The 71,269-nt window shown below is 41.6% G+C and overlaps 3 long non-coding RNA genes across 6 annotated transcripts; all 3 read right to left on the bottom strand.

Annotated features, from left to right (window-relative positions):
* Positions 1 to 20,753: 20,753 nt before the first annotated feature.
* Positions 20,754 to 25,333, bottom strand: LOC143509496 (uncharacterized). Its single transcript, XR_013129694.1, has 4 exons — positions 25,186 to 25,333; positions 24,763 to 24,883; positions 23,552 to 23,597; positions 20,754 to 21,117 (listed from the first exon to the last, which is right to left on the bottom strand). It is a non-coding gene; the product is annotated as an uncharacterized LOC143509496 (long non-coding RNA).
* Positions 25,334 to 25,337: 4 nt separating this feature from the next.
* On the bottom strand, positions 25,338 to 29,237 carry LOC143509495 (uncharacterized). Of its 4 annotated transcripts, XR_013129691.1 has the most exons (7): positions 28,909 to 29,234; positions 27,652 to 27,796; positions 27,052 to 27,109; positions 26,616 to 26,725; positions 26,005 to 26,057; positions 25,438 to 25,560; positions 25,338 to 25,353 (listed from the first exon to the last, which is right to left on the bottom strand). It is a non-coding gene; the product is annotated as an uncharacterized LOC143509495 (long non-coding RNA). The 4 variants fall into 4 exon arrangements; XR_013129693.1 differs by lacking the exon at positions 27,652 to 27,796 and having other exon boundaries at positions 28,909 to 29,237; XR_013129690.1 differs by lacking the exon at positions 28,909 to 29,234 and having other exon boundaries at positions 27,652 to 28,063.
* Positions 29,238 to 44,103: 14,866 nt separating this feature from the next.
* LOC143509847 (uncharacterized) lies at positions 44,104 to 46,329 on the bottom strand. Its single transcript, XR_013129811.1, has 3 exons — positions 46,013 to 46,329; positions 45,089 to 45,321; positions 44,104 to 44,327 (listed from the first exon to the last, which is right to left on the bottom strand). It is a non-coding gene; the product is annotated as an uncharacterized LOC143509847 (long non-coding RNA).
* Positions 46,330 to 71,269: the final 24,940 nt, after the last annotated feature.

Genomic DNA, 71,269 nt, shown 5'->3' with positions numbered 1-71,269 from the left:
ATATAACTTTTACCCAACAAACTGTAGTGTAGTGAATGTATCATTTTCAAACTAATTAAAGGGTCGTTCATTCATGTTTTATTCGGTTTTAGCTCGTTTGTTATGCTGAAACACACGTTTGGAGAGCTGGAGCGACTGTTGGTGGCCTGTTGCCCGGGGAACAAACTGGGACCCGCCAGTAAACGCGGTCCGGTCTGGTGGGAAATAAAGGCTCACACATTCCAGTCCCACATGTGTATCCACCAAAATGTCTTAAGAGTTACGCACTGTATCGTGTTAGTACTATGCTGCTTCTTGAAGCTAAACGTTTACCAACTAAATGAAAGTGGATATAATAAAGGCGAACGTGCATGTTTAAGAGCTGCTTGCGCGTCGTTTATAACGTCCTTTATCACATTAGAGCATCGTGTAAACACACCAATGATCAAATCATCTTTCGTTTTGTTTGACCTAACGAATCAAGAAGCACGTATACTCACAGTTGGTTTGGGTCTGGATCTCAACCCTGCTGCGGGACTGATGGACTGAGCTGCACACATCGCTTGACATTCACAGACGCACGCGCCGCAGGATCTTAGCAACCATCAGTCCTGCAGACCCAACACACCCTGAAAAGAAGTTGAACTGAAGACACATGGAGCGGTTCAGGTAATGCTAGACATTCAAATGGCTTCAGTTCACTGGTGCATAATCAAACATTTCTCACATTTGTGAACACACATTATAGATCAGATTTCCCATATTTCACATTGTCAGATGAGGCTTGACTTGTCCACCCATGTGATCAAGACTCGTTTCAGTCCTGTCTTTGTGTGCATATACTTGGCGATCGATCGTGATATAATACTTAATTTGTGTCCATTTACACCTCCACTCCCCTAACAATTTACACTCGCTACCCCCCCCCCCCCCCGCTCCAATTTTATTTGCTGATAGTGCCACACACTCATTACACTCCATGTCTCAAAGGTTGCCCACCCCTGGCATAGAGCATACCTGTCAACTCTCCCGTTTTGGCTGGGAAACTACTACCATATTTTACCCCTCTTTCCCGATGTCCTCCCGTATTAATATTTTCCCGTAAATTCCCGTATTGTAATATAGTATATATAGGTATGATGACAAAATTTTCAAACAGCCTCAAGCTTTAAAAGAATCACATATCTAGACAGAGCTGAAATATACCTTTAAAATGATACCTGGATTTTGAAAATTGGTTGAGAATTGATAAAGTTATGATATTTATAATATCATGTATCACATTAAAATATAATACATTAATTACAATAGAAGTCGTGTGACTGAAATTCACATAATCTAATTCTAATTAATCATAATTAACAATTAATCATAATCATAATCTAATTCGAAGTGATGTTAACTATATTACCATTTAACAACAAGTTATATCAGAAAACAATGAGATTAAACTACACAACACTGGTATCAGTACCGATTTCAAGAAAACACTGTGGGAACGAGTTAAACCGAGACGCCGCTTTTAGCCTAAAGTTGCGCTACCGTGACGTTCGATACGCCAATGTCAATCATGACTACTTATTTTCCGCGGTCTAGTAAAATACTTTCGCCTGCACGGATTTCGATTAAATTTGGTCAGTATTGAGATAAAAGCTGTATTTTTAGGTCCACATATATTTCGATGGTGTCCGGAGCGTTGATGAAGAAAACAGACCGCTTGAAAACAACAAAGTATCTTCTCGCTGGTCTCCCGACCTGAAATCGCCTCAGAGTTGACTATAAATAGTGCCTGATGATTGGCTGGGTTGTGCTTGACGAAGTCACAGTAGTATTCAGGAAAAAACATACACCTGCTAGGCGGTGAGGAGTGATGTTATATGACACCTTTACAAAAGTACAACGTAGTTTGGAACACATTACTGAGCCAGAATTTTTCGCATCGAACGTTGGTTCGTCAGCATACCTAGTATAAATCTTAAAAGCATTCAAGCGCCTCTCCAAACTGAACTATGTCGCTAGTCTCGCGAGAATGGCAACCTGCAGTAGCCCGAGTGTCAGTTCTCGCGAGATTAGCGCTGACAGCGGGAACAACAAACCCGAAAAACTAATCAGAGATGGATGAATGTAACGAGAGAGAAGGTGTTTCTATCAAAAAAGTGAAGACGTCGTGTAAAATATAAGGGGTCCTGGACCTTGATTGGGCTGGAGGGAATGATCGCAGCGACCAGCGGAAAATTTTCCTTATTTTTAAATAAAAAACGTGACAGGTATCTACTTTGCTGCCAGGGTGCTCCTTTTCTAATGTAATTCATTCAATTCCATCTCATTACTCCTTTATTTCAATGTATTATTTAAAGTAGAATTAATTTGCCCAAATTAAAATGGCAGTAGATACGAACAGTCTCAAATGTAAATTCATTCATGCTGCGGTTTATTGTGGTACTTCTGCATATTTTTAAATTTTTTTCTTAAAAAAAATAAATGTATAATAATGAACTTATTATTAAAAAGGAATAACTATTACTGAATAAAGTAATATATATATATTTTTTGTATAACCACAGTATGTTTTTGTTTACTTAGATGTTATGAATTGATTAATCGAAATGACGTCACAATACATCGATAGATAGATAGATAGATACATACTTTATTGATCCCGAAGGAAATTTAGCATAACGTTGGTAAGTAGTAGAATTCCGTTTCTATAGTAACGACATAACACAACATAACCGAACGTATATAAGGCCGCACGTCAAGGCAGTCGACACCAGTGTGATATTTGTTGAGAAAAAGGAAAGACTGTACAGCATCACAGCTGAACATACAACTAATTAATACAGTAGTGGACAGTGGAGAGTTATAAGAAAGAAGATGGACTGCAGTATACAGACTGAGATGGAAAGTGAAATTCTGAAAAGAAGTGAGGAACAAACAAAGGATTACACACAGACGCTGAGTGAACAGGAGGAGATGTTCAAGATGACAATTGAAAATATGATATCCAGGATTAATAAAGCCACAGATCAAGTAGAAACAGAGATGATAAAAAACAGAGAGATGGTCAGTGAGTACAAGAAGATGGAAAAGGAGTGGGCAAGAGAGAGAGAAGAAATGAAGAACAGACTTAAGGAACTGGAGGATGAAAAGAGGGTGGTTGAAGAGGAGAGGAAGCTAATGGAGGAGGAGTGTATAAAGGAGACGAGAAGGTTGGCCGAGTACACAGCGAGGGAGGAGCTGGAGAAGATCAAGCTTAGGCACGAGATCTTCTTCTACCAGGAAAACGAAAAGGCACGACTGAGTGAAGTAGAAGAACTTAGACAAAAGATGAAGGAGAATGAAAAGATAAAGGGGGAGCTAGAAGAAGAGTTGAGAAGGAATAAGGCTTCATGCCGCCTGAAGCAAATGGTGGCTAGAGCGTTTGTGAAGAAAGACGGAAAACCTGAGGGCTCTGAGAAGAGAACTCTGGGACGATGGTGGAGGAGCATATGGCGAAAATGGTTCAAGCACTGAAGTGAAAGTGTGAGGAACCGCACATGATCTCCGTGTAGATGCGGTTCACCTGCCGCTCATCGCGCCTCCCCATCGCAACTATTTAATCTTCCCCCTCACTCTTCTTGTGAAGTATTGGTGCCATGCCACGTATCGAGCGGTCTCTCCGTCTTACTGCTTTCCCCGTGTACCGACCTCTGATCTCCTCCTAGACCTCGTCCCTTGCCTAGTCCCTCTGAACCAGAACCATATAGCGAGAGAGTCGCGCCATCTCCGTTCACTCCAACGAACCCGTTTGATTACAGCAAATACGAGCAGCGCAGTCAAGCTGGACCAGTGGACCATCTGTGATACACTTTTACAGGTTAGTACGCTTAAAAAATCTGATTGTGTATTATAAGGACATCAGAATCAAATTAACATGTGCGTTAAAATGTGAATTAAAGCATTTTAGTGAATTATCCACCTCTTAATAAGCAGATTTACTTGTAGGAGTAATGATTAGTCCAAATGTTTCTGTCTAATGGGCTTGATGGCACATTTTGAGCTGTTTGGGGGTTGTTGGATTTTGAAGCTCGGCTACTGGAGTTGTTTTTCACCTTTGTGGATTGGCTCTTGCTTCCAAGCTGACCATCTTTTAACCGTTTCTTCTTTCTGTCATTTCGTATTGTGCAGGGGGCTTCCTCTTTCTGAGTGCGGGGCGATGCACAAAAATGGTGCAAACAGCATCTGCTCTCAGCCTAGTCTTGCCCTGTTTGGTTCTGATGAACTGGTCTGCCTCAAAATGTGCCTGCAGAGTGATGTGAGTTTACTCCTCACACATGACAACTCAGTTTTGTCTACCCATATACATATCCCATAGTGGGTGAATACACAGTATAAGAGAACACTTACTGGATACGTATACACTCATTACACGTATAAAAAAACAACCAAGGATGTGCAACAAATTCAAATTCATATCACATCAATACTCATAATAATCATTTTCTCCTGTCTTTTTCTCCTCTCTCTCTTTAGGCCAAAGAACCACAGGGGATTCAATGGAGCTGCAACTAGATGGCACCCTCACCTGTTTGATAGCTCTGTGATCATTGTTTCAATAAAGACAGCTATTATCCGCACTTGGATCCTTGTCTGCCTGATTAGTACGTTACAGAAAGTGTAGTAAACGAACCTGTGCCCTAGAGAGATTATAAATAATATGGCATTTCATAATAATAATAATAATGATAAACGCATTCTATGAACTTCATTTTGTTTGGATGTACCATTGCCACAGAGGGCACGCTGATGCCAACTCCTCTCTGAGGTTCACCATCTGCAACTATAGAACTATATTTGGATTATAAATACAGACTTATGCTAGTGGGCCGCCCAATGGAGGATGGGTTCCCTTTTGAGTCTTGGTCCTCCCGAGATTTCTTCCTAATCCCCACCATCATAGGGAGTTTTTCCTCACCACTGTTGCCTCTGTCGCTCATTAGGGATCTGGACCCATACAATTGTAAAGCTGCTTTGTGATGTGTTGTAAAAAGCACTATATAAATAAATTTGACTTGACCATGTTACAATCATTATGATATTATATATATATATATATATACACACTACTGTTCAAAAGTTTGGGGTCACTTAGAAATGTTATTTTTGAAAGAAAAGCAGTTTTTTTTATTTTGCTAACATTAAATGCATCAAAAATACACTCTATACATTATTAATGTGGTAAATGACTATTCTAGCTGTAAACGTCTGGGCCCGTATTTATCAAACTTCTTAGAATTACTCCTAAGAATGCTGCTAAGAATTGACTTATGTCTAAAATAATTCTTAGTTAAAAGCTGAGACTAAAGGTTAGTTATCAAGCCTCTCAGTCTCACTTTAAGCGAAGTGTAGGAGCAATTCTTAAGTGTCAGTCTAAGAGCTGATTTACGACACCTGGCTGTGCCGCAAAGCTGGGCCTGTATTTTTCAAACTTCTTAGAGTGGAATTTTGGACTTAAGTGCTGAAAAATTCTTAGATTTGCTCCTACTCACAGAGTTAAGTGTAAAATCACTTCAAAATTATTGCATCCGTCAGTAATAAAGAAGCTGCTGGTGCTCCCGACCCTGCTGGCTTGAGCGCAGATTCTCCATCTGCCCCTCCCTCTCTGACAGCGCTTCCAAACACCTCCATGGCCGGAGGAAGAGTGGGCGTCTGAAGGCAGAGGACTCACTCCCAAATGACATACAAGAACTGACAAGGCAGACGTCAAAGCTTAAAATTAAAGTATTAAAATCGCAGCATGAATATTACAATCTTGCACGAAAAAAAATGAAAGGAAGAACAAAAAAATTTAATCCCATGCTTATCCTAATGCCTAATTATTGTGCATATTTGTGCATTGTGCATATTTATGTGCATATTTATATATCTATAAAATTGAAATGTGTGAAGGTTCGCACGCGTCTCTGTCTTCTCAGTGCCATCTCAGCCCCCTAGTGGCAACTCTTAACAACTTATGAGTCCTCTGGAGCAGTCTTAACTTTTCGGGAGAGTAAGAGTGATTCTTATACTTGAGAGTTTTGATAACTGGCACTTACACTTAACTCTGTGAGTAGGAGCAAATCTAAGAATTTTTCAGCACTTTAGTCCAAAATTCCACTCTAAGAAGTTTGATAAATACGGGCCCTGGTTGTTAATGCAATATCTACATAGATGTATGGAGACCCATTTCCAATAACCATCACTCCAGTGTTCTAATGGTACATTGTGTTTGCTAACTCTGTAAGGAGGCTATTGGATATTTAGAAAACCCTTGAAAACCCTTGTGCAAGTAGGTTAGCACAGCTGAAAACAGTTTTGCTGATTAGAGAAGCTATAAAACTGACCTTCCTTTAAGGGCGTACTCACACTAGGCTCTGTGATCCGGGCCCGGGCACGGATCAGTTAACCGTGCTCGGGCCCGCTTGAAGAGGTGGGCCAGGGCACGATTCATGTGGACTCGGGCACGGTTCGCTTCTAGTGTGAGCGCTATCCGTGCCCGGGCCCGCTTGGTGCCTCGTCTGATTGGTTCATTTCGCTGGAACTCAAACATGACGTCAGTGATGCGATGCTCACGTTAAACAGTCATAGCGGCAAAGCGATTAGCAGACAATCGTTGTGTTAAATTATCGATAAATCTGTGCTTGCACCGTGTTTCTGCACTCCCAAAACGACTCCAAAAATACAATAAAAAGAGAATCGTGAACTCCATAGTGTTGTGCGAGCGCGCTTTTTTTCCAAATAAAGCGGCGTTGTGATGACGTAAGCGTGCTCGGGCCGGGTTGCTGAAGCCAGTGTGAGTGCAGGCCAGAGGGGGAGTGGGGAGGGGGGATAACCGGGCCCCAGCACGGAACCAGCAAACCGTGCCTAGTGTGAGTACGCCCTAAGCTAGTTGAGAATCTGGAGCATTACAATTGTTGGTTCGATTAAACTCACAAAATGGCCAGAAAAAGACAACTTTCAATTGAAACTCGACAGTCTATTCTTGTTCTGAGAAATGAAGGCTATTCCATGCGAGACATTGCCAAGAAACTGAAGATTTCCTACAATGGTGTGTACTACTCCCTTCAGAGGAGAGCACAGACAGGCTCTAACCAGAGTAGAAGGAGAAGTGGAAGGCCCCGCTGCACAACTGAGCAAGAAGACAACATTAGAGTCTCAGGTTTGAGAAATCAACGCCTCACAGGTCCTCATCTGGCAGCTTCATTAAATAGTACCCGCAAAATGCCAGTGTCAACATCTACAGTGAAGAGGCGACTCCGGGATGCTGGCCTTCAGGGCAGAGTGGCAAAGAAAAAGCCATATCTGAGACTGGCTAATAAAAGAAAAATATTAATATGGGCAAAAGAACACAGACATTGGACAGAGGAAGATTGGAAAAAAGTGTTATGGACAGACGAATCAAAGTTTGAGGTGTTTGGATCACACAGACGGACATTTGTGAGACGCAGAACAACTGAAAAGATGCTGGATGAGTGCCTGACACCATCTGTCAAACATGGTGGAGGTAATGTGATGGTCTGGGGTTGCTTTGGTGCTAGTAAAGTGGGAGATTTGTACAAGGTAAAAGGGATTTTGAATAAGGAAGGCTATCACTCCATTTTGCAACACCATGCCATACCCTGTGGACAGCGCTTGATTGGAGCCAATTTCATCCTGCAACAGGACAATGACCCAAAGCACACCTCCAAATTATGCACAAACTATTTAGAGAAGAAGCAGGCAGCTGGTGTTTTATCGGTAATAGAGTGGCCAGCGCAGTCACCAGATCTCAACCCTATTGAGCTGTTGTGGGAGCATCTTGACCGTATGGTACAAAAAAAGTGCCCATTAACCCAATCAAACTTGTGGGAGCGGCTTCTGGAAGCATGGGGTGAAATTTATCCAGATTACCTCAGCAAATTAACAGCTAGAATGCCAAAGGTCTGCAATGCTGTAATTGCTGCTAAGGGAGCATTCTTTGACGAAAGCAAAGTTTAAAGTAGAAAATTATTTCAAATAAAAAAAAAAACGTTATTTCTACCTTGTCAATGTCTGGACTATATTTCTATTCATTTTGCAACTCATTTGATAAATAAAAGTATGAGATTTCAGGGCAAAACACAAAATTGTCTAGGTGACCCCAAACTTTTGAACGGTAGTGTATATATATACTGCTCAAAAAAATAAAGGGAACACTTAAACAACACAATATAACTCAATATAACTCCAAGTCATTCTCAACATTCCCCTCAAACATTTGCAGCCACGTACTGAACGAAAGCGTCGATTCGCCAGGACACTGGAGGAATGGTGGCGGTAGGGAAACGGCCATCCTCTTTGCCAATTTGTTAGGTTGTTAAATGAAAGTAAGAAGCAACACAGCCGTACAGATTAAATACACACGTAGGCTTTGTTCGAAATAGACTACTACATACTGGATACTGCATACTGGACTCAGTATATACTGGATACTGCATACTGGTCCTCGTAGTAGTATGCAGTACAGTTTCCAGTATGCGACAAAAGCAAAGCATACTACGGGGTTACGTGAACGTAGCGTTGCATGATGGGATGCAGTACACCACGAAGATAGCTCTGTTCGCGTACTGGAATATTTTGCGGAAGTAGTAGGTCATCCGGGTATGTTTCGCGTACTGAAAATTTTCATTTTGGTCACATACTGCATACTGATTTGGGGCTGGATCAGTACGCCAGTAGTATGTAGTAGGCTATTTCGAACACAGCCGTACTTTACTGAGCACACGGCACTCCTTCTTCTCCTCTGCCTTCCTCTCTTACACAGTACACAGTGCCTCCTAGTGGAGGATCTAATTAGAACTCTATAGAACACAACACACTCGTTTTAAATTTTATACATAACAAAACAAATCACTCTTTTAGGAAATTAAAATAGAATATTTATTTCAGAAATGCCATTCCTAAAATCATACGACCTTCATAATTCATTACAATAGTTCCATAGAGATTTAAAAACCATTTGTATTGTTAATATTATGAATTTAAAAATACCCATTAGTAACAGTGATAGTGTTGGTGGATTAAAACTGGAACATTTCATGTTATTTCATCAGCATGAAGAGATTACGCATCATCTCCATCATCAAAATCGACTCCTGTAGCCGCACGCTTCCTGTAAAACAAAAGTCAGAAGGATGTGCTAGTAATTTTAGCTCATCACAGTTGGCAAACATTTGTAAATAAAATGTAAATGTGCCATATTTTGTCAATTGTGATTTTTTACACCGCAATCGAAATTTGTGCTCCGCTTTTAACCCACCTGTAACAGTGATAGTGTTGGTGGATTAAAACTGGAACATTTCATGTTATTTCATCAGCATGAAGAGATTACGCATCCTCTCCATCATCAGGGCTCGGTAACATATGGCACGTGGGCATGCCGAGGCATAATCACTGGCACGCGCCACGCTGGACCAGCATCAGCAAAAAATTAATAATAAAAAATCTCAGACAGAGAGCACGATCCTCCAATCGAAATCGCTCCTCAACGCTCTGCTCGGTGGAGGCGTTTATACTTGGCGATCGATCGCGATATAATACTTAATTTGTGTCCATTTACACCCCCCCCCCCCCCCGCTAACAATTTACACTCGCCACATATATATATATATATATATATATATATATATATATATATATATATATATATATATAATATATATATATATATATATATATATATATATATATATATATATATATATATATAAATATTCAACCCCCCAAAGATTTTAAAGATTTATCAATATATGTTTTTTCAAATAGCAAGATTCTTCTTTGGATGACTTCATGAGTTGAGTGATACATAAAATCAGAACAGAAAATGCATGATATAGTATTTGTGTGTAACAGTATATTTTGTTAAGATAGCCATGTCACAATTATTCAACCCCTATATAATATTGTTGTTTTTAAAGCTTTCTGACAGTTTTTATGGACTAAAGTGGAGTTGAAACATAACTAAGCCTTTGAGAACTCTATAATGATCCTTCATTTGCTTCAGCTGTGATGCATATATAAACCCCACCCATGAAGGAATTCAAGGTGAGTTGCAATCATGGGAAAGACAAAGGAGCTTCCACAAAAGCTGAGAGAGGAGATTATTTCATCGCACCTAAAGGGCCTTGGGTATAAGAAGATTTCCAAAAAATATAACATCCCAAGAGACACCATTGGGAGCATTATAAGGAAGTTTAAAACTTATGGAACAGCTGCAAACCTGCCTGGCCGTGGAAGAAAGCCCAAAATTTCATCAAGAGCCCTTAGCAACTTAGTCAGGACAACTAAGAAAAACCCCCGTGTGAGTGCAAGACACCTACAGAATGACCTGATGAAGGCTGGAACAAGTGCTTCAGTAGCAACTATAAGTCATGGCCTGGTGGTTAGGGAACTGGTCTTGTGATCGGAGGGTCGTGGGTTCGATTCCCAGACCTGAGGCCATGACTGAGGTGCCCCTGAGCAAGGCCCTTAACCCTCAATTGCTCACTTGTATAAAAACGAGATTAAAAAATGTAAGTCGCTCTGGATAAGGGCGTAAAAATGTAAAATGTAAAAATGTAAAATATAAGACGTGCACTGAATAAAAGAGGACTTCATGGCCGGACTCCAAGACGCACTCCACTCTTAACCACAAGGAACATCAAAAGTCGACTAGAATTTGCCAGGAGGAATTTGGATAAGGCTACAGAATTTTGGGAGACAGTTCTATGGACTGATGAAACCAAACTGGAACTGTATGGACATATGGACCAACGGTATGTCTGGCGTGCGAAAGGCCAGGCTTACGACCAGAAGAATACCATCCCCACAGTCAAGCATGGAGGTGGGTCATTGATGATGTGGGGCTGTTTTTCTGCAGCAGGAACTGGTAATCTTGATTGTGTAACTGGCATCATGGATTCTCAGAAATACCAGGCCATTTTAAAGAGGAACGTGATGGCATCTGTTGACAAATTAAACCTTGGCAATCATTGGACCTTCCAGCAAGACAATGATCCCAAGCACACCTCCAAGTCAACCAAAGCTTGGTTGAGAAAAAGATCATGGAATGTCCTGGAGTGGCCTTCTCAGTCCCCAGATCTAAACCCGATTGAAAATCTTTGGTGGGATTTAAAGAGGCAGTTGCAGCACGGAAGCCATCAAACATCACTGAACTAGAGGCTTTTGCACATGAAGAATGGGCCAAGATTCCAATTGAGAGGTGTAAGAAGCTTGGTAGTACTTACCAAAAACGTTTGTTGGAAGTTATAAAAGCTAAAGGATGCTTCACAAAGTATTGAAGCACAAGTACAAAGAGTTACATTTTTTCATTTGAACTTCAAAGTTAAGTCAACTTCTGTTGTCAAAATAACTCAAATATGTATTAATACTGTTTGTTGTTTAATTTTGTCATTTATTGTCAAATGATGCAATACTTGCAATAAAAGAAAAAAAAAACATTAAAGTGCCGTTCCAGAATAACAAGTGAGAAGTATTTTAAACTTTGATTTAAAAATGTCTAAAGTTATGGCTCTTCTAATGGTTTTATTAGGGGTGGGCATAGATTAATTTTTTTAAATCTAGATTAATCTCACTTAATTCTTGAAATTAATCTATATTAAAATGGTTCATATGCGTGCTACCCAAGTAATGACTAAAAGTCAGTTTTTGAGATAGGATTTCTTAATACAGGGGGTGCGTTAGACCAGGGGCTCATCTCCTGTTTCCAAAATGCATCAATGACTGCTTGAGGAAGCTGTTCTACTTTGATACTTGAAGAAAAAAAACATGCTCAATAAAATGTAGGCTACTCGTGTTCAACGGTTTATTCAGTTAAACATGAATTTGTAAGCCTACATACTGTACATTAAAAGGGGTTGATAACATGTTTATTCAGCTAAACATGATATTTGAAATGTAAGCCAACATTTAGTACATTTAACCTCACGGACGTAATTTGTAATTACGTAATTTTTTTCAAAAGCCGGTTTTGGTCCTCTGCAGTTTTAAACGGTTAAAAATAAATATTTAAATAGCGACGAATCTAGCGCTAGGACCATGCAGAAAACGACCGCTCCGAGCTCCGCTCCGGTAACACTTTACGTTCCTAAAAATGAATTTTCCATGAAGCAAACCTGGCGACTTTGTGGCCGCATCCATGTAAACACACGTACGATTTGTAATTCACAGGTTTGAAAACTCGTTCTCGCCCCTACTGTGCAATTTGGTTAGGAATACAGCCGAGCTCAACTATCAAGTTGAAAGTCATCGTAGTTTGCTTACCCATTTTGACCCAGTTCCCAACCCAACTTTAAGAATAGATTAACGGCGATAATTTTTATATCGCCCGATAAGAGTATCAAATTAACGACCGCCGTTAATGCCGTTAACGGCCCACCACTAGTTTTTATTCAGCTACTTTTGTGTAAGAGCGGCATATACTTCTGTTTAAAGAGATTCTCCGTGCAGTATCAGCCTTCTTTTGGCAGATCTGTTAAGATGATTGGCTGCAGTAAAAAATGATTGACAGCTAACTCTGGCTGATAATTGGCTTAATGAAAATTGATTGACAACAAAAGTCTAGTATCTGATTGGCTGCAGTCGAAAATGATTGACACATGCTCCGCCCTTTACCCACGCCCACCGGGGCTCCGGCCTGCAGCGTTACCCTTCTCGTTTCTATAGTAACGACATAACACAACATAACCGAACGTATATAAGGCCGCACGTCAAGGCAGTCGACACCAGTGTGATATTTGTAGAGAAAAAGGAAAGACTGTACAGCATCACAGCTGAACATACAACTAATTAACACAGTAGTGGACAGTGGAGAGTTATAAGAAAGAAGATGGACTGCAGTATACAGACTGAGATGGAAAGTGAAATTCTGAAAAGAAGTGAGGAACAAACAAAGGATTACACACAGACGCTGAGTGAACAGGAGGAGATGTTCAACAGGAGAATTGATAATATGATATCCAAGATTAAGAAAGCCACAGATCGAGTAGACACAGAGAAAATACAAAACAAAGAGATGGTCAGTGAGTACAAGAAGATGGAAAAGGAGTGGGCAAGAGAGAGAGAACAAATGAAGAACAGACTTAAGGAACTGGAGGATGAAAAGAAGGTCATCGAAGAGGAGAGGAAGCTAATGGAGGAGGCGTGTATAAAGGAGATGAGAAGGTTGGCCGAGTACACAGCGAGGGAGGAGCTGGAGAAGATCAAGCTTAGGCACGAGATCTTCTTCTACCAGGAAAATGAAAAGGCACGACTGAGTGAAGTACAAGAACTTAGACAAAATATGAAGGAGAATGAAAAGATAAAGAGAGCTGAGGGCTCTGAGAAGAGAACTCTGGGACGATGGTGGAGGAGCATATGGCGAAAATGGTTCAAGCACTGAAGTGAAAGTGTGAGGAACCGCACTTGATCTCCGTGTAGATGCGGTTCACCTGCCGCTCATCGCGCCTCCCCATCGCAACTATTTAATCTTCCCCCTCACTCTTCTTGTGAAGTATTGGTGCCATGCCACCAGGCCCGTCGCGATGGGGCAGGCAAACCAGGCAATTGCTTGGGGCCCCAAGCTGGCCTGGGGCCCCCAGACAACAACAGGTTAAGAATTAAATGCAGCGACAAACTGTGTGAGCCCCCCTTTACATTCTCAAAGTCATGAGCAATGACACTGTTCTCAGAATCCCCCTCAAGGGGCCCCTCCCACCAGCTGCTGAAGGCAGGCAGACACTGTCCTGGCAGACAGCCAAGTTTTAGACGCCGGCAAATATGAAACTTAACCATGAAGCGAATTTATACATCAGGAAGCCAAAAGAGAAAACAAAAGAAGAAAGAGGAACACAAAAAAACACAAGACAGTGGTAAGTGATGATTTACACTGGATAAATTAGGCCTACCTGTACAAATGGTGTAATTTAGCAGCAGGTAGGCTAAAAACAATATATACGTCCCGGCTAGTGTTGCCACCTGTCCCGGTTTTCACGTGCCTGTCCCGGTTTTCCCGGGCCGTCCCGGTTTGTCCCGATTTTTCTTCTTTTTAATATTCAGTCCCGGAAAAAATTAGGTTAGTTAAAACCACGATTCAGACTGTTTCTGCACACTTTAAATCTGTTTTTTTCTCGCTGTGTCCATTTTAAACCCCTCCGGTAACATTTTACGTTCGCACCCCCCCCCCCCCCCCCCCCCCGCTCAACAACTTACGTTCGCCAACCCCCCGCCTAGTCCCGGGTAACCCCATACTTAGGTTGGGGGGGGGGGCGGTTGGTGTCTTTGCTTGGGGCCCCCAAATACCTTGAAACGGCACTGCATGCCACGTACCGAGCGGTCTCTCCGTGTTACTGCCTTCCCTGTGTACCGACCTCGGCTCTCCTCCTAGACCTCGTCCCCTGCCTAGTCCCTCTGAACCAGAACCATATAGAGAGAGAGTCGCGCCATCTCCGTTCACTCCAACGGACCCGTTTGATTACAGCAAATACGAGCAGCGCAGTCAAGCTGGACCAGTGGACCATCTGTGATACACTTTTACAGGTTAGTACGCTTAAAAAATCTGATTGTGTATTATAAGGACATCAGAATCAAATTAACATGTGCGTTAAAATGTGAATTAAAGCATTTTAGTGAATTATCCACCTCTTAATAAGCAGATTTAGGGAACTAATTCTATGCTAAGACAACGCGAATACGGTTAGCGAGCTTTCACATTAACGACTGACAGCCTATTAATAGTAAATTCCTCTCTTAATGCCATTTTACCTAAACGCGATGTTAAACATTTGAGTGTGATTGTAGAGTGTGTTGGGTGGAGGAGGTGAAATGAGGATATCCATTAACGTTAAGATAACGCACAATAAGGAGGAGAGCCATTCTTGTGATACATCACTGCTGATATTGACTAGAATGCATATTTTAGACTTCTAACTAGTACACAACAGTGTAATTTATAGATCAAGTGTTTGTAGGTTTTGTTAATCTGTTGACTATTATCTGTATTATGCTCAGCAGACTTTGGATTGATGGCAAAGGGAGAGAGAAGATCATCAAGAGAGATTGAAAACACAAGGTAAGTTGAAACTAGGGTGGCAGTTTTGATCAATGAATCTTACAAGACTAAAGAGGAATACAACATACTAAAATCTAGTACAGTATGATATATGTAATCATATGTAACCATACTAGACTTGTATTCTATTATTGTATTATTTATGTTGTATTTAATTTATCTTGTTAGTGTACATTAGTTGCCTGCTGTTTTTCACCTTTGTGGATTGGCTCTTGTTTCCAAGCTGACCATCTTTTAACCGTTTCTTCTTTCTGTCATTTCGTATTGTGCAGGGGGCTTCCTCTTTCTGAGTACGGGGCGATGCACAAAAATGGTGCAAACAGCATCTGCTCTCAGCCTGGTCTTGCCCTGTTTGGTTCTGATGAACTGGTCTGCCTCAAAATGTGCCTGCAGAGTGATGTGAGTTTACTCCTCACACATGACAACTCAGTTTTGTCTACCCATATACATATCCCATAGTGGGTGAATACACAGTATTAGAGAACACTTACTGGATACGTATACACTCATTACACGTATAAAAAAACAACCAAGGATGTGCAACAAATTCAAATTCATATCACATCAATACTCATAATAATCATTTTCTCCTGTCTTTTTCTCCTCTCTCTCTTTAGGCCAAAGAACCACAGGGGATTCAATGGAGCTGCAACTAGATGGCACCCTCACCTGTTTGATAGCTCTGTGATCATTGTTTCAATAAAGACAGCTATTATCCGCACTTGGATCCTTGTCTGCCTGATTAGTACGTTACAGAAAGGGTAGTAAACGAACCTGTGCCCTAGAGAGATTATTATTATTATTATGAAATGCCATAATATTATTTCTAAACACATTTTATGAACTTATTCATTTTGGTTGGATGTGCCATTGCCACAGAGGACGCACTGATGCCAACTCCTATCTGAGGTTCACCACCTGCACTGATGGGACTGTGACTGCTTGGCCTGGAATTAGAACTATAACTATAGAACTATATTTGGATTATAAATACAGACTTATGCTAACGGGTCGCCCAATGGAGGATGGGTTCGCTTTTGAGTCTTGGTCCTCCTGAGGTTTCTTCCTAATCCCCACCATCATAGGGAGTTTTTCCTCACCACTGTCATCTCTGTCGCTCATTAGGGATCTGGACCCATACAATTGTAAAGCTGTTTTGTGATGTGTTTTTAAGCATTCAAGTGTCTCTCCAAACTGAATTATGTCGCTAGCCTCGCGAGAAAGTCAACCTGCAGTAGCCTGAGTGTCAGTTCTCGCGAGATTAGCGCTGACAGCGGGAACAACAAACCCGATCAGACTAAACTAATCAGAGATGGATGAATGTAACGAGAGAGAAGGTGTTTCTATCAAAAAAGGAAGACGTCGTGTAAAATATAAGGGGTCCTGGACCTTGATTTAATACACTATTAAATAGCAATACTATTATTAATAGTAATACTATTAAATAGTAACAATAATAACTGAAATAATATAATATAATAATTATAATATAGAAGAAATACATTTGTTTTGCATTTTTATTGTAGGTAGATCATTTTGACTAGGTCATCTTATAAGTAGCTCACAAGCTGAAAAGGTGTGGGCACCCCTGGTCTAAACAAACTACCAAACGTAAAGGTGGCACTGAAAAGCTGAGAGAGAAAAGACAAGCTACAGAGGTTACTCACTGAGTGAACAATGTAGGTTTCAGTAGCTTTCCAGTTGTTTTCCCCTGTATTTTGTCAGGGTCAAGTTGTTAAGTTTGTTAGTTATTTTGATATACCAATATGTGGCTTTGTAATCATATTATTGCTGGAAGTAATATTGTCCATATGACAATAAAAGCTGACATATTGTCACGGTAGGTCGGCCTGGAGGCCGCCAGAGGGCGCCTACACACACTCCCTCGGTCACACGCACGCCCACAACCACACAGAGCACACCCGGTCACCCTCAGCCTCTGTCTCCTGCTGCTTCTGTCCCAGCGTTACACATATACACTACGTACCATGTATAGATTCATATACAGTATATATACACACACACATATATATATATATTTTAGTGGGCCAGTCTGTCAGGAACTCCCGGGCCACTTTTTCTCCCCAGTCCGCCCCTGTCAGCACGGCTGCAATTTCAGTTGAAATCACGCTTCATTTCAACAGTTCTACAAGCGCCATTTCTTAGTTAACAGGAGCATAATAAATGCCAGAAGACTGTGATATGTTTATTAAACTTTGTCATTACAAAAAGTTTCACAAACTTATGTTACCGAGCAACACGTAAATACTTTCTTGCACTTTCTTGTTGCTTTGTGTAGGTCTACATTGGTAGGTCTACATTAGTAGACCTGGCCACGTGCAGGTAGTATGCAGTGGTACACATAAGGTCAGGGAGTTATGTTAAAACAGATTAAGATTAAAGCAGATTAAAGAATGTGCTTGCAAAGAAAAGCTGGTTTCTGTACTCCCCATTCAAACAAACCATGAAAATGACCTTTCTAAAAACTTGTGTATTATATTTTCTTGTACAGTATCCTTTAGTACCTTGATAGAATTTCATATTTTCTAAGATATAAATGTGCATATGGTTATTTATCTTTGGAATTGTTTTATCCGTTTCAACTTTATGCAGTACCAAACTTCACTTTTAATGGTTTATTCCATACTCTTGAGATGAACTGATGTAGGCACTCGTTTTAAATTTTATACATAACAAAACAAATCACTCTTTTAGGAAATTAAAATAGAATATTTATTTCAAAAATGCCATTCTTAAAATCATACGACCTTCATAATTCATTACAATAGTTCCATAGAGATTTAAAAAACATTTGTATTGTTAATATTATCTACTTAAAAATACCGATTAGTAACAGTGATAGTGTTGGTGGATTAAAACTGGAACATTTCATGTTATTTCATCAGCATGAAGAGATTACGCATCATCTCCATCATCAAAATCGACTCCTGTAGCCGCACGCTTCCTGTAAAACAAAAGTCAGAAGGATGTGCTAGTAATTTTAGCTCATCACAGTTGGCAAACATTTGTAAATAAAATGTAAATGTGCCATATTTTGTCAATTGTGATTTTTTACACCGCAATCGAAATTTGTCCTCCGCTTTTAACCCACCTGTGCAGTTAGAACACACACACACACTAGTGATTACTAGGGCGGCAAGTGACGGCAAGAGCAGAGAAACAAGACTTGTACGGTTAAGGGGCAGTCATGGTCCTGTGATAGGGAACTGGTCTTGTGACAGGAGGGTCATGGGTTCGATTCCCAGACCTGAGGCCATGACTGAGGTACCCTTGAGCAAGGCACCTAACCCCAACTGCTCCCCGGGCGCTGGGCTAGGGCTGCCCACCGCTCTGGGCACGTGTGATCCACAGCCCCCTAGTAATCACTAGTGTGTGTGTGTGTGTGTGTTCTAACTGCACAAATGGGTTAAAAGAGGAGGACAAATTTCGATTGCGGTGAAAAAAATCAAAATTGACAAAATATGGCACATTTACATTTAGCATTTGAACAGGGTAGAAGTGATATAGTGCAAACCAAATGATGAGCTGCACTGTGTATTTACACACTTACGAAAGGCATTTAGAAAAGAGCCGTGCCTAATGTGTTCAGTGTAGGTATAATGGCTTGTGTACCTAATGTAGTGCCAAGGTTAGGGTTAGCACACTCTCACTACAACGTTAAAGACAAGGATGGTCATTAACACACATACACAGGTATATATTTACCTGGGTGGGAGGGGCTTGGTGTGTGCAGGCATGCCATTGGCTGTCAGCAGCTCCTGTAGCCACACACATTCCATGAGAATATCCTGAGCCCAGCTCCTGCTCTGTTGCTCCTGCCTCCCTGCTGCCCCCTTGTGGACCCGCTCAGACTCTGCAAGCACTGCTCTCAGGTCTCGGATCTCCCACTCTGACTGTTTCAAGCTCTGATTTAGGAGCATGGTCGTGCTCTCCGCCTTCTGTTCACGTCATACACACCAGCACAGGAGACACCAGAGTCAGGACAGGTGGGTTGATGTGGCTGGGGAAGATACTGGTGCTAAATTGGTGGCAGATTGTTTTAGTGCAAACGGTTCAGTGTTTCAGCTTGTGTTTATCAAGGAATATGGGAGTAATGTCTTGTTTATGATACACAGGTTATGACACACAGGTGCTGATTGAAGTGTTTGAATGGTGTAGCACCAGTTTAAGTCCTGACCCGTCCCACATTAGGGAACAGGGCTCTGTATTCACGTCACATGCTATTCAGAAGGCACGTAGAAAGGAAAGCCAGTGTGCTGGGGGGAGTGACCTGATCCCTAACTCCTCCTACTGTAGGTGGGTCTCCCTAACTCCACCTGCTGTAGGCGTGTCTACCTAACACTACCTGCTGTAGGCGGGTGCGGGTCTACCCAACACTACCTGCTGTAGGCGGGTGCGGGTCTACCTAACACTACCTGCTGTAGGCAGGTGCGGGTCTATCTAACACTACCTGCTGAAGGCGGGTGCGGGTCTACCTAACACTACCTGCTGAAGGCGGGTGCGGGTCTACCTAACACTACGTGCTGTAGGCGGGTGCGGGCTAACCACCACACACACACACACAACATTACTAAAATTTATTAAATATGAACAGGAAAATGAGACCAAAGTAAAGACGTCACTAGATACCTGTTCTCTAGTGCCTGTGTAAGACGGGCGATGTCTCACAGCTGCAGAGGGTGACGGGGGTGGAGAGGGTGTAGAGGGTGGAGAAGGTGTAGAGGGTGGAGTGGGTGTAGAGGGTGGAGTGGGTGTAGAGGGTGGAGAAGGTGTAGAGGGTGGAGGGGATGTAGAGGGTGGAGAAGGTGTAGAGGGTGGAGGGGATGTAGAGGGTGGAGTGGGTGTAGAGGGTGGAGTGGGTGTAGAGGGTGGAGTGGGTGTAGAGGGTGGAGGGGATGTAGAGGGTGGAGAGGGTGTAGAGGGTGGAGTGGGTGTAGAGGGTGGAGAGGGTGTAGAGGGTGGAGGGGATGTAGAGGGTGGAGGGGAAGTAGAGGGTGGAGGGGAAGTAGAGGGTGGAGGGGATGTAGAGGGTGGAGTGGGTGTAGAGGGTGGAGGGGGTGTAGAGGGTGGAGAGGGTGTAGAGGGTGGAGTGGGTGTAGAGGGTGGAGAGGGTGTAGAGGGTGGAGGGGATGTAGAGGGTGGAGGGGAAGTAGAGGGTGGAGGGGAAGTAGAGGGTGGAGGGGATGTAGAGGGTGGAGTGGGTGTAGAGGGTGGAGGGGGTGTAGAGGGTGGAGTGGGTGTAGAGGGTGGAGGGGATGTAGAGGGTGGAGGGGGTGTAGAGGGTGGAGTGGGTGTAGAGGGTGGAGTGGGTGTAGAGGGTGGAGGGGATGTAGAGGGTGGAGTGGGTGTAGAGGGTGGATGGGGATGTAGAGGGTGGAGGGGATGTAGAGGGTGGAGTGGGTGTAGAGGGTGGAGGGGATGTAGAGGGTGGAGTGGGTGTAGAGGGTGGAGGGGATGTAGAGGGTGGAGGGGAAGTAGAGGGTGGAGGGGAAGTAGAGGGTGGAGGGGATGTAGAGGGTGGAGTGGGTGTAGAGGGTGGAGGGGATGTAGAGGGTGGAGTGGGTGTAGAGGGTGGAGGGGGTGTAGAGGGTGGAGGGGGTGTAGAGGGTGGAGAGGGTGTAGAGGGTGTAGAGGGTGGAGGGGGTGTAGAGGGTGTAGAGGGTGGAGTGGGTGGAGTGGGTGTAGAGGGTGGAGGGGATGTAGAGGGTGGAGTGGGTGTAGAGGGTGGAGTGGGTGTAGAGGGTGGAGGGGATGTAGAGGGTGGAGTGGGTGTAGAGGGTGGAGGGGATGTAGATGGTGGAGGGGATGTAGAGGGTGGAGGGGATGTAGAGGGTGGAGTGGGTGTAGAGGGTGGAGTGGGTGTAGAGGGTGGAGGGGATGTAGAGGGTGGAGGGGATGTAGAGGGTGGAGTGGGTGTAGAGGGTGGAGTTGGGCTGTAGTTGTTCCTCTCGCTTTGGATCCTTTTCTTCTTTCGCTGAATTCTGGTTGGAGTTTTCAGCTTTCTACCGAGTCTTATAACCTGCCCTTCATCAGAGCTAACACACACACACACACACACACACACACACACACACACACACACACACACACACACACACACACACACACACACACACACACACAGAACGAAAGAGCAAAGAAAGAGAGAAACAGGGAGAATCAATATTTTGGATTTACTTTCATTGATTTAGTTTGTATCCCAAGTTTGTCTGATAACATTAGATTCACGCTGTTTAATCTACACTCCTTCTATTGTAAAATTTAGGCAAGATTGTAGGCAGGCTGAGAGACGTTGGTGAAGGTCAGAATTGCAAGTACATTTTGATATTTATAAAACAACATTGCACAATTACAACAGTGAAGTGAAATCAGCAAGGAAAAACTATTTCTCTACCTTAATTCATTCATCAAATAATAACTCGGCTGTCTTGTTCAGAAGTATAGATCAGCTAGTAAACCCCACCTCCTGTTTCTTCCCTGAGACTGTTTCAGTTGAAAAATGTGATGAGTTTGCAATATTTTTTAGGGACAAGATTACTAGTATAAGGCAGAACATAGCAACAAGCACTAATAGACTATCAACCCTTATATCAGTTACTCAGCCTAACTTTAATATGTCTTATTTCCAAGAAGTTGACAACACTACTTGATGTGATCTCATCACTAAAATCCTCTACTTGTGAACTGGACCCTTTACCTACATGCTTTTTCAAGCAGGTTCTGAGCTCATTAGCAAATGAAGTTCTAACGATTGTTAATCAGTCTCTGCAATTGGGTGAATTCCCTAACTTTTTAAAAACAGCAACGGTTAAACCACTATTAAAGAACAGAAATCTTGATCCCACAATTCTCAATAATTATCGACCTATATCTAACCTTTCCTTTCTTAGCAAAATCATTGAAAAAGTTGTGTCAATCCAGTTGAATGATTATGTAAAAGTAAATCAAATAAATGACACTTTTCAATCTGGTTTCAGAGCTCTCCACAGCACTGAAACAGCCCTAGTTAAGGTAGTAAATGACTTGAGATTGAATACGGATGCAGGCAAACTCTCAGTCCTTTTTCTGCTGGATTTAAGCACTGCTTTTGACACGGTTGATCATGAAATTCTTCTTGATCGACTACAGAGCTGGGTAGGCCTTAGTGGCTTAGTCTTAGACTGGTTTAGATCGTACCTAACTGGGCTTGATTACTACGTAGCATTAGGTACCTCTTCCTCCACACGTCAAAAAAAAACTTGTGGCGTCCCCCAAGGATCAATTCTTGGGCCGTTACTATTCAACCTATATATGCTTCCGTTACCACATATCATTAATAAACATGGTATTAGTTATCATCAATATGCAGATGACACTCAACTTTACATTTCTCTAGAACCTAAGGCCCTAAAATCAATTTGCTCACTGTTTGACTGCATAGATGATATACAGACATGGATGTCTGACAATTTTCTGCAATTAAATAAACAGAAGACAGAAGTTCTTGTTCTTGGCAGTGATTCACAAAGAAATGATGTTTAAATATTTAAATCAAATGAATCTGAATGCCAGACAATGTGTTAAGAACCTGGGCGTCACCTTTGATAATGAGCTCAGCTTCAAATCACACATCATGACTACATACAAGACAGCTTATTTTCACCTTCGAAACATTGCTAAGGTCCGAGATATGCTCACTCCTGCTGACAGTGAAAAACTTGTCCATGCATTTATCACATCAAGGCTAGATTATTGTAACGCTGTTCTGTCTGCTCTTCCAAAGAGCTCTATTTCGCACCTACAGAGAGTTCAGAATGCGGCTGCAAGGGTTCTGACCCACAGGTGAAAGAGAGATCATATTACACCTGCACTCCACTCACTGCACTGGTTACCTGTCAGCTTTAGGATAGATTTTAAGGTTCTAGTCATGGTTTTTAAATGTCTTCATGGTCTTGCCCCTCTTTACCTCAGTGAAATGATGGTTAGATATGTTCCAGTCAGGTCTCTGAGGTCTTCAAACAGTAATCTACTGGTGATTCCTAGATGCCGATTAAAGATTGGCGAGGGTGCTTTTAGACACTATGGCCCAAAGCTCTGGAATTCTCTTCCTGAAGAGCTCAGAGGCATTTAATCCCTGAATAGTTTCAAGAACAGTCTCAAAACATTTCTGTTTAGATCTGCTTTTAGTTAAGAAACTCTAGTCTATTATTTTATAATTTGTCACTTTATTTAATTATTTCTTTTTATCTTTAATTTTAATATTTTGTTATCTTCTTATATTTACTTTAGTTTTATTTACTTTACTTTTTTATTATATTGTTTACTTTACTTTTTTACATTTTATGTTATTTTACTTTAATTTCTTCTAACATTTCCTTTTTGTCTTCTCCTTTTTATGTTTCTTTTATTTATACTGTAAAGCACATTGAGTTGCATGTATGTATGAAAGGTGCTATACAAATAAAGATTATTATTATTTATTATTATTACCTGAGTGTTTGTCCTTCATCACAGGATCCGTTCTGACCTTCCCACGCTGTAACGTCACACAAGCAGAGAGGTTTCACTGCCATTCACGCTCGTAAACTCATATCCAGATTCATAAAACATGTCATATATAACTTCCACAAGAATGTAGCACTCACTCAGGTCAGAGGTCACACTGCCTACCATGGAGGTCGTTACAGTGAGTCAGAACCACACAACTGGTCCCTCAAACCCAGACACACGCTGCTTGTCTACAGTTTCAGTTGCATTGTGATTATATTCATGCATTTTGCATTTTCTGAAGCAATTCACAAGTTCACTGCCTTTTAATGCCGAAGCAAACACAAGACTATACACAGCATCTGTTCAGCGTATGCTGAATATGCCATAGTACCGGTTCTGTGTGCAGCGAGTCCAGATCGCTGTCTGTGGTGAACAAGTCTGTCCTCCTCAGAGGAACTACAGAAGCTCAGAGATCTATATGAACACAGTACCTACGTCTACAGCACTGAAAATGGTTTATTCTGATGCACTGTATATTTTTACTCTATATTATTGTTGTCTGACACTGTGAGTATGAGTAAATCTACTTCATTTTAACGACAGAAACAGCTCAGAGAAGGTCTGGCTCACAGATGAAGCCAGGAGCTACCTGCTAGGGGTCTGGGTTTGGGCGTTTGTGAAGAATGCCTACTGGGGTTGTGTGTTGTGCTCAGATATCCTGCCATCTGGGCTTCAGTAACGCGTACAGTATCACTGCTCAGACTGTCTGTGGCTTAGGACAGAACCATCAAGAATAACAGCTACATTAACTTGACTTTGAGTTAACTCAAATACATTAACTGTGCCCCTACGGTCCCCCACTGACAAAAAACCCAACATTTTTAAAGAGATTGTTGCACCCTTTTAAATGAAAATCATGATTTCATAAAGGTCCAGTTCAGAAGGTACGTACATAAAGCTATGCTGCCTCCTACTGGTTGATTCCTGTCAGTTCAACTCATTATAATTAAAATCTCTCCAGTCTTTTAAGACTTCTCCATTACATCTGTGGACACTCAAATGAGTATCATCCCACAACAGGCCTGTAGGTCATTTGAATCCTGGGCAGAAGCTCGTTTCCTTATGCTGAACTGAGACCAGTTCCCACCCCACCCCCATCCCCATCGACCTAATCTATATGGTCACTGGAAACTGATCTGAGGTCAGCATACCTGTTCCAGTTGAACGTGGCACTGGAACGTCCAGCATCACATCTCTGAATCTTGAGCTGAAGTCTTCAGTGCACACGCTCTCCTCCTCTTCCTCGTCCTCTTCCTCCTCTTCCCCTGTTACCTATTAAAGATGCTATTTTAGCTTTGTTATACTGTTGTACTGTTTGTACTGTTTGTCCACAGTGGCAGTTGTCCTGTTGTTGTGTTGTGTTCGTCCCTCAGGGGGGCGGGGCCTATAATCTGCCTCACCTTTCACTTTAAAAATACATAATAATATAAAATGAAAAAAAAAATTATGAAATGTGTCATACATAAATAATATAACAAATATTGTAATGTCTTAATGTAATGATGAAATCACACACACACACACACACACACACACACACACACACACACACACACACACACACACACACACACCCCAATGGTAGTTCCCAGCAGTCGTTCCAGTCTCCAAAGACACTGCTCAGTCTTCGAGCCACCGGGTCCTGCAGCTCCCAGTGTCTGCCAGGAGGGGGCAGTAAAGAGGCGAACACGATCACTGCCCCGTTCTTGCTGGCCACCTCGCTCCACTGTTTATAGTGACCTCTGTAACGGCAGGGAAACAGGCAACGGTTCGGCGTTACAGGAGGCATTGCACCCTGGGACGGGACCATTATCGGCCTGTTTTACCTGTGGAAGTGTCCGGGAGGTCAGAGTTTGACTCGTTGGGCGTGGAGGTAGTGTTGCCAGTGGGAGGGGGCGTGGTGCTCAGGACAGAGTCTTTAATCATAGACTTACTGCTTCTGAGGTGCACTGAAAATAATTTTAAAGATATAAAAAAGACCACATGTGCTATATCCTAAAACAAATATTGAATTTGGGCATAATCCTAAAATGATTTAGATTATATTTATTTTCAAAAATCAGAGGAAAAAAAATCCAATTAAAATAAAAAATTTTCAAGTATCCAGATTCTGGACAGTCTGCAGAATTGACACCCAGTGAAAGGCACTGGTTCCCAGTCCGAGTCCTTGGATCTCAAGCTCAGTGTATTTTTGTATTCTCACTCATCTCATAAAGGTTGATGAGTTCTACACCTGCTCAATGAGCTGAATCAGGTGTGAGACAGGTGAGAGCATGAGAAAACGTGATGAGCGTGGTACTGGTCCCAATGACACGCCCACAGATCACGCCCACAGATCACAGGCCACGCCCACCGCCATCTTCTAACGTGATCCTGAGAGGCCTTGAGTCTACCTGAGTGGAGAAAGTTCTCCGTCTTGCCGTTCCCTCCATTTGGTCGGGGGAGTCTAGGGACACAACAGAAATTTAGCGTAAATTTAGAAATTTAACTTTTGCAGTAAATATCCTCATTCTCACCCACTTCACATTCATGCTTTTTTTGCAAGTGTACAAGGTAATTTTAACACATTTGCTGGTTAAATGATCATATTCTCTGCTTGTATCTATATGGCACAAATCAGGGATATAAGACCCCACAAAAGCATCCTTGTATTAATATAACTGATCAAACAAATGATCTTTTGCCTGAAAGAAATGTCTTTTATCATTTTGTTATGGAGGTCACGGGGTTAGTCCCAGTTTTAGGAACCAGAGACATTGTGTTATTTCCTTACTGGACAAGCAAGGCCTTCACCAGGTGTGCCAGGTGTGCGTGAGCCAGACACACGTGAATATGTCTGCACGCTGGTTCCCAACACTTCAGCTGCGTTATCACTGTAGTGTTGAGCCAGTGACTTTGTGACGTGTTACACAACATCAACATTTACTCATTTAATTGCTGGAAATGCAGTTTTTCAATGAAGAAACAGAAAGGAAGAAATATTGTGAGTGGCCTCCCATCTGACCTGCAGCCTACTGAGCTGATCATCGATGGCGTCAAGCAGGAGATCGCAGTGGTCTCTGCAGAGAGCAGCTGGGTCCAGACAGAAACCACTGGTCACCTCTTCAACACCATCTGAGAACAGAGAACAGGCAGAAACTAACATCAAAATGAAAGACTGAAAAGACACTCCATTGCTGTTGTGATTGGTCAGATTATAACCCATGAACTACTGCAGTACACAGTGTTAATATGGAACGTTAACACAGAGGTATCTGGGATCAAAATAATGTGTGATTATATTTAGAAGTCGCTGCACCTTAAACAACAGCGTCAGTTCTTTGTATATAGACAGGCTCCTTTAAAGCTCAGTTAAAGCTCAGTTAAAGTGCATGCACCTCCACCCACACCTACAAGACTGATCCAGAATCAGAGTAAAAGTCTAAGACAAGCATTCAGACCAGCACAGAGGCGATCATCTGTGTCATCAGCTTCTCCGTGGCTTCCAACGTCCATCACCTACAACACGCAAGTCAAAAAACACAACATGAAACTGCACTTCCCAACATTACAGCCTCTGTAATATAACTTTTACCCAACAAACTGTAGGGTAGTGAATGTATCATTTTCAAACTAATTAAAGGGTCGTTCATTCATGTTTTATTCGGTTTTAGCTCGTTTGTTATGCTGAAACACACGTTTGGAGAGCTGGAGCGACTGTTGGTGGCCTGTTGCCCGGGGAACAAACTGGGACCCGCCAGTAAACGCGGTCCGGTCTGGTGGGAAATAAAGGCTCACACATTCCAGTCCCACATGTGTATCCACCAAAATGTCTTAAGAGTTACGCACTGTATCGTGTTAGTACTATGCTGCTTCTTGAAGCTAAACGTTTACCAACTAAATGAAAGTGGATATAATAAAGGCGAACGTGCATGTTTAAGAGCTGCTTGCACGTCGTTTATAACGTCCTTTATCACATTAGAGCATCGTGTAAACACACCAATGATCAAATCATCTTTCGTTTTGTTTGACCTAACGAATCAAGAAGCACGTATACTCACAGTTGGTTTGGGTCTGGATCTCAACCCTGCTGCGGGACTGATGGACTGAGCTGCACACATCGCTTGACATTCACAGACGCACGCGCCGCAGGATCTTAGCAACCATCAGTCCTGCAGACCCAACACACCCTGAAAAGAAGTTGAACTGAAGACACATGGAGCGGTTCAGGTAATGCTAGACATTCAAATGGCTTCAGTTCACTGGTGCATAATCAAACATTTCTCACATTTGTGAACACACATTATAGATCAGATTTCCCATATTTCACATTGTCAGATGAGGCTTGACTTGTCCACCCATGTGATCAAGACTCGTTTCAGTCCTGTCTTTGTGTGCATATACTTGGCGATCGATCGTGATATAATACTTAATTTGTGTCCATTTACACCTCCACTCCCCTAACAATTTACACTCGCTACCCCCCCCCCCCCCCCCGCTCCAATTTTATTTGCTGATAGTGCCACACACTCATTACACTCCATGTCTCAAAGGTTGCCCACCCCTGGCATAGAGCATACCTGTCAACTCTCCCGTTTTGGCTGGGAAACTACTACCATATTTTACCCCTCTTTCCCGATGTCCTCCCGTATTAATATTTTCCCGTAAATTCCCGTATTGTAATATAGTATATATAGGTATGATGACAAAATTTTCAAACAGCCTCAAGCTTTAAAAGAATCACATATCTAGACAGAGCTGAAATATACCTTTAAAATGATACCTGGATTTTGAAAATTGGTTGAGAATTGATAAAGTTATGATATTTATAATATCATGTATCACATTAAAATATAATACATTAATTACAATAGAAGTCGTGTGACTGAAATTCACATAATCTAATTCTAATTAATCATAATTAATAATTAATCATAATCATAATCTAATTCGAAGTGATGTTAACTATATTACCATTTAACAACAAGTTATATCAGAAAACAATGAGATTAAACTACACAACACTGGTATCAGTACCGATTTCAAGAAAACACTGTGGGAACGAGTTAAACCGAGACGCCGCTTTTAGCCTAAAGTTGCGCTACCGTGACGTTCGATACGCCAATGTCAATCATGACTACTTATTTTCCGCGGTCTAGTAAAATACTTTCGCCTGCACGGATTTCGATTAAATTTGGTCAGTATTGAGATAAAAGCTGTATTTTTAGGTCCACATATATTTCGATGGTGTCCGGAGCGTTGATGAAGAAAACAGACCGCTTGAAAACAACAAAGTATCTTCTCGCTGGTCTCCCGACCTGAAATCGCCTCAGAGTTGACTATAAATAGTGCCTGATGATTGGCTGGGTTGTGCTTGACGAAGTCACAGTAGTATTCAGGAAAAAACATACACCTGCTAGGCGGTGAGGAGTGATGTTATATGACACCTTTACAAAAGTACAACGTAGTTTGGAACACATTACTGAGCCAGAATTTTTCGCATCGAACGTTGGTTCGTCAGCATACCTAGTATAAATCTTAAAAGCATTCAAGCGCCTCTCCAAACTGAACTATGTCGCTAGTCTCGCGAGAATGGCAACCTGCAGTAGCCCGAGTGTCAGTTCTCGCGAGATTAGCGCTGACAGCGGGAACAACAAACCCGAAAAACTAATCAGAGATGGATGAATGTAACGAGAGAGAAGGTGTTTCTATCAAAAAAGTGAAGACGTCGTGTAAAATATAAGGGGTCCTGGACCTTGATTGGGCTGGAGGGAATGATCGCAGCGACCAGCGGAAAATTTTCCTTATTTTTAAATAAAAAACGTGACAGGTATCTACTTTGCTGCCAGGGTGCTCCTTTTCTAATGTAATTCATTCAATTCCATCTCATTACTCCTTTATTTCAATGTATTATTTAAAGTAGAATTAATTTGCCCAAATTAAAATGGCAGTAGATACGAACAGTCTCAAATGTAAATTCATTCATGCTGCGGTTTATTGTGGTACTTCTGCATATTTTTAAATTTTTTTCTTAAAAAAAATAAATGTATAATAATGAACTTATTATTAAAAAGGAATAACTATTACTGAATAAAGTAATATATATATATTTTTTGTATAACCACAGTATGTTTTTGTTTACTTAGATGTTATGAATTGATTAATCGAAATGACGTCACAATACATCGATAGATAGATAGATAGATACATACTTTATTGATCCCGAAGGAAATTTAGCATAACGTTGGTAAGTAGTAGAATTCCGTTTCTATAGTAACGACATAACACAACATAACCGAACGTATATAAGGCCGCACGTCAAGGCAGTCGACACCAGTGTGATATTTGTTGAGAAAAAGGAAAGACTGTACAGCATCACAGCTGAACATACAACTAATTAATACAGTAGTGGACAGTGGAGAGTTATAAGAAAGAAGATGGACTGCAGTATACAAACTGAGATGGAAAGTGAAATTCTGAAAAGAAGTGAGGAACAAACAAAGGATTACACACAGACGCTGAATGAACAGGAGGAGATGTTCAAGATGACAATTGAAAATATGATATCCAGGATTAATAAAGCCACAGATCAAGTAGAAACAGAGATGATAAAAAACAGAGAGATGGTCAGTGAGTACAAGAAGATGGAAAAGGAGTGGGCAAGAGAGAGAGAAGAAATGAAGAACAGACTTAAGGAACTGGAGGATGAAAAGAGGGTGGTTGAAGAGGAGAGGAAGCTAATGGAGGAGGAGTGTATAAAGGAGACGAGAAGGTTGGCCGAGTACACAGCGAGGGAGGAGCTGGAGAAGATCAAGCTTAGGCACGAGATCTTCTTCTACCAGGAAAACGAAAAGGCACGACTGAGTGAAGTAGAAGAACTTAGACAAAAGATGAAGGAGAATGAAAAGATAAAGGGGGAGCTAGAAGAAGAGTTGAGAAGGAATAAGGCTTCATGCCGCCTGAAGCAAATGGTGGCTAGAGCGTTTGTGAAGAAAGACGGAAAACCTGAGGGCTCTGAGAAGAGAACTCTGGGACGATGGTGGAGGAGCATATGGCGAAAATGGTTCAAGCACTGAAGTGAAAGTGTGAGGAACCGCACATGATCTCCGTGTAGATGCGGTTCACCTGCCGCTCATCGCGCCTCCCCATCGCAACTATTTAATCTTCCCCCTCACTCTTCTTGTGAAGTATTGGTGCCATGCCACGTATCGAGCGGTCTCTCCGTCTTACTGCTTTCCCCGTGTACCGACCTCTGATCTCCTCCTAGACCTCGTCCCTTGCCTAGTCCCTCTGAACCAGAACCATATAGCGAGAGAGTCGCGCCATCTCCGTTCACTCCAACGAACCCGTTTGATTACAGCAAATACGAGCAGCGCAGTCAAGCTGGACCAGTGGACCATCTGTGATACACTTTTACAGGTTAGTACGCTTAAAAAATCTGATTGTGTATTATAAGGACATCAGAATCAAATTAACATGTGCGTTAAAATGTGAATTAAAGCATTTTAGTGAATTATCCACCTCTTAATAAGCAGATTTACTTGTAGGAGTAATGATTAGTCCAAATGTTTCTGTCTAATGGGCTTGATGGCACATTTTGAGCTGTTTGGGGGTTGTTGGATTTTGAAGCTCGGCTACTGGAGTTGTTTTTCACCTTTGTGGATTGGCTCTTGCTTCCAAGCTGACCATCTTTTAACCGTTTCTTCTTTCTGTCATTTCGTATTGTGCAGGGGGCTTCCTCTTTCTGAGTGCGGGGCGATGCACAAAAATGGTGCAAACAGCATCTGCTCTCAGCCTAGTCTTGCCCTGTTTGGTTCTGATGAACTGGTCTGCCTCAAAATGTGCCTGCAGAGTGATGTGAGTTTACTCCTCACACATGACAACTCAGTTTTGTCTACCCATATACATATCCCATAGTGGGTGAATACACAGTATAAGAGAACACTTACTGGATACGTATACACTCATTACACGTATAAAAAAACAACCAAGGATGTGCAACAAATTCAAATTCATATCACATCAATACTCATAATAATCATTTTCTCCTGTCTTTTTCTCCTCTCTCTCTTTAGGCCAAAGAACCACAGGGGATTCAATGGAGCTGCAACTAGATGGCACCCTCACCTGTTTGATAGCTCTGTGATCATTGTTTCAATAAAGACAGCTATTATCCGCACTTGGATCCTTGTCTGCCTGATTAGTACGTTACAGAAAGTGTAGTAAACGAACCTGTGCCCTAGAGAGATTATAAATAATATGGCATTTCATAATAATAATAATAATGATAAACGCATTCTATGAACTTCATTTTGTTTGGATGTACCATTGCCACAGAGGGCACGCTGATGCCAACTCCTCTCTGAGGTTCACCATCTGCAACTATAGAACTATATTTGGATTATAAATACAGACTTATGCTAGTGGGCCGCCCAATGGAGGATGGGTTCCCTTTTGAGTCTTGGTCCTCCCGAGATTTCTTCCTAATCCCCACCATCATAGGGAGTTTTTCCTCACCACTGTTGCCTCTGTCGCTCATTAGGGATCTGGACCCATACAATTGTAAAGCTGCTTTGTGATGTGTTGTAAAAAGCACTATATAAATAAATTTGACTTGACCATGTTACAATCATTATGATATTATATATATATATATATATATACACACTACTGTTCAAAAGTTTGGGGTCACTTAGAAATGTTATTTTTGAAAGAAAAGCAGTTTTTTTTATTTTGCTAACATTAAATGCATCAAAAATACACTCTATACATTATTAATGTGGTAAATGACTATTCTAGCTGTAAACGTCTGGGCCCGTATTTATCAAACTTCTTAGAATTACTCCTAAGAATGCTGCTAAGAATTGACTTATGTCTAAAATAATTCTTAGTTAAAAGCTGAGACTAAAGGTTAGTTATCAAGCCTCTCAGTCTCACTTTAAGCGAAGTGTAGGAGCAATTCTTAAGTGTCAGTCTAAGAGCTGATTTACGACACCTGGCTGTGCCGCAAAGCTGGGCCTGTATTTTTCAAACTTCTTAGAGTGGAATTTTGGACTTAAGTGCTGAAAAATTCTTAGATTTGCTCCTACTCACAGAGTTAAGTGTAAAATCACTTCAAAATTATTGCATCCGTCAGTAATAAAGAAGCTGCTGGTGCTCCCGACCCTGCTGGCTTGAGCGCAGATTCTCCATCTGCCCCTCCCTCTCTGACAGCGCTTCCAAACACCTCCATGGCCGGAGGAAGAGTGGGCGTCTGAAGGCAGAGGACTCACTCCCAAATGACATACAAGAACTGACAAGGCAGACGTCAAAGCTTAAAATTAAAGTATTAAAATCGCAGCATGAATATTACAATCTTGCACGAAAAAAAATGAAAGGAAGAACAAAAAAATTTAATCCCATGCTTATCCTAATGCCTAATTATTGTGCATATTTGTGCATTGTGCATATTTATGTGCATATTTATATATCTATAAAATTGAAATGTGTGAAGGTTCGCACGCGTCTCTGTCTTCTCAGTGCCATCTCAGCCCCCTAGTGGCAACTCTTAACAACTTATGAGTCCTCTGGAGCAGTCTTAACTTTTCGGGAGAGTAAGAGTGATTCTTATACTTGAGAGTTTTGATAACTGGCACTTACACTTAACTCTGTGAGTAGGAGCAAATCTAAGAATTTTTCAGCACTTTAGTCCAAAATTCCACTCTAAGAAGTTTGATAAATACGGGCCCTGGTTGTTAATGCAATATCTACATAGATGTATGGAGACCCATTTCCAATAACCATCACTCCAGTGTTCTAATGGTACATTGTGTTTGCTAACTCTGTAAGGAGGCTATTGGATATTTAGAAAACCCTTGAAAACCCTTGTGCAAGTAGGTTAGCACAGCTGAAAACAGTTTTGCTGATTAGAGAAGCTATAAAACTGACCTTCCTTTAAGGGCGTACTCACACTAGGCTCTGTGATCCGGGCCCGGGCACGGATCAGTTAACCGTGCTCGGGCCCGCTTGAAGAGGTGGGCCAGGGCACGATTCATGTGGACTCGGGCACGGTTCGCTTCTAGTGTGAGCGCTATCCGTGCCCGGGCCCGCTTGGTGCCTCGTCTGATTGGTTCATTTAGCTGGAACTCAAACATGACGTCAGTGATGCGATGCTCACGTTAAACAGTCATAGCGGCAAAGCGATTAGCAGACAATCGTTGTGTTAAATTATCGATAAATCTGTGCTTGCACCGTGTTTCTGCACTCCCAAAACGACTCCAAAAATACAATAAAAAGAGAATCGTGAACTCCATAGTGTTGTGCGAGCGCGCTTTTTTTCCAAATAAAGCGGCGTTGTGATGACGTAAGCGTGCTCGGGCCGGGTTGCTGAAGCCAGTGTGAGTGCAGGCCAGAGGGGGAGTGGGGAGGGGGGATAACCGGGCCCCAGCACGGAACCAGCAAACCGTGCCTAGTGTGAGTACGCCCTAAGCTAGTTGAGAATCTGGAGCATTACAATTGTTGGTTCGATTAAACTCACAAAATGGCCAGAAAAAGACAACTTTCAATTGAAACTCGACAGTCTATTCTTGTTCTGAGAAATGAAGGCTATTCCATGCGAGACATTGCCAAGAAACTGAAGATTTCCTACAATGGTGTGTACTACTCCCTTCAGAGGAGAGCACAGACAGGCTCTAACCAGAGTAGAAGGAGAAGTGGAAGGCCCCGCTGCACAACTGAGCAAGAAGACAACATTAGAGTCTCAGGTTTGAGAAATCAACGCCTCACAGGTCCTCATCTGGCAGCTTCATTAAATAGTACCCGCAAAATGCCAGTGTCAACATCTACAGTGAAGAGGCGACTCCGGGATGCTGGCCTTCAGGGCAGAGTGGCAAAGAAAAAGCCATATCTGAGACTGGCTAATAAAAGAAAAATATTAATATGGGCAAAAGAACACAGACATTGGACAGAGGAAGATTGGAAAAAAGTGTTATGGACAGACGAATCAAAGTTTGAGGTGTTTGGATCACACAGACGGACATTTGTGAGACGCAGAACAACTGAAAAGATGCTGGATGAGTGCCTGACACCATCTGTCAAACATGGTGGAGGTAATGTGATGGTCTGGGGTTGCTTTGGTGCTAGTAAAGTGGGAGATTTGTACAAGGTAAAAGGGATTTTGAATAAGGAAGGCTATCACTCCATTTTGCAACACCATGCCATACCCTGTGGACAGCGCTTGATTGGAGCCAATTTCATCCTGCAACAGGACAATGACCCAAAGCACACCTCCAAATTATGCACAAACTATTTAGAGAAGAAGCAGGCAGCTGGTGTTTTATCGGTAATAGAGTGGCCAGCGCAGTCACCAGATCTCAACCCTATTGAGCTGTTGTGGGAGCATCTTGACCGTATGGTACAAAAAAAGTGCCCATTAACCCAATCAAACTTGTGGGAGCGGCTTCTGGAAGCATGGGGTGAAATTTATCCAGATTACCTCAGCAAATTAACAGCTAGAATGCCAAAGGTCTGCAATGCTGTAATTGCTGCTAAGGGAGCATTCTTTGACGAAAGCAAAGTTTAAAGTAGAAAATTATTTCAAATAAAAAAAAAAACATTATTTCTACCTTGTCAATGTCTGGACTATATTTCTATTCATTTTGCAACTCATTTGATAAATAAAAGTATGAGATTTCAGGGCAAAACACAAAATTGTCTAGGTGACCCCAAACTTTTGAACGGTAGTGTATATATATACTGCTCAAAAAAATAAAGGGAACACTTAAACAACACAATATAACTCAATATAACTCCAAGTCATTCTCAACATTCCCCTCAAACATTTGCAGCCACGTACTGAACGAAAGCGTCGATTCGCCAGGACACTGGAGGAATGGTGGCGGTAGGGAAACGGCCATCCTCTTTGCCAATTTGTTAGGTTGTTAAATGAAAGTAAGAAGCAACACAGCCGTACAGATTAAATACACACGTAGGCTTTGTTCGAAATAGACTACTACATACTGGATACTGCATACTGGACTCAGTATATACTGGATACTGCATACTGGTCCTCGTAGTAGTATGCAGTACAGTTTCCAGTATGCGACAAAAGCAAAGCATACTACGGGGTTACGTGAACGTAGCGTTGCATGATGGGATGCAGTACACCACGAAGATAGCTCTGTTCGCGTACTGGAATATTTTGCGGAAGTAGTAGGTCATCCGGGTATGTTTCGCGTACTGAAAATTTTCATTTTGGTCACATACTGCATACTGATTTGGGGCTGGATCAGTACGCCAGTAGTATGTAGTAGGCTATTTCGAACACAGCCGTACTTTACTGAGCACACGGCACTCCTTCTTCTCCTCTGCCTTCCTCTCTTACACAGTACACAGTGCCTCCTAGTGGAGGATCTAATTAGAACTCTATAGAACACAACACACTCGTTTTAAATTTTATACATAACAAAACAAATCACTCTTTTAGGAAATTAAAATAGAATATTTATTTCAGAAATGCCATTCCTAAAATCATACGACCTTCATAATTCATTACAATAGTTCCATAGAGATTTAAAAACCATTTGTATTGTTAATATTATGAATTTAAAAATACCCATTAGTAACAGTGATAGTGTTGGTGGATTAAAACTGGAACATTTCATGTTATTTCATCAGCATGAAGAGATTACGCATCATCTCCATCATCAAAATCGACTCCTGTAGCCGCACGCTTCCTGTAAAACAAAAGTCAGAAGGATGTGCTAGTAATTTTAGCTCATCACAGTTGGCAAACATTTGTAAATAAAATGTAAATGTGCCATATTTTGTCAATTGTGATTTTTTACACCGCAATCGAAATTTGTGCTCCGCTTTTAACCCACCTGTAACAGTGATAGTGTTGGTGGATTAAAACTGGAACATTTCATGTTATTTCATCAGCATGAAGAGATTACGCATCCTCTCCATCATCAGGGCTCGGTAACATATGGCACGTGGGCATGCCGAGGCATAATCACTGGCACGCGCCACGCTGGACCAGCATCAGCAAAAAATTAATAATAAAAAATCTCAGACAGAGAGCACGATCCTCCAATCGAAATCGCTCCTCAACGCTCTGCTCGGTGGAGGCGATATAATACTTAATTTGTGTCCATTTACACCCCCCCCCGCTAACAATTTACACTCGCCACATATATATATATATATATATATATATATATATATATATATATATATAAATATTCAACCCCCCAAAGATTTTAAAGATTTATCAATATATGTTTTTTCAAATAGCAAGATTCTTCTTTGGATGACTTCATGAGTTGAGTGATACATAAAATCAGAACAGAAAATGCATGATATAGTATTTGTGTGTAACAGTATATTTTGTTAAGATAGCCATGTCACAATTATTCAACCCCTATATAATATTGTTGTTTTTAAAGCTTTCTGACAGTTTTTATGGACTAAAGTGGAGTTGAAACATAACTAAGCCTTTGAGAACTCTATAATGATCCTTCATTTGCTTCAGCTGTGATGCATATATAAACCCCACCCATGAAGGAATTCAAGGTGAGTTGCAATCATGGGAAAGACAAAGGAGCTTCCACAAAAGCTGAGAGAGGAGATTATTTCATCGCACCTAAAGGGCCTTGGGTATAAGAAGATTTCCAAAAAATATAACATCCCAAGAGACACCATTGGGAGCATTATAAGGAAGTTTAAAACTTATGGAACAGCTGCAAACCTGCCTGGCCGTGGAAGAAAGCCCAAAATTTCATCAAGAGCCCTTAGCAACTTAGTCAGGACAACTAAGAAAAACCCCCGTGTGAGTGCAAGACACCTACAGAATGACCTGATGAAGGCTGGAACAAGTGCTTCAGTAGCAACTATAAGTCATGGCCTGGTGGTTAGGGAACTGGTCTTGTGATCGGAGGGTCGTGGGTTCGATTCCCAGACCTGAGGCCATGACTGAGGTGCCCCTGAGCAAGGCCCTTAACCCTCAATTGCTCACTTGTATAAAAACGAGATTAAAAAATGTAAGTCGCTCTGGATAAGGGCGTAAAAATGTAAAATGTAAAAATGTAAAATATAAGACGTGCACTGAATAAAAGAGGACTTCATGGCCGGACTCCAAGACGCACTCCACTCTTAACCACAAGGAACATCAAAAGTCGACTAGAATTTGCCAGGAGGAATTTGGATAAGGCTACAGAATTTTGGGAGACAGTTCTATGGACTGATGAAACCAAACTGGAACTGTATGGACATATGGACCAACGGTATGTCTGGCGTGCGAAAGGCCAGGCTTACGACCAGAAGAATACCATCCCCACAGTCAAGCATGGAGGTGGGTCATTGATGATGTGGGGCTGTTTTTCTGCAGCAGGAACTGGTAATCTTGATTGTGTAACTGGCATCATGGATTCTCAGAAATACCAGGCCATTTTAAAGAGGAACGTGATGGCATCTGTTGACAAATTAAACCTTGGCAATCATTGGACCTTCCAGCAAGACAATGATCCCAAGCACACCTCCAAGTCAACCAAAGCTTGGTTGAGAAAAAGATCATGGAATGTCCTGGAGTGGCCTTCTCAGTCCCCAGATCTAAACCCGATTGAAAATCTTTGGTGGGATTTAAAGAGGCAGTTGCAGCACGGAAGCCATCAAACATCACTGAACTAGAGGCTTTTGCACATGAAGAATGGGCCAAGATTCCAATTGAGAGGTGTAAGAAGCTTGGTAGTACTTACCAAAAACGTTTGTTGGAAGTTATAAAAGCTAAAGGATGCTTCACAAAGTATTGAAGCACAAGTACAAAGAGTTACATTTTTTCATTTGAACTTCAAAGTTAAGTCAACTTCTGTTGTCAAAATAACTCAAATATGTATTAATACTGTTTGTTGTTTAATTTTGTCATTTATTGTCAAATGATGCAATACTTGCAATAAAAGAAAAAAAAAACATTAAAGTGCCGTTCCAGAATAACAAGTGAGAAGTATTTTAAACTTTGATTTAAAAATGTCTAAAGTTATGGCTCTTCTAATGGTTTTATTAGGGGTGGGCATAGATTAATTTTTTTTAATCTAGATTAATCTCACTTAATTCTTGAAATTAATCTATATTAAAATGGTTCATATGCGTGCTACGCAAGTAATGACTAAAAGTCAGTTTTTGAGATAGGATTTCTTAATACAGGGGGTGCGTTAGACCAGGGGCTCATCTCCTGTTTCCAAAATGCATCAATGACTGCTTGAGGAAGCTGTTCTACTTTGATACTTGAAGAAAAAAAACATGCTCAATAAAATGTAGGCTACTCGTGTTCAACGGTTTATTCAGTTAAACATGAATTTGTAAGCCTACATACTGTACATTAAAAGGGGTTGATAACATGTTTATTCAGCTAAACATGATATTTGAAATGTAAGCCAACATTTAGTACATTTAACCTCACGGACGTAATTTGTAATTACGTAATTTTTTTCAAAACCCGGTTTTGGTCCTCTGCAGTTTTAAACGGTTAAAAATAAATATTTAAATAGCGACGAATCTAGCGCTAGGACCATGCAGAAAACGACCGCTCCGAGCTCCGCTCCGGTAACACTTTACGTTCCTAAAAATGAATTTTCCATGAAGCAAACCTGGCGACTTTGTGGCCGCATCCATGTAAACACACGTACGATTTGTAATTCACAGGTTTGAAAACTCGTTCTCGCCCCTACTGTGCAATTTGGTTAGGAATACAGCCGAGCTCAACTATCAAGTTGAAAGTCATCGTAGTTTGCTTACCCATTTTGACCCAGTTCCCAACCCAACTTTAAGAATAGATTAACGGCGATAATTTTTATATCGCCCGATAAGAGTATCAAATTAACGACCGCCGTTAATGCCGTTAACGGCCCACCACTAGTTTTTATTCAGCTACTTTTGTGTAAGAGCGGCATATACTTCTGTTTAAAGAGATTCTCCGTGCAGTATCCGCCTTCTTTTGGCAGATCTGTTAAGATGATTGGCTGCAGTAAAAAATGATTGACAGCTAACTCTGGCTGATAATTGGCTTAATGAAAATTGATTGACAACAAAAGTCTAGTATCTGATTGGCTGCAGTCGAAAATGATTGACACATGCTCCGCCCTTTACCCACGCCCACCGGGGCTCCGGCCTGCAGCGTTACCCTTCTCGTTTCTATAGTAACGACATAACACAACATAACCGAACGTATATAAGGCCGCACGTCAAGGCAGTCGACACCAGTGTGATATTTGTAGAGAAAAAGGAAAGACTGTACAGCATCACAGCTGAACATACAACTAATTAATACAGTAGTGGACAGTGGAGAGTTATAAGAAAGAAGATGGACTGCAGTATACAGACTGAGATGGAAAGTGAAATTCTGAAAAGAAGTGAGGAACAAACAAAGGATTACACACAGACGCTGAGTGAACAGGAGGAGATGTTCAACAGGAGAATTGATAATATGATATCCAAGATTAAGAAAGCCACAGATCGAGTAGACACAGAGAAAATACAAAACAAAGAGATGGTCAGTGAGTACAAGAAGATGGAAAAGGAGTGGGCAAGAGAGAGAGAACAAATGAAGAACAGACTTAAGGAACTGGAGGATGAAAAGAGGGTCATCGAAGAGGAGAGGAAGCTAATGGAGGAGGCGTGTATAAAGGAGATGAGAAGGTTGGCCGAGTACACAGCGAGGGAGGAGCTGGAGAAGATCAAGCTTAGGCACGAGATCTTCTTCTACCAGGAAAATGAAAAGGCACGACTGAGTGAAGTAGAAGAACTTAGACAAAATATGAAGGAGAATGAAAAGATAAAGAGAGCTGAGGGCTCTGAGAAGAGAACTCTGGGACGATGGTGGAGGAGCATATGGCGAAAATGGTTCAAGCACTGAAGTGAAAGTGTGAGGAACCGCACTTGATCTCCGTGTAGATGCGGTTCACCTGCCGCTCATCGCGCCTCCCCATCGCAACTATTTAATCTTCCCCCTCACTCTTCTTGTGAAGTATTGGTGCCATGCCACGTACCGAGCGGTCTCTCCGTGTTACTGCCTTCCCCGTGTACCGACCTCGGCTCTCCTCCTAGACCTCGTCCCCTGCCTAGTCCCTCTGAACCAGAACCATATAGCGAGAGAGTCGCGCCATCTCCGTTCACTCCAACGGACACGTTTGATTACAGCAAATACGAGCAGCGCAGTCAAGCTGGACCAGTGGACCATCTGTGATACACTTTTACAGGTTAGTACGCTTAAAAAATCTGATTGTGTATTATAAGGACATCAGAATCAAATTAACATGTGCGTTAAAATGTGAATTAAAGCATTTTAGTGAATTATCCACCTCTTAATAAGCAGATTTAGGGAACTAATTCTATGCTAAGACAACGCGAATACGGTTAGCGAGCTTTCACATTAACGACTGACAGCCTATTAATAGTAAATTCCTCTCTTAATGCCATTTTACCTAAACGCGATGTTAAACATTTGAGTGTGATTGTAGAGTGTGTTGGGTGGAGGAGGTGAAATGAGGATATCCATTAACGTTAAGATAACGCACAATAAGGAGGAGAGCCATTCTTGTGATACATCACTGCTGATATTGACTAGAATGCATATTTTAGACTTCTAACTAGTACACAACAGTGTAATTTATAGATCAAGTGTTTGTAGGTTTTGTTAATCTGTTGACTATTATCTGTATTATGCTCAGCAGACTTTGGATTGATGGCAAAGGGAGAGAGAAGATCATCAAGAGAGATTGAAAACACAAGGTAAGTTGAAACTAGGGTGGCAGTTTTGATCAATGAATCTTACAAGACTAAAGAGGAATACAACATACTAAAATCTAGTACAGTATGATATATGTAATCATATGTAACCATACTAGACTTGTATTCTATTATTGTATTATTTATGTTGTATTTAATTTATCTTGTTAGTGTACATTAGTTGCCTGCTGTTTTTCACCTTTGTGGATTGGCTCTTGTTTCCAAGCTGACCATCTTTTAACCGTTTCTTCTTTCTGTCATTTCGTATTGTGCAGGGGGCTTCCTCTTTCTGAGTACGGGGCGATGCACAAAAATGGTGCAAACAGCATCTGCTCTCAGCCTGGTCTTGCCCTGTTTGGTTCTGATGAACTGGTCTGCCTCAAAATGTGCCTGCAGAGTGATGTGAGTTTACTCCTCACACATGACAACTCAGTTTTGTCTACCCATATACATATCCCATAGTGGGTGAATACACAGTATTAGAGAACACTTACTGGATACGTATACACTCATTACACGTATAAAAAAACAACCAAGGATGTGCAACAAATTCAAATTCATATCACATCAATACTCATAATAATCATTTTCTCCTGTCTTTTTCTCCTCTCTCTCTTTAGGCCAAAGAACCACAGGGGATTCAATGGAGCTGCAACTAGATGGCACCCTCACCTGTTTGATAGCTCTGTGATCATTGTTTCAATAAAGACGGCTATTATCCGCACTTGGATCCTTGTCTGCCTGATTAGTACGTTACAGAAAGGGTAGTAAACGAACCTGTGCCCTAGAGAGATTATTATTATTATTATGAAATGCCATAATATTATTTCTAAACACATTTTATGAACTTATTCATTTTGGTTGGATGTGCCATTGCCACAGAGGACGCACTGATGCCAACTCCTATCTGAGGTTCACCACCTGCACTGATGGGACTGTGACTGCTTGGCCTGGAATTAGAACTATAACTATAGAACTATATTTGGATTATAAATACAGACTTATGCTAACGGGTCGCCCAATGGAGGATGGGTTCGCTTTTGAGTCTTGGTCCTCCTGAGGTTTCTTCCTAATCCCCACCATCATAGGGAGTTTTTCCTCACCACTGTCATCTCTGTCGCTCATTAGGGATCTGGACCCATACAATTGTAAAGCTGTTTTGTGATGTGTTTTTAAGCATTCAAGTGTCTCTCCAAACTGAATTATGTCGCTAGCCTCGCGAGAAAGTCAACCTGCAGTAGCCTGAGTGTCAGTTCTCGCGAGATTAGCGCTGACAGCGGGAACAACAAACCCGATCAGACTAAACTAATCAGAGATGGATGAATGTAACGAGAGAGAAGGTGTTTCTATCAAAAAAGGAAGACGTCGTGTAAAATATAAGGGGTCCTGGACCTTGATTTAATACACTATTAAATAGCAATACTATTATTAATAGTAATACTATTAAATAGTAACAATAATAACTGAAATAATATAATATAATAATTATAATATAGAAGAAATACATTTGTTTTGCATTTTTATTGTAGGTAGATCATTTTGACTAGGTCATCTTATAAGTAGCTCACAAGCTGAAAAGGTGTGGGCACCCCTGGTCTAAACAAACTACCAAACGTAAAGGTGGCACTGAAAAGCTGAGAGAGAAAAGACAAGCTACAGAGGTTACTCACTGAGTGAACAATGTAGGTTTCAGTAGCTTTCCAGTTGTTTTCCCCTGTATTTTGTCAGGGTCAAGTTGTTAAGTTTGTTAGTTATTTTGATATACCAATATGTGGCTTTGTAATCATATTATTGCTGGAAGTAATATTGTCCATATGACAATAAAAGCTGACATATTGTCACGGTAGGTCGGCCTGGAGGCCGCCAGAGGGCGCCTACACACACTCCCTCGGTCACACGCACGCCCACAACCACACAGAGCACACCCGGTCACCCTCAGCCTCTGTCTCCTGCTGCTTCTGTCCCAGCGTTACACATATACACTACGTACCATGTATAGATTCATATACAGTATATATACACACACATATATATATATATATATATATATATATTTTAGTGGGCCAGTCTGTCAGGAACTCCCGGGCCACTTTTTCTCCCCAGTCCGTCCCTGTCAGCACGGCTGCAATTTCAGTTGAAATCACGCTTCATTTCAACAGTTCTACAAGCGCCATTTCTTAGTTAACAGGAGCATAATAAATGCCAGAAGACTGTGATATGTTTATTAAACTTTGTCATTACAAAAAGTTTCACAAACTTATGTTACCGAGCAACACGTAAATACTTTCTTGCACTTTCTTGTTGCTTTGTGTAGGTCTACATTGGTAGGTCTACATTAGTAGACCTGGCCACGTGCAGGTAGTATGCAGTGGTACACATAAGGTCAGGGAGTTATGTTAAAACAGATTAAGATTAAAGCAGATTAAAGAATGTGCTTGCAAAGAAAAGCTGGTTTCTGTACTCCCCATTCAAACAAACCATGAAAATGACCTTTCTAAAAACTTGTGTATTATATTTTCTTGTACAGTATCCTTTAGTACCTTGATAGAATTTCATATTTTCTAAGATATAAATGTGCATATGGTTATTTATCTTTGGAATTGTTTTATCCGTTTCAACTTTATGCAGTACCAAACTTCACTTTTAATGGTTTATTCCATACTCTTGAGATGAACTGATGTAGGCACTCGTTTTAAATTTTATACATAACAAAACAAATCACTCTTTTAGGAAATTAAAATAGAATATTTATTTCAAAAATGCCATTCTTAAAATCATACGACCTTCATAATTCATTACAATAGTTCCATAGAGATTTAAAAAACATTTGTATTGTTAATATTATCTACTTAAAAATACCGATTAGTAACAGTGATAGTGTTGGTGGATTAAAACTGGAACATTTCATGTTATTTCATCAGCATGAAGAGATTACGCATCATCTCCATCATCAAAATCGACTCCTGTAGCCGCACGCTTCCTGTAAAACAAAAGTCAGAAGGATGTGCTAGTAATTTTAGCTCATCACAGTTGGCAAACATTTGTAAATAAAATGTAAATGTGCCATATTTTGTCAATTGTGATTTTTTACACCGCAATCGAAATTTGTCCTCCGCTTTTAACCCACCTGTGCAGTTAGAACACACACACACACTAGTGATTACTAGGGCGGAAAGTGATGGCAAGAGCAGAGAAACAAGACTTGTACGGTTAAGGGGCAGTCATGGTCCTGTGATAGGGAACTGGTCTTGTGACAGGAGGGTCATGGGTTCGATTCCCAGACCTGAGGCCATGACTGAGGTACCCTTGAGCAAGGCACCTAACCCCAACTGCTCCCCGGGCGCTGGGCTAGGGCTGCCCACCGCTCTGGGCACGTGTGATCCACAGCCCCCTAGTAATCACTAGTGTGTGTGTGTGTGTGTGTTCTAACTGCACAAATGGGTTAAAACAGGAGGACAAATTTCGATTGCGGTGAAAAAAATCAAAATTGACAAAATATGGCACATTTACATTTAGCATTTGAACAGGGTAGAAGTGATATAGTGCAAACCAAATGATGAGCTGCACTGTGTATTTACACACTTACGAAAGGCATTTAGAAAAGAGCCGTGCCTAATGTGTTCAGTGTAGGTATAATGACTTGTGTACCTAATGTAGTGCCAAGGTTAGGGTTAGCACACTCTCACTACAACGTTAAAGACAAGGATGGTCATTAACACACATACACAGGTATATATTTACCTGGGTGGGAGGGGCTTGGTGTGTGCAGGCATGCCATTGGCTGTCAGCAGCTCCTGTAGCCACACACATTCCATGAGAATATCCTGAGCCCAGCTCCTGCTCTGTTGCTCCTGCCTCCCTGCTGCCCCCTTGTGGACCCGCTCAGACTCTGCAAGCACTGCTCTCAGGTCTCGGATCTCCCACTCTGACTGTTTCAAGCTCTGATTTAGGAGCATGGTCGTGCTCTCCGCCTTCTGTTCACGTCATACACACCAGCACAGGAGACACCAGAGTCAGGACAGGTGGGTTGATGTGGCTGGGGAAGATACTGGTGCTAAATTGGTGGCAGATTGTTTTAGTGCAAACGGTTCAGTGTTTCAGCTTGTGTTTATCAAGGAATATGGGAGTAATGTCTTGTTTATGATACACAGGTTATGACACACAGGTGCTGATTGAAGTGTTTGAATGGTGTAGCACCAGTTTAAGTCCTGACCCGTCCCACATTAGGGAACAGGGCTCTGTATTCACGTCACATGCTATTCAGAAGGCACGTAGAAAGGAAAGCCAGTGTGCTGGGGGGAGTGACCTGATCCCTAACTCCTCCTACTGTAGGTGGGTCTCCCTAACTCCACCTGCTGTAGGCGTGTCTACCTAACACTACCTGCTGTAGGCGGGTGCGGGTCTACCCAACACTACCTGCTGTAGGCGGGTGCGGGTCTACCTAACACTACCTGCTGTAGGCAGGTGCGGGTCTATCTAACACTACCTGCTGAAGGCGGGTGCGGGTCTACCTAACACTACCTGCTGAAGGCGGGTGCGGGTCTACCTAACACTACGTGCTGTAGGCGGGTGCGGGCTAACCACCACACACACACACACAACATTACTAAAATTTATTAAATATGAACAGGAAAATGAGACCAAAGTAAAGACGTCACTAGATACCTGTTCTCTAGTGCCTGTGTAAGACGGGCGATGTCTCACAGCTGCAGAGGGTGACGGGGGTGGAGAGGGTGTAGAGGGTGGAGAAGGTGTAGAGGGTGGAGTGGGTGTAGAGGGTGGAGTGGGTGTAGAGGGTGGAGAAGGTGTAGAGGGTGGAGGGGATGTAGAGGGTGGAGAAGGTGTAGAGGGTGGAGGGGATGTAGAGGGTGGAGGGGATGTAGAGGGTGGAGTGGGTGTAGAGGGTGGAGAGGGTGTAGAGGGTGGAGTGGGTGTAGAGGGTGGAGGGGATGTAGAGGGTGGAGTGGATGTAGAGGGTGGAGTGGGTGTAGAGGGTGGAGTGGGTGTAGAGGGTGGAGAGGATGTAGAGGGTGGAGGGGAAGTAGAGGGTGGAGGGGATGTAGAGGGTGGAGTGGGTGTAGATGGTGGAGTGGGTGTAGATGGTGGAGGGGGTGTAGAGGGTGGAGGGGGTGTAGATGGTGGAGGGGGTGTAGAGGGTGGAGGGGATGTAGAGGGTGGAGGGGGTGTAGAGGGTGGAGTGGGTGTAGAGGGTGGAGGGGATGTAGAGGGTGGAGGGGATGTAGAGGGTGGAGTGGGTGTAGAGGGTGGATGGGGATGTAGAGGGTGGAGGGGATGTAGAGGGTGGAGTGGGTGTAGAGGGTGGAGGGGAAGTAGAGGGTGGAGGGGAAGTAGAGGGTGGAGGGGAAGTAGAGGGTGGAGGGGAAGTAGAGGGTGGAGTGGGTGTAGAGGGTGGAGGGGATGTAGAGGGTGGAGTGGGTGTAGAGGGTGGAGGGGGTGTAGAGGGTGGAGGGGGTGTAGAGGGTGGAGAGGGTGTAGAGGGTGTAGAGGGTGGAGGGGGTGTAGAGGGTGTAGAGGGTGGAGTGGGTGTAGAGGGTGGAGTGGGTGTAGAGGGTGGAGGGGATGTAGAGGGTGGAGTGGGTGTAGAGGGTGGAGGGGATGTAGAGGGTGGAGGGGATGTAGAGGGTGGAGGGGATGTAGAGGGTGGAGTGGGTGTAGAGGGTGGAGTGGGTGTAGAGGGTGGAGTTGGGCTGTAGTTGTTCCTCTCGCTTTGGATCCTTTTCTTCTTTCGCTGAATTCTGGTTGGAGTTTTCAGCTTTCTACCGAGTCTTATAACCTGCCCTTCATCAGAGCTAACACACACACACACACACACACACACACACACACACACACACACACACACACACACACACACACACACACACACACACACACACACAACGAAAGAGCAAAGAAAGAGAGAAACAGGGAGAATCAATATTTTGGATTTACTTTCATTGATTTAGTTTGTATCCCAAGTTTGTCTGATAACATTAGATTCACGCTGTTTAATCTACACTCCTTCTATTGTAAAATTTAGGCAAGATTGTAGGCAGGCTGAGAGACGTTGGCGAAGGTCAGAATTGCAAGTACATTTTGATATTTATAAAACAACATTGCACAATTACAACAGTGAAGTGAAATCAGCAAGGAAAAACTATTTCTCTACCTTAATCAATTCATCAAATAATAACTCGGCTGTCTTGTTCAGAAGTATAGATCAGCTAGTAAACCCCACCTCCTGTTTCTTCCCTGAGACTGTTTCAGTTGAAAAATGTGATGAGTTTGCAATATTTTTTAGGGACAAGATTACTAGTATAAGGCAGAACATAGCAACAAGCACTAATAGACTATCAACCCTTATATCAGTTACTCAGCCTAACTTTAATATGTCTTATTTCCAAGAAGTTGACAACACTACTTGATGTGATCTCATCACTAAAATCCTCTACTTGTGAACTGGACCCTTTACCTACATGCTTTTTCAAGCAGGTTCTGAGCTCATTAGCAAATGAAGTTCTAACGATTGTTAATCAGTCTCTGCAATTGGGTGAATTCCCTAACTTTTTAAAAACAGCAACGGTTAAACCACTATTAAAGAACAGAAATCTTGATCCCACAATTCTCAATAATTATCGACCTATATCTAACCTTTCCTTTCTTAGCAAAATCATTGAAAAAGTTGTGTCAATCCAGTTGAATGATTATGTAAAAGTAAATCAAATAAATGACACTTTTCAATCTGGTTTCAGAGCTCTCCACAGCACTGAAACAGCCCTAGTTAAGGTAGTAAATGACTTGAGATTGAATACGGATGCAGGCAAACTCTCAGTCCTTTTTCTGCTGGATTTAAGCACTGCTTTTGACACGGTTGATCATGAAATTCTTCTTGATCGACTACAGAGCTGGGTAGGCCTTAGTGGCTTAGTCTTAGACTGGTTTAGATCGTACCTAACTGGGCTTGATTACTACGTAGCATTAGGTACCTCTTCCTCCACACGTCAAAAAATAACTTGTGGCGTCCCCCAAGGATCAATTCTTGGGCCGTTACTATTCAACCTATATATGCTTCCGTTACCACATATCATTAATAAACATGGTATTAGTTATCATCAATATGCAGATGACACTCAACTTTACATTTCTCTAGAACCTAAGGCCCTAAAATCAATTTGCTCACTGTTTGACTGCATAGATGATATACAGACATGGATGTCTGACAATTTTCTGCAATTAAATAAACAGAAGACAGAAGTTCTTGTTCTTGGCAGTGATTCACAAAGAAATGATGTTTAAATATTTAAATCAAATGAATCTGAATGCCAGACAATGTGTTAAGAACCTGGGCGTCACCTTTGATAATGAGCTCAGCTTCAAATCACACATCATGACTACATACAAGACAGCTTATTTTCACCTTCGAAACATTGCTAAGGTCCGAGATATGCTCACTCCTGCTGACAGTGAAAAACTTGTCCATGCATTTATCACATCAAGGCTAGATTATTGTAACGCTGTTCTGTCTGCTCTTCCAAAGAGCTCTATTTCGCACCTACAGAGAGTTCAGAATGCGGCTGCAAGGGTTCTGACCCACAGGTGAAAGAGAGATCATATTACACCTGCACTCCACTCACTGCACTGGTTACCTGTCAGCTTTAGGATAGATTTTAAGGTTCTAGTCATGGTTTTTAAATGTCTTCATGGTCTTGCCCCTCTTTACCTCAGTGAAATGATGGTTAGATATGTTCCAGTCAGGTCTCTGAGGTCTTCAAACAGTAATCTACTGGTGATTCCTAGATGCCGATTAAAGATTGGCGAGGGTGCTTTTAGACACTATGGCCCAAAGCTCTGGAATTCTCTTCCTGAAGAGCTCAGAGGCATTTAATCCCTGAATAGTTTCAAGAACAGTCTCAAAACATTTCTGTTTAGATCTGCTTTTAGTTAAGAAACTCTAGTCTATTCTTTTATAATTTGTCACTTTATTTAATTATTTCTTTTTATCTTTAATTTTAATATTTTGTTATCTTCTTATATTTACTTTAGTTTTATTTACTTTACTTTTTTATTATATTGTTTACTTTACTTTTTTACATTTTATGTTATTTTACTTTAATTTCTTCTAACATTTCCTTTTTGTCTTCTCCTTTTTATGTTTCTTTTATTTATACTGTAAAGCACATTGAGTTGCATGTATGTATGAAAGGTGCTATACAAATAAAGATTATTATTATTTATTATTATTACCTGAGTGTTTGTCCTTCATCACAGGATCCGTTCTGACCTTCCCACGCTGTAACGTCACACAAGCAGAGAGGTTTCACTGCCATTCACGCTCGTAAACTCATATCCAGATTCATAAAACATGTCATATATAACTTCCACAAGAATGTAGCACTCACTCAGGTCAGAGGTCACACTGCCTACCATGGAGGTCGTTACAGTGAGTCAGAACCACACAACTGGTCCCTCAAACCCAGACACACGCTGCTTGTCTACAGTTTCAGTTGCATTGTGATTATATTCATGCATTTTGCATTTTCTGAAGCAATTCACAAGTTCACTGCCTTTTAATGCCGAAGCAAACACAAGACTATACACAGCATCTGTTCAGCGTATGCTGAATATGCCATAGTACCGGTTCTGTGTGCAGCGAGTCCAGATCGCTGTCTGTGGTGAACAAGTCTGTCCTCCTCAGAGGAACTACAGAAGCTCAGAGATCTATATGAACACAGTACCTACGTCTACAGCACTGAAAATGGTTTATTCTGATGCACTGTATATTTTTACTCTATATTATTGTTGTCTGACACTGTGAGTATGAGTAAATCTACTTCATTTTAACGACAGAAACAGCTCAGAGAAGGTCTGGCTCACAGATGAAGCCAGGAGCTACCTGCTAGGGGTCTGGGTTTGGGCGTTTGTGAAGAATGCCTACTGGGGTTGTGTGTTGTGCTCAGATATCCTGCCATCTGGGCTTCAGTAACGCGTACAGTATCACTGCTCAGACTGTCTGTGGCTTAGGACAGAACCATCAAGAATAACAGCTACATTAACTTGACTTTGAGTTAACTCAAATACATTAACTGTGCCCCTACGGTCCCCCACTGACAAAAAACCCAACATTTTTAAAGAGATTGTTGCACCCTTTTAAATGAAAATCATGATTTCATAAAGGTCCAGTTCAGAAGGTACGTACATAAAGCTATGCTGCCTCCTACTGGTTGATTCCTGTCAGTTCAACTCATTATAATTAAAATCTCTCCAGTCTTTTAAGACTTCTCCATTACATCTGTGGACACTCAAATGAGTATCATCCCACAACAGGCCTGTAGGTCATTTGAATCCTGGGCAGAAGCTCGTTTCCTTATGCTGAACTGAGACCAGTTCCCACCTCACCCCCATCCCCATCGACCTAATCTATATGGTCACTGGAAACTGATCTGAGGTCAGCATACCTGTTCCAGTTGAACGTGGCACTGGAACGTCCAGCATCACATCTCTGAATCTTGAGCTGAAGTCTTCAGTGCACACGCTCTCCTCCTCTTCCTCGTCCTCTTCCTCCTCTTCCCCTGTTACCTATTAAAGATGCTATTTTAGCTTTGTTATACTGTTGTACTGTTTGTACTGTTTGTCCACAGTGGCAGTTGTCCTGTTGTTGTGTTGTGTTCGTCCCTCAGGGGGGCGGGGCATATAATCTGCCTCACCTTTCACTTTAAAAATACATAATAATATAAAATGAAAAAAAAAATTATGAAATGTGTCATACATAAATAATATAACAAATATTGTAATGTCTTAATGTAATGATGAAATCACACACACCCCAATGGTAGTTCCCAGCAGTCGTTCCAGTCTCCAAAGACACTGCTCAGTCTTCGAGCCACCGGGTCCTGCAGCTCCCAGTGTCTGCCAGGAGGGGGCAGTAAAGAGGCGAACACGATCACTGCCCCGTTCTTGCTGGCCACCTCGCTCCACTATGTTTATAGTGACCTCTGTAACGGCAGGGAAACAGGCAACGGTTCGGCGTTACAGGAGGCATTGCACCCTGGGACGGGACCATTATCGGCCTGTTTTACCTGTGGAAGTGTCCGGGAGGTCAGAGTTTGACTCGTTGGGCGTGGAGGTAGTGTTGCCAGTGGGAGGGGGCGTGGTGCTCAGGACAGAGTCTTTAATCATAGACTTACTGCTTCTGAGGTGCACTGAAAATAATTTTAAAGATATAAAAAAGACCACATGTGCTATATCCTAAAACAAATATTGAATTTGGGCATAATCCTAAAATGATTTAGATTATATTTATTTTCAAAAATCAGAGGAAAAAAAATCCAATTAAAATAAAAATTTTTCAAGTATCCAGATTCTGGACAGTCTGCAGAATTGACACCCAGTGAAAGGCACTGGTTCCCAGTCCGAGTCCTTGGATCTCAAGCTCAGTGTATTTTTGTATTCTCACTCATCTCATAAAGGTTGATGAGTTCTACACCTGCTCAATGAGCTGAATCAGGTGTGAGACAGGTGAGAGCATGAGAAAACGTGATGAGCGTGGTACTGGTCCCAATGACACGCCCACAGATCACGCCCACAGATCACAGGCCACGCCCACCGCCATCTTCTAACGTGATCCTGAGAGGCCTTGAGTCTACCTGAGTGGAGAAAGTTCTCCGTCTTGCCGTTCCCTCCATTTGGTCGGGGGAGTCTAGGGACACAACAGAAATTTAGCGTAAATTTAGAAATTTAACTTTTGCAGTAAATATCCTCATTCTCACCCACTTCACATTCATGCTTTTTTTGCAAGTGTACAAGGTAATTTTAACACATTTGCTGGTTAAATGATCATATTCTCTGCTTGTATCTATATGGCACAAATCAGGGATATAAGACCCCACAAAAGCATCCTTGTATTAATATAACTGATCAAACAAATGATCTTTTGCCTGAAAGAAATGTCTTTTATCATTTTGTTATGGAGGTCACGGGGTTAGTCCCAGTTTTAGGAACCAGAGACATTGTGTTATTTCCTTACTGGACAAGCAAGGCCTTCACCAGGTGTGCCAGGTGTGCGTGAGCCAGACACACGTGAATATGTCTGCACGCTGGTTCCCAACACTTCAGCTGCGTTATCACTGTAGTGTTGAGCCAGTGACTTTGTGACGTGTTACACAACATCAACATTTACTCATTTAATTGCTGGAAATGCAGTTTTTCAATGAAGAAACAGAAAGGAAGAAATATTGTGAGTGGCCTCTCATCTGACCTGCAGCCTACTGAGCTGATCATCGATGGCGTCAAGCAGGAGATCGCAGTGGTCTCTGCAGAGAGCAGCTGGGTCCAGACAGAAACCACTGGTCACCTCTTCAACACCATCTGAGAACAGAGAACAGGCAGAAACTAACATCAAAATGAAAGACTGAAAAGACACTCCATTGCTGTTGTGATTGGTCAGATTATAACCCATGAACTACTGCAGTACACAGTGTTAATATGGAACGTTAACACAGAGGTATCTGGGATCAAAATAATGTGTGAATATATTTAGAAGTCGCTGCACCTTAAACAACAGCGTCAGTTCTTTGTATATAGACAGGCTCCTTTAAAGCTCAGTTAAAGCTCAGTTAAAGTGCATGCACCTCCACCCACACCGACAAGACTGATCCAGAATCAGAGTAAAAGTCTAAGACAAGCATTCAGACCAGCACAGAGGAGATCATCTGTGTCATCAGCTTCTCCGTGGCTTCCAACGTCCATCACCTACAACACGCAAGTCAAAAAACACAACATGAAACTGCACTTCCCAACATTACAGCCTCTGTAATATAACTTTTACCCAACAAACTGTAGTGTAGTGAATGTATCATTTTCAAACTAATTAAAGGGTCGTTCATTCATGTTTTATTCGGTTTTAGCTCGTTTGTTATGCTGAAACACACGTTTGGAGAGCTGGAGCGACTGTTGGTGGCCTGTTGCCCGGGGAACAAACTGGGACCCGCCAGTAAACGCGGTCCGGTCTGGTGGGAAATAAAGGCTCACACATTCCAGTCCCACATGTGTATCCACCAAAATGTCTTAAGAGTTACGCACTGTATCGTGTTAGTACTATGCTGCTTCTTGAAGCTAAACGTTTACCAACTAAATGAAAGTGGATATAATAAAGGCGAACGTGCATGTTTAAGAGCTGCTTGCACGTCGTTTATAACGTCCTTTATCACATTAGAGCATCGTGTAAACACACCAATGATCAAATCATCTTTCGTTTTGTTTGACCTAACGAATCAAGAAGCACGTATACTCACAGTTGGTTTGGGTCTGGATCTCAACCCTGCTGCGGGACTGATGGACTGAGCTGCACACATCGCTTGACATTCACAGACGCACGCGCCGCAGGATCTTAGCAACCGTCAGTCCTGCAGACCCAACACACCCTGAAAAGAAGTTGAACTGAAGACACATGGAGCGGTTCAGGTAATGCTAGACATTCAAATGGCTTCAGTTCACTGGTGCATAATCAAACATTTCTCACATTTGTGAACACACATTATAGATCAGATTTCCCATATTTCACATTGTCAGATGAGGCTTGACTTGTCCACCCATGTGATCAAGACTCGTTTCAGTCCTGTCTTTGTGTGCATATACTTGGCGATCGATCGTGATATAATACTTAATTTGTGTCCATTTACACCTCCACTCCCCTAACAATTTACACTCGCTACCCCCCCCCCCCCCGCTCCAATTTTATTTGCTGATAGTGCCACACACTCATTACACTCCATGTCTCAAAGGTTGCCCACCCCTGGCATAGAGCATACCCGTCAACTCTCCCGTTTTGGCTGGGAAACTACTACCATATTTTACCCCTCTTTCCCGATGTCCTCCCGTATTAATATTTTCCCGTAAATTCCCGTATTGTAATATAGTATATATAGGTATAATGACAAAATTTTCAAACAGCCTCAAGCTTTAAAAGAATCACATATCTAGACAGAGGTGAAATATACCTTTAAATTGATACCTGGATTTTGAAAATTGGTTGAGAATTGATAAAGTTATGATATTTATAATATCATGTATCACATTAAAATATAATACATTAATTACAATAGAAGTCGTGTGACTGAAATTCACATAATCTAATTCTAATTAATCATAATTAATAATTAATCATAATCATAATCTAATTCGAAGTGATGTTAACTATATTACCATTTAACAACAAGTTATATCAGAAAACAATGAGATTAAACTACACAACACTGGTATCAGTACCGATTTCAAGAAAACACTGTGGGAACGAGTTAAACCGAGACGCCGCTTTTAGCCTAAAGTTGCTAGCTACCGTGACGTTCGATACACCAATGTCAATCATGACTACTTATTTTCCGCGGTCTAGTAAAATACTTTCGCCTGCACGGATTTCGATTAAATTTGGTCAGTATTGAGATAAAAGCTGTATTTTTAGGTCCACATATATTTCGATGGTGTCCGGAGCGTTGATGAAGAAAACAGACCGCTTGAAAACAACAAAGTATCTTCTCGCTGGTCTCCCGACCTGAAATCGCCTCAGAGTTGACTATAAATAGTGCCTGATGATTGGCTGGGTTGTGCTTGACGAAGTCACTGTAGTATTCAGGAAAAAACATACACCTGCTAGGCGGTGAGGAGTGATGTTATATGACACCTTTACAAAAGTACAACGTAGTTTGGAAGACATTACTGAGCCAGAATTTTTCGCATCGAACGTTGGTTCGTCAGCATACCTAGTATAAATCTTAAAAGCATTCAAGCGCCTCTCCAAACTGAACTATGTCGCTAGTCTCGCGAGAATGGCAACCTGCAGTAGCCCGAGTGTCAGTTCTCGCGAGATTAGCGCTGACAGCAGGAACAACAAACCCGAAAAACTAATCAGAGATGGATGAATGTAACGAGAGAGAAGGTGTTTCTATCAAAAAAGTGAAGACGTCGTGTAAAATATAAGGGGTCCCGGACCTTGATTGGGCTGGAGGGAATGATCGCAGCGACCAGCGGAAAATTTTCCTTATTTTTAAATAAAAAACGTGACAGGTATCTACTTTGCTGCCAGGGTGCTCCTTTTCTAATGTAATTCATTCAATTCCATCTCATTACTCCTTTATTTAAATGTATTATTTAAAGTAGAATTAATTTGCCCAAATTAAAATGGCAGTAGATACGAACAGTCTCAAATGTAAATTCATTCATGCTGCGGTTTATTGTGGTACTTCTGCATAATTTTTTTTCTTAAAAAAAATAAATGTATAATAATGAACTTATTATTAAAAAGGAATAACTATTACTGAATAAAGTAATATATATATATATTTAGTATAACCACAGTATGTTTTTTGTTTACTTAGATGTTATGAATTGATTAATCGAAATGACGTCACAATACATCGATAGATAGATAGATAGATAGATAGATAGATAGATAGATAGATAGATAGATAGATAGATAGATAGATAGATACATACTTTATTGATCCCGAAGGAAATTTAGCATGACGTTGGTAAGTAGTAGAATTCCGTTTCTATAGTAACGACATAACACAACATAACCGAACGTATATAAGGCCGCACGTCAAGGCAGTCGACACCAGTGTGATATTTGTTGAGAAAAAGGAAAGACTGTACAGCATCACAGCTGAACATACAACTAATTAATACAGTAGTGGACAGTGGAGAGTTATAAGAAAGAAGATGGACTGCAGTATACAGACTGAGATGGAAAGTGAAATTCTGAAAAGAAGTGAGGAACAAACAAAGGATTACACACAGACGCTGAGTGAACAGGAGGAGATGTTCAAGATGACAATTGAAAATATGATATCCAGGATTAATAAAGCCACAGATCAAGTAGAAACAGAGATGATAAAAAACAGAGAGATTGTCAGTGAGTACAAGAAGATGGAAAAGGAGTGGGCAAGAGAGAGAGAAGAAATGAAGAACAGACTTAAGGAACTGGAGGATGAAAAGAGGGTGGTTGAAGAGGAGAGGAAGCTAATGGAGGAGGAGTGTATAAAGGAGACGAGAAGGTTGGCCGAGTACACAGCGAGGGAGGAGCTGGAGAAGATCAAGCTTAGGCACGAGATCTTCTTCTACCAGGAAAACGAAAAGGCACGACTGAGTGAAGTAGAAGAACTTAGACAAAAGATGAAGGAGAATGAAAAGATAAAGGGGGAGCTAGAAGAAGAGTTGAGAAGGAATAAGGCTTCATGCCGCCTGAAGCAAATGGTGGCTAGAGCGTTTGTGAAGAAAGACGGAAAACCTGAGGGCTCTGAGAAGAGAACTCTGGGACGATGGTGGAGGAGCATATGGCGAAAATGGTTCAAGCACTGAAGTGAAAGTGTGAGGAACCGCACATGATCTCCGTGTAGATGCGGTTCACCTGCCGCTCATCGCGCCTCCCCATCGCAACTATTTAATCTTCCCCCTCACTCTTCTTGTGAAGTATTGGTGCCATGCCACGTATCGAGCGGTCTCTCCGTCTTACTGCTTTCCCCGTGTACCGACCTCTGATCTCCTCCTAGACATCGTCCCTTGCCTAGTCCCTCTGAACCAGAACCATATAGCGAGAGAGTCGCGCCATCTCCGTTCACTCCAACGAACCCGTTTGATTACAGCAAATACGAGCAGCGCAGTCAAGCTGGACCAGTGGACCATCTGTGATACACTTTTACAGGTTAGTACGCTTAAAAAATCTGATTGTGTATTATAAGGACATCAGAATCAAATTAAAATGTGAATTAAAGCATTTTAGTGAATTATCCACCTCTTAATAAGCAGATTTACTTGTAGGAGTAATGATTAGTCCAAATGTTTCTGTCTAATGGGCTTGATGGCACATTTTGAGCTGTTTGGGGGTTGTTGGATTTTGAAGCTCGGCTACTGGAGTTGTTTTTCACCTTTGTGGATTGGCTCTTGCTTCCAAGCTGACCATCTTTTAACCGTTTCTTCTTTCTGTCATTTCGTATTGTGCAGGGGGCTTCCTCTTTCTGAGTGCGGGGCGATGCACAAAAATGGTGCAAACAGCATCTGCTCTCAGCCTAGTCTTGCCCTGTTTGGTTCTGATGAACTGGTCTGCCTCAAAATGTGCCTGCAGAGTGATGTGAGTTTACTCCTCACACATGACAACTCAGTTTTGTCTACCCATATACATATCCCATAGTGGGTGAATACACAGTATAAGAGAACACTTACTGGATACGTATACACTCATTACACGTATAAAAAAAACAACCAAGGATGTGCAACAAATTCAAATTTATATCACATCAATACTCATAATAATCATTTTCTCCTGTCTTTTTCTCCTCTCTCTCTTTAGGCCAAAGAACCACAGGGGATTCAATGGAGCTGCAACTAGATGGCACCCTCACCTGTTTGATAGCTCTGTGATCATTGTTTCAATAAAGACAGCTATTATCCGCACTTGGATCCTTGTCTGCCTGATTAGTACGTTACAGAAAGTGTAGTAAACGAACCTGTGCCCTAGAGAGATTATAAATAATATGGCATTTCATAATAATAATAATAATGATAAACGCATTCTATGAACTTCATTTTGTTTGGATGTACCATTGCCACAGAGGGCACGCTGATGCCAACTCCTCTCTGAGGTTCACCATCTGCAACTATAGAACTATATTTGGATTATAAATACAGACTTATGCTAGTGGGCCGCCCAATGGAGGATGGGTTCCCTTTTGAGTCTTGGTCCTCCTGAGATTTCTTCCTAATCCCCACCATCATAGGGAGTTTTTCCTCACCACTGTTGCCTCTGTCGCTCATTAGGGATCTGGACCCATACAATTGTAAAGCTGCTTTGTGATGTGTTGTAAAAAGCACTATATAAATAAATTTGACTTGACCATGTTACAATCATTATGATATTATATATATACACACTACTGTTCAAAAGTTTGGGGTCACTTAGAAATGTTATTTTTGAAAGAAAAGCAGTTTTTTTTTATTTTGCTAACATTAAATGCATCAAAAATACACTCTATACATTATTAATGTGGTAAATGACTATTCTAGCTGTAAACGTCTGGGCCCGTATTTATCAAACTTCTTAGAATTACTCCTAAGAATGCTGCTAAGAATTGACTTATGTCTAAAATAATTCTTAGTTAAAAGCTGAGACTAAAGGTTAGTTATCAAGCCTCTCAGTCTCACTTTAAACGAAGTGTAGGAGCAATTCTTAAGTGTCAGTCTAAGAGCTGATTTACGACACCTGGCTGTGCCGCAAAGCTGGGCCTGTATTTTTCAAACTTCTTAGAGTGGAATTTTGGACTTAAGTGCTGAAAAATTCTTAGATTTGCTCCTACTCACAGAGTTAAGTGTAAAATCACTTCAAAATTATTGCATCCGTCAGTAATAAAGAAGCTGCTGGTGCTCCCGACCCTGCTGGCTTGAGCGCAGATTCTCCATCTGCCCCTCCCTCTCTGACAGCGCTTCCAAACACCTCCATGGCCGGAGGAAGAGTGGGCGTCTGAAGGCAGAGGACTCACTCCCAAATGACATACAAGAACTGACAAGGCAGATGTCAAAGCTTAAAATTAAAGTATTAAAATCGCAGCATGAATATTACAATCTTGCACGAAAAAAAATGAAAGGAAGAACAAAAAAATTTAATCCCATGCTTATCCTAATGCCTAATTATTGTGCATATTTGTGCATTGTGCATATTTATGTGCATATTTACATACAGTTGTGATCAAATTTATTCAACCCCCACTGAAATAAAGTGTTTTGGCCAGTTTGACATTGATTTTGATCATTTCAGTCATCTTATTTACAATTATATCAAAGAGGCACTTATAAATTAGACAAACATAACATAATATTTATGATGGAATAACCACAAATGTCTTTACTGTGCTCACATCATTATCAGTTTTATTCAACCCCCTAGTGACATTATTTTTTAGTACTTAGTACAACATCCTTTTCCAGTTATGACAGCTTTCAAGCGTGAAGCATAGCTTGACACAAGTGTCTTGCAGCGACCTATGGGTATCTTAGCCCATTCATGGGCAAAAGCCTCCAGTTCAGTCACATTCTTAGGCTTGCGCACTGCAACTGCCTTCTTTAGGTCCCACCAGAGGTTCTCAATTGGATTTAAGTCTGGTGATTGCGATGGCCACTCTAGAATGTTCCAGCCTTTCATGTTCAACCATGCTCTAATGGACTTGGATGTGTGCTTCGGATCATTGTCCTGTTGGAAGGTCCAACGTCTCCCAAGCCGCAGGTTTGTGACTGACTCTATCACATTTTCCTCCAAGATCTCCTGGTACTGAAGGGAATTCATGGTACCCTGCACACGTTGAAGCTTTCCTGTACCATTAGAAGCAAAACAGCCCCAAAGCATAATTGACCCCCCGCCATGCTTCACAGTAGGCAAGGTGTTCTTTTGTTCATAAGCCTGGTTCTTCCTTCTCCAAACATAGCGCTGGTCCATTGTCCCAAACAGTTCTAATTTAGTTTCATCTGACCACAGTACACTGTCCCAAAACCTTTGTGGCTTGTCCACATGACTTTTGGCATACTGCAGTCGACTTTTCTTGTTCTTTGGAGTCAGCAAGGGGGTGCGTCTGGGCGTTCTGGCATGGAGGTTTTCGTTATGCAGTGCGCGCCTTATTGTCTGAGCTGAAACTTCAGTGCCCACATCTGACAGGTCTTTTTTCAGTTCCTTAGCAGTCACGCGGGGATTTTTCTCCACATTACGCTTCAGGTAGCGCACAGCAGTCGCGGTCAGGATCTTCTTTCTGCCACGACCAGGTAACGTTTCCACTGTGCCCTTTAACTTGAACTTGCGAATGATACTTCCGATAGTGTCTCTTGGAATATTTAACAACTTCGCAATCTTTTTATATCCATTGCCATTCTTTTGAAGAGCAATAACCTCTTCTCTTGTCTTCTGGGACCATTCTCTTGCCTTCACCATGCTTGGAAACACACCAGTAGATGTCTAGAAGGAGCTGAGTATCACAGTCCTTTTAAATCTGCCTAATTGGTGCTTATCATGCTTGATTGCTGCTCGTTGACATCCACAGATGTTTTCAATACCTGATGGAAAACACTGGAATGAACCTCTGTTCTTAGGAGTGGTAGTCGTAAAGGGGTTGAATAATTGTGTCAATGAAGAAATCACAAAAAGGCCATTTAATACTTTATGACAAAAAAAATTGATGCTATCTTAGTTGCATTTAGTTCTTTAACAAGTCCTTGTAAGATTTCATTATGAACACAATTACAAATGTGCACTGAATTCCATAAAACCCTTCGCAGCATTGGGGGTTGAATAAATTTGATCACAACTGTATCTATAAAATTGAAATGTGTGAAGGTTTGCACGCGTCTCTGTCTTCTCAGTGCCATCTCAGCCCCCTAGTGGCAACTCTTAACAACTTATGAGTCCTCTGGAGCAGTCTTAACTTTTCGGGAGAGTAAGAGTGATTCTTATACTTGAGAGTTTTGATAACTGGCACTTACACTTAACTCTGTGAGTAGGAGCAAATCTAAGAATTTTTCAGCACTTTAGTCCAAAATTCCACTCTAAGAAGTTTGATAAATACGGGCCCTGGTTGTTAATGCAATATCTACATAGATGTATGGAGACCCATTTCCAATAACCATCACTCCAGTGTTCTAATGGTACATTGTGTTTGCTAACTCTGTAAGGAGGCTATTGGATATTTAGAAAACCCTTGAAAACCCTTGTGCAAGTAGGTTAGCACAGCTGAAAACAGTTTTGCTGATTAGAGAAGCTGTAAAACTGACCTTCCTTTAAGGGCGTACTCACACTAGGCTCTGTGATCCGGGCCCGGGCACGGATCAGTTAACCGTGCTCGGGCCCGCTTGAAGAGGTGGGCCAGGGCACGATTCATGTGGACTCGGGCACGGTTCGCTTCTAGTGTGAGCGCTATCCGTGCCCGGGCCCGCTTGGTGCCTCGTCTGATTGGTTCATTTCGCTGGAACTCAAACATGACGTCAGTGATGCGATGCTCACGTTAAACAGTCATAGCGGCAAAGCGATTAGCAGACAATCGTTGTGTTAAATTATCGATAAATCTGTGCTTGCACCGTGTTTCTGCACTCCCAAAACGACTCCAAAAATACAATAAAAAGAGAATCGTGAACTCCATAGTGTTGTGCGAGCGCGCTTTTTTTCCAAATAAAGCGGCGTTGTGATGACGTAAGCGTGCTCGGGCCGGGTTGCTGAAGCCAGTGTGAGTGCAGGCCAGAGGGGGAGTGGGGAGGGGGGATAACCGGGCCCCAGCACGGAACCAGCAAACCGTGCCTAGTGTGAGTACGCCCTAAGCTAGTTGAGAATCTGGAGCATTACAATTGTTGGTTCGATTAAACTCACAAAATGGCCAGAAAAAGACAACTTTCAATTGAAACTCGACAGTCTATTCTTGTTCTGAGAAATGAAGGCTATTCCATGCGAGACATTGCCAAGAAACTGAAGATTTCCTACAATGGTGTGTACTACTCCCTTCAGAGGAGAGCACAGACAGGCTCTAACCAGAGTAGAAGGAGAAGTGGAAGGCCCCGCTGCACAACTGAGCAAGAAGACAACATTAGAGTCTCAGGTTTGAGAAATCAACGCCTCACAGGTCCTCATCTGGCAGCTTCATTAAATAGTACCCGCAAAATGCCAGTGTCAACATCTACAGTGAAGAGGCGACTCCGGGATGCTGGCCTTCAGGGCAGAGTGGCAAAGAAAAAGCCATATCTGAGACTGGCTAATAAAAGAAAAATATTAATATGGGCAAAAGAACACAGACATTGGACAGAGGAAGATTGGAAAAAAGTGTTATGGACAGACGAATCAAAGTTTGAGGTGTTTGGATCACACAGACGGACATTTGTGAGACGCAGAACAACTGAAAAGATGCTGGATGAGTGCCTGACACCATCTGTCAAACATGGTGGAGGTAATGTGACGGTCTGGGGTTGCTTTGGTGCTAGTAAAGTGGGAGATTTGTACAAGGTAAAAGGGATTTTGAATAAGGAAGGCTATCACTCCATTTTGCAACACCATGCCATACCCTGTGGACAGCGCTTGATTGGAGCCAATTTCATCCTGCAACAGGACAATGACCCAAAGCACACCTCCAAATTATGCACAAACTATTTAGAGAAGAAGCAGGCAGCTGGTGTTTTATCGGTAATAGAGTGGCCAGCGCAGTCACCAGATCTCAACCCTATTGAGCTGTTGTGGGAGCATCTTGACCGTATGGTACAAAAAAAGTGCCCATTAACCCAATCAAACTTGTGGGAGCGGCTTCTGGAAGCATGGGGTGAAATTTATCCAGATTACCTCAGCAAATTAACAGCTAGAATGCCAAAGGTCTGCAATGCTGTAATTGCTGCTAAGGGAGCATTCTTTGACGAAAGCAAAGTTTAAAGTAGAAAATTATTTCAAATAAAAAAAAAAACATTATTTCTACCTTGTCAATGTCTGGACTATATTTCTATTCATTTTGCAACTCATTTGATAAATAAAAGTATGAGATTTCAGGGCAAAACACAAAATTGTCTAGGTGACCCCAAACTTTTGAACGGTAGTGTATATATATACTGCTCAAAAAAATAAAGGGAACACTTAAACAACACAATATAACTCAATATAACTCCAAGTCATTCTCAACATTCCCCTCAAACATTTGCAGCCACGTACTGAACGAAAGCGTCGATTCGCCAGGACACTGGAGGAATGGTGGCGGTAGGGAAACGGCCATCCTCTTTGCCAATTTGTTAGGTTGTTAAATGAAAGTAAGAAGCAACACAGCCGTACAGATTAAATACACACGTAGGCTTTGTTCGAAATAGACTACTACATACTGGATACTGCATACTGGACTCAGTATATACTGGATACTGCATACTGGTCCTCGTAGTAGTATGCAGTACAGTTTCCAGTATGCGACAAAAGCAAAGCATACTACGGGGTTACGTGAACGTAGCATTGCATGATGGGATGCAGTACACCACGAAGATAGCTCTGTTCGCGTACTGGAATATTTTGCGGAAGTAGTAGGTCATCCGGGTATGTTTCGCGTACTGAAAATTTTCATTTTGGTCACATACTGCATACTGATTTGGGGCTCGATCAGTACGCCAGTAGTATGTAGTAGGCTATTTCGAACACAGCCGTACTTTACTGAGCACATGGCACTCCTTCTTCTCCTCTGCCTTCCTCTCTTACACAGTACACAGTGCCTCCTAGTGGAGGATCTAATTAGAACTCTATAGAACACAACACACTCGTTTTAAATTTTATACATAACAAAACAAATCACTCTTTTAGGAAATTAAAATAGAATATTTATTTAAGAAATGCCATTCCTAAAATCATACGACCTTCATAATTCATTACAATAGTTCCATAGAGATTTAAAAACCATTTGTATTGTTAATATTATGCATTTAAAAATACCTATTAGTAACAGTGATAGTGTTGGTGGATTAAAACTGGAACATTTCATGTTATTTCATCAGCATGAAGAGATTACGCATCATCTCCATCATCAGGGCTCGGTAACATATGGCACGTGGGCATGCCGAGGCATAATCACTGGCACGCGCCACGCTGGACCAGCATCAGCAAAAAATTTATAATAAAAAATCTCAGACAGAGAGCACGATCCTCCAATCGAAATCGCTCCTCAACGCTCTGCTCGGCGGAGGCGTTTATACTTGGCGATCGATCGCGATATAATACTTAATTTGTGTCCATTTATATATACATATATATATAAATATTCAACCCCCCAAAGATTTTAAAGATTTATCAATATATGTTTTTTCAAATAGCAAGATTCTTCTTTGGATGACTTCATGAGTTGAGTGATACATAAAATCAGAACAGAAAATGCATGATATAGTATTTGTGTGTAACAGTATATTTTGTTAAGATAGCCATGTCACAATTATTCAACCCCTATATAATATTGTTGTTTTTAAAGCTTTCTGACAGTTTTTATGGACTAAAGTGGAGTTGAAACATAACTAAGCCTTTGAGAACTCTATAATGATCCTTCATTTGCTTCAGCTGTGATGCATATATAAACCCCACCCATGAAGGAATTCAAGGTGAGTTGCAATCATGGGAATGAATGAATGAATGTTCGATTTATATAGCGCCTTTTCCAGATTCCCAAGGCGCTTTACAATTTAACACAGGTACAAGTCACAGACAATCAATCACACACACACCGGCGAGAAGCGGCAGCCAATTGCGCACAGCGTACTCTCTACCGGAAGCCACAGCCCCCTGGGGGACTGAATGGGGTGCAGGAAGGGGAGAGAGGACAGACCCTAGTGGCAGAGCACCATCCACCACTGGGCATACAAGCACACACACGCACATACACAGACACAGACACTACTTTTTATTGAACATAGAGACACAGACACACACTCAGGGAGAATTTTTTGTTGACTGCCAATTTACCTAACCTCCATGTTTTTGGACTGTGGGAGGAAACCGGAGATCCCGGAGGAAACCCACGCAAACACAGGGAGAACATGGAAACTCCACTCAGATAGGGACTTGAACCCAAGACCCCAGTGCTGAGAGGCAAACGTGCTAACCACCAAGCCACCGTGTTGCCCAAAAAGACAAAGGAGCTTCCACAAAAGCTGAGAGAGGAGATTATTTCATCGCACCTAAAGGGCCTTGGGTATAAGAAGATTTCCAAAAAATATAACATCCCAAGAGACACCATTGGGAGCATTATAAGGAAGTTTAAAACTTATGGAACAGCTGCAAACCTGCCTGGCCGTGGAAGAAAGCCCAAAATTTCATCAAGAGCCCTTAGCAACTTAGTCAGGACAACTAAGAAAAACCCCCGTGTGAGTGCAAGACACCTACAGAATGACCTGATGAAGGCTGGAACAAGTGCTTCAGTAGCAACTATAAGTCATGGCCTGGTGGTTAGGGAACTGGTCTTGTGATCGGAGGGTCGTGGGTTCGATTCCCAGACCTGAGGCCATGACTGAGGTGCCCCTGAGCAAGGCCCTTAACCCTCAATTGCTCACTTGTATAAAAATGAGATAAAAAAATGTAAGTCGCTCTGGATAAGGGCGTAAAAATGTAAAATATAAGACGTGCACTGAATAAAAGAGGACTTCATGGCCGGACTCCAAGACGCACTCCACTCTTAACCACAAGGAACATCAAAAGTCGACTAGAATTTGCCAGGAGGAATTTGGATAAGGCTACAGAGTTTTTGGAGACAGTTCTATGGACTGATGAAACCAAACTGGAACTGTATGGACATATGGACCAACGGTATGTCTGGCGTGCGAAAGGCCAGGCTTACGACCAGAAGAATACCATCCCCACAGTCAAGCATGGAGGTGGGTCATTGATGATGTGGAGCTGTTTTTCTGCAGCAGGAACTGGTAATCTTGATTGTGTAACTGGCATCATGGATTCTCAGAAATACCAGGCCATTTTAAAGAGGAACGTGATGGCATCTGTTGACAAATTAAACCTTGGCAATCATTGGACCTTCCAGCAAGACAATGATCCCAAGCACACCTCCAAGTCAACCAAAGCTTGGTTGAGAAAAAGATCATGGAATGTCCTGGAGTGGCCTTCTCAGTCCCCAGATCTAAACCCGATTGAAAATCTTTGGTGGGATTTAAAGAAGGCAGTTGCAGCACGGAAGCCATCAAACATCACTGAACTAGAGGCTTTTGCACATGAAGAATGGGCCAAGATTCCAATTGAGAGGTGTAAGAAGCTTGTTAGTACTTACCAAAAACGTTTGTTGGAAGTTATAAAAGCTAAAGGATGCTTCACAAAGTATTGAAGCACAAGTACAAAGAGTTACATTTTTTCATTTGAACTTCAAAGTTAAGTCAACTTCTGTTGTCAAAATAACTCAAATATGTATTAATACTGTTTGTTGTTTAATGTTGTTTAATTTTGTCATTTATTGTCAAATGATGTACAAATGATGCAATACTTGCAATAAAGGAAAAAAAAAAACATTAAAGTGCCGTTCCAGAATAACAAGTGAGAAGTATTTTAAACTTTGATTTAAAAATGTCTAAAGTTATGGCTCTTCTAATGGTTTTATTAGGGGTGGGCATAGATTAATTTTTTTAATCTAGATTAATCTCACTTAATTCTTGAAATTAATCTAGATTAATCTATATTAAAATGGTTCATATGCGTGCTACCCAAGTAATGACTAAAAGTCAGTTTTTGAGATAGGGTTTCTTAATACAGGGGGTGCGTTAGACCAGGGGCTCATCTCCTGTTTCCAAAATGCATCAATGACTGCTTGAGGAAGCTGTTCTACTTTGATACTTGAAGAAAAAAAACATGCTCAATAAAATGTAGGCTACTCGTGTTCAACGGTTTATTCAGTTAAACATGAATTTGTAAGCCTACATACTGTACATACTGTACATTAAAAGGGGTTGATAACATGTTTATTCAGCTAAACATGATATTTGAAATGTAAGCCAATATTTAGTACATTTAACCTCACGGACGTAATTTGTAATTACGTAATTTTTTTCAAAAGCCGGTTTTGGTCCTCTGCAGTTTTAAACGGTTAAAAATAAATATTTAAATAGCGACGAATCTAGCGCTAGGACCATGCAGAAAACGACCGCTCCGAGCTCCGCTCCGGTAACACTTTACGTTCCTAAAAATAAATTTTCCATGAAGCAAACCTGGCGACTTTGTGGCCGCATCCATGTAAACACACGTACGATTTGTAATTCACAGGTTTGAAAACTCGTTCTCGCCCCTACTGTGCAATTTGGTTAGGAATACAGCCGAGCTCAACTATCAAGTTGAAAGTCATCGTAGTTTGCTTACCCATTTTGACCCAGTTCCCAACCCAACTTTAAGAATAGATTAACGGCGATAATTTTTATATCGCCCGATAAGAGTATCAAATTAACGACCGCCGTTAATGCCGTTAACGGCCCACCACTAGTTTTTATTCAGCTACTTTTGTGTAAGAGCGGCATATACTTCTGTTTAAAGAGATTCTCCGTGCAGTATCCGCCTTCTTTTGGCAGATCTGTTAAGATGATTGGCTGCAGTAAAAAATGATTGACAGCTAACTCTGGCTGATAATTGGCTTAATGAAAATTGATTGACAACAAAAGTCTAGTATCTGATTGGCTGCAGTCGAAAATGATTGACACATGCTCCGCCCTTTACCCACGCCCACCGGGGCTCCGGCCTGCAGCGTTACCCTTCTCGTTTCTATAGTAACGACATAACACAACATAACCGAACGTATATAAGGCCGCACGTCAAGGCAGTCGACACCAGTGTGATATTTGTAGAGAAAAAGGAAAGACTGTACAGCATCACAGCTGAACATACAACTAATTAACACAGTAGTGGACAGTGGAGAGTTATAAGAAAGAAGATGGACTGCAGTATACAGACTGAGATGGAAAGTGAAATTCTGAAAAGAAGTGAGGAACAAACAATGGATTACACACAGACGCTGAGTGAACAGGAGGAGATGTTCAACATGAGAATTGATAATATGATATCCAAGATTAAGAAAGCCACAGATCGAGTAGACACAGAGAAAATACAAAACAAAGAGATGGTCAGTGAGTACAAGAAGATGGAAAAGGAGTGGGCAAGAGAGAGAGAAGAAATGAAGAACAGACTTAAGGAACTGGAGGATGAAAAGAGGGTCATCGAAGAGGAGAGGAAGCTAATGGAGGAGGCGTGTATAAAGGAGATGAGAAGGTTGGCCGAGTACACAGCGAGGGAGGAGCTGGAGAAGATCAAGCTTAGGCACGAGATCTTCTTCTACCAGGAAAATGAAAAGGCACGACTGAGTGAAGTAGAAGAACTTAGACAAAAGATGAAGGAGAATGAAAAGATAAAGAGAGCTGAGGGCTCTGAGAAGAGAACTCTGGGACGATGGTGGAGGAGCATATGGCGAAAATGGTTCAAGCACTGAAGTGAAAGTGTGAGGAACCGCACATGATCTCCGTGTAGATGCGGTTCACCTGCCGCTCATCGCGCCTCCCCATCGCAACTATTTAATCTTCCCCCTCACTCTTCTTGTGAAGTATTGGTGCCATGCCACGTACCGAGCGGTCTCCCCGTGTTACTGCCTTCCCCGTGTACCGACCTCTGATCTCCTCCTAGACCTCGTCCACTGCCTAGTCCCTCTGAACCAGAACCATATAGAGAGAGAGTCGCGCCATCTCCGTTCACTCCAACGGACCCGTTTGATTACAGCAAATACGAGCAGCGCAGTCAAGCTGGACCAGTGGACCATCTGTGATACACTTTTACAGGTTAGTACGCTTAAAAAATCTGATTGTGTATTATAAGGACATCAGAATCAAATTAACATGTGCGTTAAATGTGAATTAAAGCATTTTAGTGAATTATCCACCTCTTAATAAGCAGATTTAGGGAACTAATTCTATGCTAAGACAACGCGAATACGGTTAGCGAGCTTTCACATTAACGACCTACAGCCTATTAATAGTAAATTCCTCTCTTAATGCCATTTCACCTAAACGCGATGTTAAACATTTGAGTGTGATTGTAGAGTGTGTTGGGTGGAGGAGGTGAAATGAGGATATCCATTAACGTTAAGATAACGCACAATAAGGAGGAGAGCCATTCTTGTGATACATCACTGCTGATATTGACTAGAATGCATATTTAAGACTTCTAACTAGTACACAACAGTGTAATTTATAGATCAAGTGTTTGTAGGTTTTGTTAATCTGTTGACTATTATCTGTATTATGCTCAGCAGACTTTGGGTTGATGGCAAAGGGAGAGAGAAGATCATCAAGAGATTGAAAACACAAGGCAAGTTGAAACTAGGGTGGCAGTTTTGATCAATGAATCTTACAAGACTAAAGAGGAATACAACATACTAAAATCTAGTATAGTATGATATATGTAATCATATGTAACCATACTAGACTTGTATTCTATTATTGTATTATTTATGTTGTATTTAATTTATCTTTTTAGTGTATATTAGTTGCCTGCTGTTTTTCACCTTTGTGGATTGGCTCTTGTTTCCAAGCTGACCATCTTTTAACCGTTTCTTCTTTCTGTCATTTCGTATTGTGCAGGGGGCTTCCTCTTTCTGAGTGCGGGGCGATGCACAAAAATGGTGGAAACAGCATCTGCTCTCAGCCTGGTCTTGCCCTGTTTGGTTCTGATGAACTGGTCTGCCTCAAAATGTGCCTGCAGAGTGATGTGAGTTTAGTCCTCACACATGACAACTCAGTTTTGTCTACCCATATACATATCCCATAGTGGGTGAATACACAGTATTAGAGAACACTTACTGGATACGTATACACTCATTACACGTATAAAAAACAACCAAGGATGTGCAACAAATTCAAATTCATATCACATCAATACTCATAATAATCATTTTCTCCTGTCTTTTTCTCCTCTCTCTCTTTAGGCCAAAGAACCACAGGGGATTCAATGGAGCTGCAACTAGATGGCACCCTCACCTGTTTGATAGCTCTGTGATCATTGTTTCAATAAAGACGGCTATTATCCGCACTTGGATCCTTGTCTGCCTGATTAGTACGTTACAGAAAGGGTAGTAAACGAACCTGTGCCCTAGAGACATTATTATTATTATTATTATTATTATTATTATGAAATGCCATAATTATTTCTAAACACATTTTATGAACTTATTCATTTTGGTTGGATGTGCCATTGCCACAGAGGACGCACTGATGCCAACTCCTATCTGAGGTTCACCACCTGCACTGATGGGACTGTGACTGCTTGGCCTGGAATTAGAACTATAACTATAGAACTATATTTGGATTATAAATACAGACTTATGCTAACGGGTCGCCCAATGGAGGATGGGTTCGCTTTTGAGTCTTGGTCCTCCTGAGGTTTCTTCCTAATCCCCACCATCATAGGGAGTTTTTCCTCACCACTGTCATCTCTGTCGCTCATTAGGGATCTGGACCCATACAATTGTAAAGCTGTTTTGTGATGTGTTTTTAAGCATTCAAGTGTCTCTCCAAACTGAATTATGTCGCTAGCCTCGCGAGAAAGTCAACCTGCAGTAGCCTGAGTGTCAGTTCTCGCGAGATTAGCGCTGACAGCGGGAACAACAAACCCGATCAGACTAAACTAATCAGAGATGGATGAATGTAACGAGAGAGAAGGTGTTTCTATCAAAAAAGGAAGACGTCGTGTAAAATATAAGGGGTCCTGGACCTTGATTGGGTCCTTGGTTTAATACACTATTAAATAGCAATACTATTATTAATAGTAATACTATTAAATAGTAACAATAATAACTGAAATAATATAATAATTATAATATAGAAGAAATACATTTGTTTTGCATTTTTATTGTAGGTAGATCATTTTGACTAGGTCATCTTATAAGTAGCTCACAAGCTGAAAAGGTGTGGGCACCCCTGGTCTAAACAAACTACCAAACGTAAAGGTGGCACTGAAAAGCTGAGAGAGAAAAGACAAGCTGTAGAGGTTACTCACTGAGTGAACAATGTAGGTTTCAGTAGCTTTCCAGTTGTTTTCCCCTGTATTTTGTCAGGGTCAAGTTGTTACGTTTGTTAGTTATTTTGATATACCAATATGTGGCTTTGTAATCATATTATTGCTGGAAGTAATATTGTCCCTATGACAATAAAAGCTGACATATTGTCACGGTAGGTCGGCCTGGAGGCCGCCAGAGGGCGCCTACACACACTCCCTCGGTCACACGCACGCCCACAACCACACAGAGCACACCCGGTCACCCTCAGCCTCTGTCTCCTGCTGCTTCTGTCCCAGCGTTACACATATACACTACGTACCATGTATAGATTCATATACAGTATATATACACACACATATATATATATATATATATTTTA

This window comes from Brachyhypopomus gauderio, chromosome 3 (genome assembly GCF_052324685.1).
Source record: "Brachyhypopomus gauderio isolate BG-103 chromosome 3, BGAUD_0.2, whole genome shotgun sequence".
NCBI lineage: Eukaryota > Metazoa > Chordata > Actinopteri > Gymnotiformes > Hypopomidae > Brachyhypopomus > Brachyhypopomus gauderio.
The sequence above is the reverse complement of the archived record's forward strand: the minus strand, read 5'-3'. Positions and strand labels throughout refer to the sequence as shown.